At 45.9% G+C, this 60948-nt stretch overlaps 1 protein-coding gene across 1 annotated transcript; it reads left to right on the plus strand.

The window, feature by feature from the left end:
- Window positions 1–2211: 2211 nt before the first annotated feature.
- Window positions 2212–60295, plus strand: PLOD3 (procollagen-lysine,2-oxoglutarate 5-dioxygenase 3). Its single transcript, XM_032235677.1, has 19 exons — window positions 2212–2671; window positions 24809–24900; window positions 26406–26542; window positions 27720–27883; window positions 31152–31264; window positions 34319–34382; window positions 38602–38699; window positions 39994–40095; window positions 40558–40689; window positions 44017–44138; window positions 45664–45768; window positions 45860–45985; window positions 47959–48100; window positions 50497–50610; window positions 53822–53887; window positions 53982–54086; window positions 56732–56878; window positions 58074–58199; window positions 59463–60295. Exons 1-19 carry the CDS (start codon window positions 2218–2220, stop codon window positions 59616–59618), a joined length of 2565 nt encoding a protein of 854 aa, XP_032091568.1. The 5' UTR covers window positions 2212–2217; the 3' UTR covers window positions 59619–60295.
- Window positions 60296–60948: the final 653 nt, after the last annotated feature.

Below are 60948 nucleotides of genomic sequence, written 5' to 3' on the forward strand. Positions count from 1 at the left end.
TCACATATTCCTAATATTTACCAGCCGAGAAAAGGGAAGAGTTTAGTAAAACCTCAAATTTGAACCCTCCATCTTTTCATTTTTGCTCTGCACAATGGGCAAGATCGCACGCTGTGTGTGTTTGTGTGTGTGTGTGTGTGCCAGTGGTGGGTTTCAAAAATTTTTAGAACCTACTCTGTGGGTGTTGCCTCCTTTGTGGGAGTGGCTTGCCGGCCATGTGTTCTCTCTCTCTCTCTCTCTTTCTCTCCTTCCTTTTGTCTCTCTGTCCCTTTTTCCTTTTTTTCTTTCATCTCTCTCTCACTTTATTTATTTCTTCCTTTCTTTCCCTTTCTCTCTCTGTGTGAGAGTGTGTGTGTGTGCGTGTTGGGTTTCAAAAAATTGACGAACCAGTTCTACCGAACTGGTGCGAACTGGTAGGAAGCCACCTCTGGTGTGCGCGTGCGCATACATGTGCCCCCAAATAACCAGCCTGATTTCTTTTTGATTTTGCCGCCCCCCCCCCTTGGGATTAAAGGATCAAATCTGCACTTCCTCTGAGCTTTAAAGGATATTAATCACTGAGGTCTGGACTGGATCTAAGCATCCCCCCACACCGTACCCTCCAGCTGCCAGAGCTGCCAGGTGTAAAAATGCCCTGTAACACTGTCAAATAATTTACTAAGACTATATTACTATTATTCTTTTCTTTCTTCCTAGTGTCTATCACTCCCCATCTATGACTATAACTATGTTGCTTGTATCTCTCAAGTTATATTGTTTTTCTTTGTTTCCTAATACAATTTGATTGCTTATTAGTAACCTTGCTAGTAACTCTGCTAAACAAATAATTCCCTCAACACTGTCAAACTATTCACTAAGGCTGCATTACTATTACTACTAGTCTTCTCATCGTTCTTATCACCCACCTCCTCCCACTTATGACTGCAGGACTGTAACTTTGTGGCCTGTATCCTTATGATTTATATTGATATTGTTTCCTGATTGTTTATTTGTACCCTATGACGATCATTAAGTGTTGTACCTTATGAGTCTTGACGAATGTATCTTGTCTTTTTATGTACACTGAGAGCCTTTGCACCAAAGACAAATACCTTGTGTATGCATTCACACTTGGCCAATAAAGAATTCTATTCTATTCTATTCTTACTATTCTTCTTCTCGTCCTTCCTAGTATCTTATCTCTTCCCACTTATGACTATAACCATGTTGCTTGTATCTTTAAATTTTATACTGTTTTATTTGTTTACCGGTATGATTTGATAGCTTATTAGTAACCTTGACTATCACTAAGTGTGGTATCTTTTTATTCTTGGTGAATGTATTTTATTCTCCTTATGTACACTGAGAGCATATGCACCAAAGACAAATACCTTGTGTCTCAAATCACATTTGGCCAATAAAGAATTCTATTCTATTTTCTATTCTTTTATTTCACATTCTATTCTACTCCAATTCTCTATTCTATTTATTCTATTCTATTTCCTATTCTATTTTATTTCCTATTCTATTCTAATTCTCTATTCTATTCATTCTATTCTATTTCCTATTCTATTATTTTCTTTTCTATTTTGTTTCCTATTCTAATTCTCCTATTCTATTTCTTATTCTATTCTATTTATTCTATTATATTTCCTTTCTATTCTAATTATTCTATTTCCTATTCTATTATTTTCTATTCTGTTTCCTATTCTAATTCTATTTTATTTCCTATTCTATTCTATTTATTCTATTATATTTTCTTTCTATTCTAATTCTCTATTCTATTTCCTATTCTATTCTACTCTATTTTGTTTCCTATTCTATTCTATTCTATTCTAATTCTCCTATGCTATTTTTCCTATTCTATTTATTCCATTCTATTCTATTTATTCCATTCTATTTCCTATTCTATTTTGTTTCCTATTCTATTCTATTCTATTTATTCTATTTCCTTTCTATTCTATTCTAACGCTATCCCCACGACCAAACTCCCCAACGCCCGTCTTTTCCAGCTGCTGCCCCCACCCCACCCCGCTTTCCTTTGGCTCTCTCGAACTTTCCAGACTCTTCATTGGCTTGCCGAGGGGACAGGGGGAGGGGACAGGAAAAGTTTCCACCCTGTTTCCCATTGGCCAAACTCTCTCGCGGGTGGCGATTGGTTGGATGCCCTGGGGTCGAATTCCCATTGAGAAAGAAAAAAGAAAGAAAGAAAAAGCGGGGCGTAAAATCGAGCCTGGAATGCGCGCGGGGGGGGGGGAGGACTTTCCCTTTTGGAACGTTGATTTCCCTTTGATGTCCTTCGGCTTTGGAACCTTTGTTTCCCTTTGGCGGGTGGTAGAAAGGAGGTTTGCACGTCTTCGAGGGGAGGCGGATAGGATACCCCCCCTCCACCCCACCCCTATTCCACGCAGGGCTCTAACCCTACCCTCTTTAGGGGAGGATCCCACCGCAGCGATTGGCTTTGCGATCGGGAGGAGATCCTTTCCGAAGCTCCGCCGCTCGCGAGAGCGAACCAAACCCGGGCGGTCCCGTCTCCCCCCGACAGTCGCTTCTCCGCGCTCGGTGCTGTCGCTGGGCTCTGCGCTCATGGAGCTGCGAGCGATCCTGACCTTGCGCGCCGCCCTGGCGATGGCCGCCCTGGCTATGGGCGCCACTGCGGACAGCGAAGGCAAGCGGGAAAACGTGGATCCCGGTAGGAAGGCGCAGCGCTGAAGATCGGGCAAGGATGACGCTGGAGGGGGGCGCGGGAGGGGTGGGGAGAAGAGACCGGTCCTCGGAAGATTGGATCGGGGGCAGGAGAAAAGGGGAAGGAGAGAGGTTGCGTGCGCGGAGCCCTTTCGCTTTGGACCCGGGGAATCGCAGAGGATCAGCTAAGGAAATCGAGCCGCCGCTTTCGCTCTCCCCGGTGGCAGAAAATCGGGATAGGATGAGAGTGCTGTGGACCGAGGAGAGAATACCAACCCCTGGATCTTGTCCGCCTCCGCATTCTTAATCGGAATCGCCTTCTCTTTTGTGTAACTTTGAAAAGCGAAAAAGAGAGAGAGATCGGGGCAGGGAACAGATTTTAACAGGTGAACGGAGTTGGAAGGGACCTTAGAGGTCATCTAGTCCAACCCCCCCAAGCAGTTTCTGACAGATGGCAGCCCAGTCTCTTCTTGAAAACCTCCAGTGATGAAGCCCCCACAACTTCCGAAGGCAGCTTCTGTTCCATCCATTGATTGTTCTCACTATCAGAAAAATTCTCCTTATTTCTAGGTTGATTCTCTCCTTGGTCAAATCAGAAATCTGTTAAGTTCAGTTTTGCCACAGTTGTTCAGTGGATCACTATTCCCGTTCAGTTAGTAACCCGATTGTTAAGTGAATCGAATGTCCCCCCCCTCCCTTTGACTTTGCATGTCAGAAGGTTGCAAAAGGGCGGGGGGAATCGCTTGACCCCGGGACGTTGCCACTGTCGTAAACGTGAATCAGTTGATCAGTTTTGATCACAGGATCATGGGGATGCAATGGTTGTAAGTGTGAAAATCACTCCGAGGTCACTTTTCCCCCAGTGTTGTCGTAACTTTGAACGGTCGCTCAATGGGCTGTTGTAAGTCGGAGGACTACCTGTATTGGTTTCCTCTTTAACATTGTGGCTGGATGGAATTCTGGGAATTCATGTGTTTGGGAGGGCACCAGATTGCCTCCATCTGGAGTCTACATGTGAATTGGTCGCTCTGTGTCGGAGGCAGAGAGGGGACCAGAGCCGTACGCCAGTTATCAGCTGCCTTCAGAGTCAGACATCAGTGAGGCTGACGAACAGCTGGAGCCTGTTCCCACTGTGCGCATGCGCAAGGTTGCCAGCTGAAGGAACCAGCTAAAGAACGAGGATCAACATAGGAGTAAGGCCACAGGTGGACGAGGAATGGCCCCTCCCAGAGGAAAGAAAAGAGGAGCAAAAGGGGAGTGGAGTTTGCAGGAGACCATTAGTTCGCTTCATTGGTTCGTGACTCTCCGAGACTCCTTGCCAATTTTTGCAGCTCTCCGCTCTCCAAGACAGATGGTCAAAACAGGTCCGCAAGTTAGAGTTTTGACTGGCAGGATGCTTCAGGAGGCGTCCATCCCGTCCACCCCCACCCCTGCGCCGGCCCGCAGAGGAGAACTACAATGTTGATCCGACCCTTGAAGAAATCCAGTTTGACATCCCTGCTCTAGAAAGTTCATCCCCTCTTTTGACAAGGCTGGACAATGTGGTTGAGGTTGGGGGCCTTCAACGAATCAAATCGAATAGAATAGAATAGAATAGAATAACAGAATTGGAAGGGACCTTGGAGGTCTTCTAATCCAACCCCCTGCTTAGCCAGGAAACCCTACACCATTTCAGACAAATGGCTATCCAACATCTTCTTAAAAACGTCCAGTGTTGGAGCGTTCACAACTTCTGGAGGCAAGCTGTTCCACTGATTAATTGTTTTCACTGTCAGGAAATTTCTCCTCAGTTCTAAGTTGCTTCTCTCCTTGATTAGTTTCCACCCATTGCTTCTTGTCTTACCCCCAGGTGCTTTGGAGAATAGCTTGACTCCCTCTTCTTTGTGGCAACCCCTGAGATATTGGAACACTGCTATCATGTCTCCCCTAGTCCTTCTTTCTATTAAACTAGACATACCCAGTTCCTGCAACCGTTCTTCATATGTTTTAGCCTCCAGTCCCCTAATCCTCTTTGTTGCTCTTCTCTGCACTCTTTCTAGAGTCTCCCCATCTTTTCTACATCGTGGCAACCAAAACTGAATGCCGTATTCCAAGTGTGGCCTTACCAAGGCCTTATAAAGTTGTATTAACACTTCACGTGATCTTGATTCCATCCCTGTTTATGCAGCCTAGAACTGTGTTGGCTTTTTTGACAGCTGTTGCACACGGCTGGCTCCTATTTAAATGATTGCCCACTAGGACTCCAAGATCCCTCTCACAGTTACTACTATTGAGCGAGGTACCACCTATACTGCACTTGTGTATTTTGGTTTTTCTTGCTTAGAAATGAGATTTAGAGGTATACTACTCCTGGCTGTGGAAGACCCACTTTCTAGCTGTAATTATCTCTAGAAAATGTCTGTCACCAATGAATTTCCTTAGTGACCTTTATCGCGGAAGTCCTACTTGACTCCGAAGATAAAATAAGTTTTGGATTTTGCAAAATTAGCAATGCTGAGTAGGAAGATAGGCTGGCTTTTTCTAAACGGATTGCAAGTTACTCTCCATCACGCAGATATGATGGTGCCTTTAAGAAAGGGGATTGAGATGGGAACAAGTCAAACCAGTTAGTAAATTGAGAAGGGTGTTTGAGTTAAAATGGTACAGCTGGGGATGGGGGGGGGGGAATTTTGGCACTGAATTGGAACATAATTGTGATTGCTCAGTTGGAGGAGAAATCCAATCCTTATTTGTTTTTGTTTTTTGGGGTGGGGGAAGACTTAAGGGTGACTTTTAGGGCCAGATTTTAATTGAAATTAAGTTCTAGATGATGCTTCTGGAAACTTAGGAAGATTACAGAAGTTTTTACACGGTTGTTAAGTGAATCGAGTGGAACGTGGTTGGTTGGCTCAGTGGCTAAGACACTGAGCTTGTCGATCAGAAAGATCAGCAGTTCAGCGGTTCAAATCCCTAGCACAACGTAACTGAGTGAGCTCCTGTTACTTCTCCCAACTTCTGCTGCCTAGCAGTTCGAAAGCATGTACAAATGCAAGTAGAAAAATGGGGACTACCTTTGGTGGGAAGATAACAGTGATGGGTTGCAGGCGGTACGCCCCGATATGGGCATAAAGGTGCCTGCGCGGAGCACCTGGTACTGTTCCAGTCCGGTGCTCTGGAGGGCCCGCTCGCCCTCCAGAGCACCGGAGTTCCTTACCTGTATTTGAGCTCGAGTTCCTTACCTGTATTTGAGCTCTTTGGTGCTTCCGCGCATATGCACGGAGCGTATGGTGCCTGCGTGACACTCTGCCGAGCTGCTGGAGCATCACACAGGCTTGCAGAGGTGTCGCAAGAGGTAAGGATGCGTGCTCATGCTGCATGCGTTCATGTGGTGGACGCCGAGCCCCTGTTGCAACCAGTACGGTTGCAACGGGATCCGGAACCCATCACTGGAAGGTAACAGTGTTCCGTGCGCCTTCAACATTTAGTCATGCCGGCCACATGACCATGGAGACGTTTTCAGACAACACTGGCTCTTTGATTTTGAAACGGAGATGAGCACCACCGCCCCCTAGAGTTGGGAACGACTAGCACACATGTGCAAGGGGGATCTTTGCCTTTTACCTTTACTAGATTTTTTCAGGTTCAAAAGTTTTATTTCTTTTAAAACAAACATTTCATCATTCCTCAATCAGTAAGACATCGGAGTACAATTTTTTGTTTGTCAAAATAGTTCTAGTTTACCACCAAATTCTTGTCTAGCCTAATGTATACCCCTCCCTCCCTCCACCCTCCACCCAACCCCCTCCTCCTTCCCCCCCCCCGACTTCCCAGAACCCGTACACGGTATGGATTTCTAACAAACACAGTCTAAAATCTATTGAAAAAAAAAAAAAGAAATAAAGAAACTAATCACATTCTGCATTGAGCTTAACTTCTTCTTACTGAACTAACTTTAAACAATTTAAATCATTTCTGATCTTAAGCATAGGCTAACTGGAATTTCTTGGTCCCGTATTTATTTTGTATATAGTCAATCCATTTTTTTCAGTCTCGTTTATATCTCTCATTTGAGTGATCTTTAAGATATGCCGATATTTTAGCCATCTCGGCTAAGTTTGTAACTTTCAATGTCCATTCTTGAGTTGTAGGCAAGTCTTCCTTCTTCCAGTATTGCGCCTTACCTTTACTAGATTAACAGCTGCAGGGATTCACTTAATAACCGTGGTGAGAAAGGTCACGAAATGGAGCGAAACTCGTTTTCACAACTGTTTCCCGTAGCTACAGAATTGTTGGGCTCAACTGCGGTCATGTCGAGGACTTACGTGTAGTTGTACATTAGATTTACTATTCCTTGATTTCACGTTAATTAAATGCTACCGAGAGCCTAGATTAGGAGTCTCAAACGTCATTTCATTAAAGGCCACATCAGGGTTGTGTTTAACCTTGCAGGGGAAGGGCAGGGGGGGGACGTGGTCAGCTTGACATCACTCGTGTTTCGGGTGCCTGTGGTGGCCCGAGCATTCTGTCAGCGAAAACGGGCTCCTGAGCTCCGTTTCCGGCTGCGACCGCCTCCTGCAGACCTCTGCCAGCGAAAAAGGAGCTCGGGAGGGCCGTACACAGCTTCTCCCGGGCCCCGTTTTCGCTAGCAGAGCAGCGCGGGCTGGTCCGCTGTTTCCTGGGTGGCTCTGTGGGCCAGATCTAAGGACCCCACGGGTCAGATCTGGGCCCCGGCTCTTGAGTTTGACACCCCTTGCCTGGATCATCTTGGTTTGCAGCCTGAAAACCAAGTTGCAGATATGATTGTCCTTTTTAATAATTTCTCTCAGCATATACTCTTTGTATCCGATGAGTTTTTTCGGACAGGAGTGAACAGGAGTTGAAACGCTACTGGATGGTTTTGATTAGCGAACACTAATGGAAAGTAGCATGCTTCAGTTTTGCTGCTCATCTGTTTCCAATCCTGTCTGTCTTCGTGCTTCCTAGAGTTGTTCTCAACATTTGGACTACAAACCCCCATTGGGAAATTAGGAGAATTGCATGCTGGGCTGGCCAAAGCAGGCTTAAAAAACGGACAGCTAGCCTTCCAAGTTGCTGCAGTCTTCTACTGCCCTCCCCTCCCCTCCTTCGTATGATTATTTTTACTGACATTACTCAATAGGCTAAAGACCTGGCAACTTCCTTTTTTTATAAAGGCTGCTTGTGTTTGCAAGAGGCAGTTCACTGTCTGAAGAAGACAGCTGTCCAGCTGTGGAGAAAAAAAACAGCTATTTCCTCCACCACGTAGGCTGCATTCCAGCTTGAAACATACGCCTTAAAGCGAGGTTGTCCAGTTCTGTGGAAGCACCGAGCTGACCTTAGCTGATCTTGGAAGGGGCGGTCCAGCGTGGGCCTGGTCAGGATTTGAGCTGCGGAGCAATTGCAGATGTTGGAAAGTTGGAAGAATCCTCGGTGATGGAGAACCTCGATGGTTTTCGGGGGAAACCTTGAGTTTCCATGAATTCACCAGGAGTCAAAGGTGAACTCAAGGAAAAAAAATGTTCAGAATGTTTAAAAATCAAAGCTGGTTTGGGTTGCCTGGAATGCCCCATTAGGATCTATGCACCTAAGAATAGAATAGAATTCTTTATTGGCCAAGTGGGATTGGACGCACAAAGCATTTCGTCTTTGGTGCATAAGCTCTCAGTGTAGATAAAAGATATAAGTGATAAATCATGATCATAGTAATCATAAATCCATTCATCACGTAGAATGTATGAGCTGGGATGGTATTCAGCCAGTTTGAACCGGTTCAGGCGAACCAGTTGCTAATTTTACATCTGGTTCGCCGAACCGGTATTTGCAGGCACTGGCTGGCCCTGCCCACTCTTTTCGGCCCCTCCCAGGAGTCTCCATGTGGCCTGTTTTGGATGCCAGTTTAGTGCAGGGCCCATGCACAGAAGCACTGGGAGGGTGAAAAACAGGCCTTTTGGAAGCTCCGGAAGTCTGAAAATGGCCCCATTTCCGGCCTCCACAGCCTAGGGGAGGCTGTTCTCACCTTCCCGGAGGCTCAAGGAAAGCTTCCGGAGCCTGGGGAGGGAGAAAAGCAGGCCTCTTGGAAGTCCGGAAATGGTCCCATTTCCGGCCTCCTGAGGGCTTCCGCAACCTGGGAGAGGCTCCTGGAGGCTCAAGGGAAGCCTGGGGAGCCTGGGGAGGATGAAAAACAGGCCTCCTGGAAGTAAGTCCACAAACAGGCCTCCAGAGCCTGGTGGGGGGAGCATTTTTGCCCTTCCAGAGGTTTGAGGAAAGCCGTGGTGGTGCAGGAGGTTGAGTAAGCCACACCCACCGGGCAGAGAACCAGATGCTAAAATTTTTGAATCCCACCCCTGGGATCATACAGTGTGAGGTAGAAGCAGTGATGGGATTCAAATAATTTAGCAACCGGTTCTCTGCCCAGTGACCAGCTGGGTAGGTGGGGCTCGGTGGTCATGTGACTGTGTGGGTATGGCCAATTCAATGTCACTCACATCGATGGGCGCTTCGCCTTGGCTGTTACAATGTCAGAAGGGTTAACCGGAGAGGCAGTTTCTGTAAGCAGGGCAATCAAGATTAGGCTAGAAACAACACCAGAATGTTTCCTTCCTACCTTCCTTACAGGATTAGCCCTGTAAAGTGGAAAAAAACAAAAGGAGATTTCTTCCAACAACCGGTTCTCCGAACTGCTTAGAAAGTTACCAACCGGTTCTCCCGAATAGGTGCAAACCGGCTGAGTCCCACCACTGGGTAGAAGTAAGGGGACATTGGAGTCCTTTTATTGTCCTTGAACACTTCCCCAAATTATAACAGAGTTCTTTTGATGTTCCTTGGCTTTACCACCTCCCCTTCTCCTTCATTTGGGTTCAGGAGCAAGCAAGGTTGGCCATGGATCTCTGGAAGCCCCTCGTGAAAAAAAGGGGAGGGGATTATAAAGACATTTCTCTTCTTTTTCTTCATGGAGGAGAACACAACCCATTTGGCCAGTTCATCTACAGCTCTGGCGTGATCCCAGTGCATACTCCGATGTTCAAGTAACACCCGTAGTGTGTAAACCGAGCCAAGAAACATTTGTGGAATCCTTGTCCTTGGAGATTCTCAGTCAGCCGGGTAATAGAAGTCCCAAAGATGCCTTTTTTTCAAGAGGCGACTGGACTTTCTGGTTTCCGGTTCGCTTCTCATCCAAGAAGCTTCTGCAGCTCTGACTGGATGGTGGGGAATGGAAGGATTTATACTCCTTGCAGGCAAGCTGGTTGGAAAAGCTCAGGAGGCTCTTCAGCCAACACAACATACGTGCACACTTCAAACCCAAGATTACACTAAGGCAGGAAGTTTATCCACCCCAAGGGTAAAACACCCAGAAACAAAATGAGCAACATGCAGTGATGTGCGGTGATGTTTATGGCTGGTGAGGCACTGACACAGGGGTTTCGAATTTTTTTAGACCTGTGGACTTCAACTCCCAGAATTCCACAGCCAGGCATGCTCAGTTCCGATTTAAAGCGACAGCATTTATTTTTCTCCTTTGCGAAAAAGTTTCCTTCATTCTTTTTCTTCTCCATCCCCCTCCTTCCTCCTTCTCTCCCTCCCCCCTCTCTCAAACAGACACACGCACTCACTCACTCACTCTCTCTCTCAAACAAACACAAACACAGAAGTTGGATTGGAGCCGATCCGAGCCTTTGATTGCAGGTGGAACCACATTGCCTTCTCAAACTTGTAATCAGTGAAGCTGGGCTTATATAGTTTTATCCAGCTGTATGTGTGTGTGTGTGTGTGTGTGTGTGTGTGTGTGTGTTTGAAAAGGCAACGTGGCTCTGCCTGCAATCAAACTACACTTGGGGAGGGATCTACACTTGAGGATGAAGTTTGAATTCCTCCCCCTCCCTCCGACCCACACGTACCTTTTCCAGCTGTTTCAGAGAGGATTTCACCTCTGCTCTTGCCTGCACGGGCATGAAAAGAAAAAAAATGTAAAAGGAAAAGCGTAGGAGAACAAACTCATCAGGACTAGATTCAGTAGTCCATCTTCATTTAAAAGACAAAGAACACTCTTTTTGAAGACAGCAAAGTCCACATTTTGGACACAGTGGACCGCTGCTATGAAAGTGGGATCAAAGAGGCCATCTATGTCAAAATTGAACAGCTCCCATCTCAACAGAGGAGGAGTGATACGACATCATCTATCTCCAGTTTACAACACAGTCCTTTGAACAGTTCCAAGAAGGCTCCATGCCCCTTTGCATCATTTGGTTGATGCTGATAACATAAACTTCCGGGTGGCCTTAACGGCTTGCTAAGAGAATGCAAACGACCAGCTGTCAGCAAGGCGTATAAATCCTTCCATTCCCCACCCTCCAGCCAGAGCTAAACAAGCTTCTTGGATGAGAAGTGAAATGTCTTCAAAGGAAATCCAGGAAATCCAGCTGCCTCTTGAAAAAGCACCGTGGTGGGGTCCTTGCTGCTCTCTGAGCTTGTTGGTTTTTTTTTTGTAGAGTGCACTGATGATGTTAGCTAATTTGGTAATGAAATGTCTGCAAGAAAACCACCACGCTCAGAGAGCATGAAGGACCCCACGGTTGAACCCAGAGCTCCAAATTTTCTCTTCCGTCAGTAAAGAAACACTGCATAACAACATCTCGTTTGTTTTCACAGTTCCATCTTCTCTTAGTTTTGTTCATGATCCATTTCCTTGCTCCTCAAAGGTTCTTTGTCAGAGTTTGTTGCATAAATTCAAATCCAGAAAGCACACACAGATAACTGATTCAGCTGGATTCATTAACTTCTTTATATACATAAGAATAGATGAATAAATGTACAATACCAATAGGTGATTCTTCCAAGTAAACACAAGGCAGGAGAGTTACAGGCAAACACAAGCAGTTAGATTCATTTCAGCAGACTAGAAAGACTGCTAGTTTACTTCACAGAGCAGCAGACTGCTTTCTTCTTAAGTTTCTGTTTCAATTCTCTGCACAGACTCAGATCTGTTTAAGCTCCCATTGGCTGACTTAGTTGCTATCCCTATTCACGGACTGACCTTGTTCCCATGTCTCTCCCAGTCATGAATATTTTAACATTCTTGAGCCCTGAATGGGACCTTCCTCGCTTCTTCTAGGTTGGAGTCCCCCCCTCCCCCACACACACTTTAATCCCTCTACTGAATTCTGCATTCCTACTGGAGAATTGTAGGATGTGATTGTAGGTTCTGAAATTCTCTTTCACAGACACTGGCAGTCTCAAACATTTCCGAGACAGAGAAAAAACAGTGGCTTAAAATGTTTGCCAAAGAAACTTGGTAATCTGTTGGCTGTCTAGAAGCAACTTGTCGGTGGCCAAAAATGATGGCCAGAAATTGTTTTGATGTGTTTGGAGTAGCTTCTCTGGCCCAGTGCGATTAATTCTCAACAACCACAAATCCACCACTTAACAAAACCAGAGATGCTTCCATTTCCAATGCAATGATAACGTTTTTTTAACTGCAAAAGCGAAAGTAGAGCAATGCAAGGGTGTATTTTTAAAACCAGAGGCTAATTTAGGAGGTGGAAAATGTACTATTTGTAGGAAGCAAAATCCGATTCGGTTTCCAAATCCAGATTCGTGATGGAAATAAAAATGGAAACTGACTGCAAGGAAAGAAGGTGTATTTGGTTTTCCAGAAACTTCAATGACAGCAGAAATGTTTCTGGGGTGACTGACAAAATGGTTGAGTGTGTGATGGATCTTTATAGGTTTCTGGGGTTTTGTGATTGAGATGCTCCAGGGAGTCGTGCAATGTAGTGAGCCTTGTGTCTTTTGCTATTCTAATGGTGGTGGGTTAATCCTATTTTATCCTAAAGGTCATGTCCTGCCCTTAGAATTTGGGTGGGGGAATGTAACTTCTTAATCCCATCAGATGTGGGAGCTGTGGCTGAAGGCGTTTGGTTTATGAATAGATTGGCCCAGTCTTTCTTAATAGCCCAACAGTACAAAATATCCATCTCTAAAGACTTGAGACTTCTGCTTGAGGCTATGGCAGGAAGACTGGGCCTGCTTTCTGCTTTTGTTAAAAATTTTCTCCATTTCTCCTTCGGGGAAATGTAATATTCTATCTAGGGAACGTGGTGGCTCAGCGGCTAAGACGCTGAGCTTGTCGATCTGAAAGGTCGGCAGTTCAGCGGCTCGAATCCCTAGTGCCGCATAATGGAGTGAGCTTCCGTTACTAGTCCCAGCTTCTGCCAACCTAGAAGTTCGAAAGCGCGTAAAAATGCAAGTAGAAAAATAGGAACCACCTTTGGTGGGAAGGTAACAGTGTTCCGTGCTCCTTCGGCATTTAGTCATGCCGGCCACATGGCCATGGAGTCATCTTCGGACAGCGCTGGCTCTTCGGCTTTGAAACTGAGATCAGCACACCCCCCCTGGAGTCAGGAACGGCTAGCACATATGTTCGAGGGGAACCTTTACCTTTAATATTCTTCCTCTTTTAATATCCCCCCCCCAATAGTTCATTCTCTAGGACAGGGGTGTGAAATTCAAGGCCCAGGAGGCTGAATTCGGCCCGTAAGGTTCTTAGATCCAGCCCAGGGGGCCTGCCTGGAAATAGCAAAGGTGCCTCTGCTAGTGAAAATGGAGCTCCAGGGGCTGCGTGTAGCCCCTTGCCCCATCCATTTTTACTGGCAGAGGAGACTAAACAGACTAAAAGCAAAACAGAAGGAGAAATGTTTCCCCTTTTGCAATTCAGCATGCAAGAAGGGACAGGAAAGGAGAAAGGGAAAGAGGAAAGACCAAAAAAAGAAAAAGAGGAAACAGCAAGGAAGGATAAATAAGGAAGGAGGGAAAGGAAGAAGAAAGGAGAATGAAGAGGGAAGGAAAAAGAAGAGGAAGGAAGGAAAGAAGAAGATTATAATGAGAGTGAGTATTCCATACTTTCTATAAAGTATGGAATAAAGTATACGAGGGGCTAGAAAAGAGAAGCCAAGACAGAAAATAGAGAATACAAATATATGGAGATATAAATAATGAATACCATTATAAGTGTTAATATTATGTTTATTATATTATAGGACAAAGTGAGAGGAAGGCAATGCAGAAGGGAGAATTATAAAAGCTAAGAAGGAAAGCCGATAGAGGAAGCTGTAAAATTACTGTATATTGTTATGTATGTTCTATGTTTTGTTTTGTCTTATTGTCTTTTTTTCCTTTGCTGGGTCTTTCCTATTGTTTTTAAAGATCAAAACATTTAATAAAAAATATTTTTAAAAAATAATAATGAGAGTAAGGAAGGGTTTCAGGAAAGTCCTGCCTTAATGCCACAGGTGCCGCCGACACAAGTTCTGTGTCACACCCGCCATGGCCATGCCCCCAGCCACATCACACCCCGTGGTCCTTCTCCCCAGCGCTCCGAGGTCAAACACAACTGGAATGGAATGGAATGGAATTGAATTATTTATTTATTGGTCAAGTGTGATTGGACGAACAAGGAATTTGTCTTTGGTGCATAGGCTCTCATTGTACATAAAAAGACAGGATACATTCGTCAAGAATCCTAAGGTACAGCACTTAATGATAGTCATAGAATACAAATAAGCAATCAGGAAACAATATCAGTATAAATCGTAAGGATACAAGCAACAAAGTTACAGTCCTGCAGTCCTAAGTGGGAGGAGATGAGTGATTGGAACGATGAGAAGACTAATAGTAATAGTAATGCCGCCTTGGTGAATAGTCGGACAGTGGCGAGCAGTGACGTGCGGTCAGCTTTAGGCCTGGTGAGGCACTTTTTAGACTTGTGGACTTCAACTCCCAGAATTCCACAGCCAGGCATGCTCAGTTCCGATTTAAAGCAACAGCATTTTTCCCCCTTGCAAAATAAGTTTTCCCATTTTTTTTCTTCTCCCTTGCCCTCCTCCCTCCCTCTCTCCCTCCCTCCCTCACTCTCAAACAAACACAGAAGTTGGATTGGATATATTTCCAAAGGCTTGAAAGCAGCTCCTCTGCCATACCCCCCCTTCCCCTGCTGCCTTCCGATCAAACTTTTTGAATTCCTCCCCCCCTCCGCACACACGCACCTTTTCCAGCTGTTTCAGAGATAATTTCAACTCTGCTTCTGCCTGCCCTGCCCTGCCCTCCCCTCATGAAAGTCCAGAGCTCTGTCAGACTGAGCTAGTTGCTCCCAGAGAACTCTAAAAAGCCTCTAAAAATGCCCTCTACAGGAGGCGAGAGAATACGTGGCTCATTTGCATAAGAAATTCTTCGCATTTTAACCCTTGGTTATCTCTTAAAAGGTGAAAAATTCCTTATGCACAGGAGGCCCCTATTTCTCTGGCCTCCTCCTATGGTTAACACAAAGCACTGTTCCAAGTCACTGTGAATCTGGTAGCAACTACCTTGGCTTTAATTATTTAAAAAAAATTCTTTAAAATTCCTTTTCCTCATGACTGGTGAGGCCATGCCTCCCCTGCCTCTAGTGACTGCACGTCCCTGTGGTGAGGGAATTATTTATTTAGCAGAGTGATGGCATTCGGGGAAAAACTGTCCTTGTGTCTAATTGTCTTGGTGTGCAGGGCTCCATCGCATCGTTTGGAGGGTAGGAGTTGAAACAATTTATGTCCAAATTATGTGGCCCTCAATGAAATTGAGTTTGACACCCCTGCTGCAGGAAGTGAGGAGGAGCTGCCCACAAATTGTTCTGGACTTTGCAGATCAGCAGATGACTTCTTTACATTGGTTGAAATAAGTTGTTTGGGCCTAGCCTCCCCCCGGTGGAAAAACCGCACTCTGCACATGTTTAGTTGCGTGTTTTCCAAGGCTGGTCATCAAAAAACAGACCTGGATTCAGAGCTTTGGTTCTTTGTATAAAAAAAAATTATTTCTGTTCTTTTGTTCCATCCCGAAACACAGGTAGTCTTCAGTTTGCAGGTGTTCAGTTAGTTACAAAAGCACCGGATCATTTTTCACACTTACGACCATTGCAGCCTCCCCATAGTCACCTGATCAAAATACAGATTTTTGGCAACTGATTCATACTTATGACGGTTGCCCCGGAGACCATGTCCACATCTTTCGTGACCTCCTGATGAGCAAAGTCAATGGGGGAAACCAGAATCACTCAACAACCATCTTATTGACTTAACCACTGCAGCGATTCATTTAACAACTGTAGCAAGACAGGGACATAAAATGGGACAAAATTCACTTGACAGAAAACGGGGCAGCCCTCACTTAACAAACGCCTTAGCAACGTAAATTTGGGGCTTAAATATATGGTCGTAAGTTGAGGATTATATGTAGCTAGAAAACCAAACCTGCCTGCTGTTTTAGAAATGAGGAAATAACGTTTCTGGTTTCCAAAATCCGAGTTTTCCTTCAAATTGGCAGAAGACCACAATGCAATCTTTTCAGTTTTTGGAACAAGGCTGTATTGCACCTTTTTCGGGACCAAAAGCTATATTTGGTTTTGGAATGACGCACCAGAGGTTCTCCACCCAAAAAGCATGTAAAACGGGGACTGGAACGATATCTTAAACGTAATGCTCTTTTGGATCACCTCAGTTTAAATTTTAATTTCTCACGTGAGCTCCTGGATCAGTGGTTTTCACCTTTGGGTCGGGACCCCGGGTGGGGGGGTTGAACGATCCTTTCACAGGGGTCACCTAAAACCGTGGAAATTCGTACCCTCACCACCCTCCAGGCCTTCCGCATAGCCCTTAAAACCTGGCTGTTCCGACAGGCCTGGGGCTAAAGACTCGCTGCCCCATTTCGAATGGTACAATTGCTGTGTTTTTAACTATGTATGGTTTTTGTGTTCTTGTTACTCTGTTTGTATTTTCCCCTCCCTTTGAGTTGTGAGCCGCCCTGAGTCCCTTCAGGGAAAAGGGCGGCATACAAATAAATTAAACCATAAACCATAAACCATCAGAAAACACATATTTTCGATGGTCTTAGGAACCGAGACACCAATTTTATGGTTGGGGGTCACCACAACATGAGGAACTGTATTAAAGGGTCATGGCATTGGGAAGGTTGAGAACCACTGTCCTGGATGCTTGCAAGCAGGAGATGGAAACCCACCAGAGGTGGATTCCTAGTGGTTCACACTTTCCACCGGTAGTGGAAATGGCGACTGGGTCTCTGGCGACTAGGGACCGCATGCTCACCACGCCCCCAAACTGGTTCCCCGGTTGCTGCGACATCTTTTTTTTTTTACCTTTTAAAATGTTCTGTTCATGCACAGACTATTTATAGGCAACTGCGCACATGCGCATAGTGCGTGTCAGGTCTGTGCGCACAAAATTGAGCATGCACCGAACCAGCAGTAATGCCGGTAGGAACGCATCTCTGAAACCCACCTATGCCTTCTTGTGTTCCTCCTCAAGTAGTACCTCGCGATCGGTTACCACCTACCTGGAGGTATACTTGGACTTCGATAGTCCCATCTTCCCTGAATTAAATCCCCCCTTTGAAGCTAATTTGGAGATCTTTACTGACTGGCGGTCATAAATGCCAAGTGAACTGTATGCCCTGTGGTGAAGCACTTTTTAAATTTTATTTGATCAGTTTCATTGAATGGCCCCCAGTTCTACAGATAGCAATAGTACTTAGACTTACATACCACTTCACAGTGCTTTACAGCCCACTCTAAGCAATTTACAGAGTCAGCCTATTGCCCCCAACAATCTGGGTCCACATTTTACCCACCTCGGAAGGATGGAAGGCTGAGTCAACCTTGAGCCTGATGAGATTCGAACTGCCAAATTACAGGCAGCCAGCAGTCAGCAGAAGTATCCTGCAGTAATGCATTCTAACCACTCTGCCACCATGGCTCTTATAGTCCTCAATTGCATCACTGTTTGGTTTGGCCTAAGATAGGAAAGTAGGAAGTCCGATTCCTGTTATTCAGGATACTGAAAAGAGCCGAGGTGGTGCAGTGGTGGTTAGAGTGCAGTACTGCAGGCCACTTCAGCTGACTGCTATCTGCATTTCAGCAGTTCAAATCTCACCGGCTTAAAGTTGATTCAGCCTTCCATCCTTCCGAGGTGTGTGAAATGAGGACCCAGACTGTGGGGGCAATATGCTGACTCTGTAAACCGCTTAGAGAAGGTTGAAAGCCCTATGAAGCGGTATATAAGTCTAACTGCTATTGCTATTGCTACTGCTTATAAGCACTATGTGCTTAGAGATCGAAGCATTGTTAAAGACACCCACTTTATGGTCTGTTTATGTTGCTGCCCTCTGGGAGGAGGTAACTTTGAATGGCCACTAGATGGTTCTAAGTCAAGGGTTACCTGTACAAATGACCACAATTGAGCCCAAAACTTATGTGGTTAAGTGAGACATTTGTTAAGTGAGTTTTGCCCCATTTTACAAGCTTTCTTTTGCCACAGCTGTTAAGTGAATCGCTGCAGCTGATAAGTTAGTAATCCGGTCGTTAAGTGAAGCTGGTTTCCCATTGACTTTCCTTGTCAAAAAGTTGCAAAAGGGGAAATCACGTGACCTTGGGGACACAGCCACGGTCACCCCCCCTTCCCTGATTTGAATTGTGAGCCATCCTGAGTCCCCTCCGGGGGAAAAGGGCAGCATATAAATATAATAAAATCAATCAAATCAAAAATCAATAAGTATGAACCAGTTGTGCCAAGCCTCTGAATGTTGATCACCTGACCATGGGGGTGCGACAAAGGCCGTAACTGTGGAAAAATGGTCGCAAGTCACTTTTTTCAGTGTTGTTCTAAATTTGAACAGTCACTAAATGAACTATTGTAAGTTGAGGACTACCTGTATTCTGAATTTCAGGTCCTATCAGCGGTAGAAAGAACAGGCCGTAAAACGTGATTTGTGGGACTTCTACCCTAAAACATTTTCTAAGTGTCAGATCATCTGTTGCTGCAGGAGATAGGAATGGGTTGGTGCAGGGTGTCAAACTCCATTTCATTGAGGGCTGCATCAGGGTTGTGTTTAGCCTCGTAGTGTGGGTGTGGTGTGGCCAGCTTCATGTCACTCGTGTTGGGGGCACCTGTGGTGGCCAACTGCTAAGGCATGGCTTCCCTATAACCCTCCCTCAGGCTCAATATAATCTTCCTTCTTTCCTTCCTTCCTTCCTTCCTTCCTTCCTTCCTTCCATCCATCCATCCATCCATCCATCCATCCATCCATCCATCCATCTATCCTTCTTCCTACCTTCCTTTCATCCATCCTCCTTCCTTCCTTCCATCCATCCATCCATCCTTCTTCCTACCTTTCTTCCATCCATCCTCCTTCCTTCCTTCCTTCCTTCCATTCATCCATCCATCCATCCTTCTTCCTACCTTCCTTCCATCCATCCTCCTTCCTTCCTTCCTTCAATCCATCCATCCATCCATCCATCCATCCATCCATCCATCCATCCTTCTTCCTATCTTTCTTCCTTCCATCCATCCTCCTTCCTTCCTTCCATCCATCCATCCATCCTTCTTCCTACCTACCTTCCTTCCATCCATCCTCCTTCCTTCCTTCCATCCATCCATCCATCCATCCATCCATCCATCCATTCTTCCTACCTTCCTTCCATCCATCCATCCTTCTTCCTATCTTTCTTCCTTCCATCCATCCTCCTTCCTTCCTTCCTTCCATCCATCCATCCTTCTTCCTACCTACCTTCCTTCCATCCATCCTCCTTCCTTCCTTCCTTCCATCCATCCATCCATCCATCCATCCATCCATCCATCCATCCATCCATCCATCCATTCTTCCTACCTTCCTTCCTTCCATCCACCCATCCATCCATTCTTCCTACCTTCCTTCCTTCCATCCACCCATCCATTCTTCTTCCTACATTCCTTCCTTCCATCCATCCTCCTTCCTCCCTCCCTCCCTCCCTCCATGCCTTCCTTCTTTCTCTTCTTTTTCCTTCTTTCTTGATTCTTCTTTCTTCTCCCTTCCCCTCTTCCCTTATTTTTCCGTCCTTGCTCTCTTCCCATCTTTCTTTGTCTTTGTCTTCCCTCTTCCCTTTTCTCCTTTCCTGTCCCTTCTTCCATCCTCAGATGCAAAAGGGGAAACATGTCTCCTTTTGTTTTTACTTTGTTTTGATAGCCCTCTGCCAGCAAAGCAGAGCTGGGATGGGGTGGGGGGGCTGCGCGAAGCCCTTCCGAGCTTCATTTTCACTGGCAGGGGATGACCCTGCAGGCCAGATCTAAGCATTGCACAGCCAGATCCGGCCTGCAGGCCTTAAGTTTAAACACTCCTGGGTTATTGGAATGGGATGAAAAAGCTGGATGGGGCTTCTTGAAATGGGCTTCTGCCCTCCACAAAGACCCCTCTGTCTTCTCATCCTTCGGCCGTCATAAAGTTGCGTGCCAGCAGTATAATGCAGTTGTGTGCCAAAGCAGCAGCCTTGGCTGTTCCCCAGAGTTGCATTCCAGATTCATGGAAGGCCTACCGAAGGCCAGGAATCCCTCCGCGGCTTGGCATTCCCAGAGACCAAAAAAATATAAAGCCAAAATTTCTAGCCAGAAGCCTCCCGTAATGCCGTTTTAAACCTTACAGCCAAGGCAGACATTCGGGGCCGAGCTAAGGAGCACCTGGGTCTTCAGGTGTTCTCACCGAGGCTTCCCAAGAGCATGAAGCCAACTCCTGGTCCCGACAAAAAAACATTTTCTTAATTGACTGTGAATTCTGCTCATTCACATCCAGCAAAGTCTTTCAAGGGAGGATTTGCAGTCACAGACCTTATCTGGCTTGGAGAGCTGCCAGGCCGAGATCAGCAAAACTTGGCAAGGACTCTCAAGAGAGTCATGAACCAATGAAGCGAACTAATTGTCTCCTGCAAACTCCACTCCCGTTTCGCTCCTCTTTCCTTGCCTCTGGGAGGGGCCATTCACCGTCCACCTGTGACCTTACTCCCAAGTCAACCCCCGTTCTTTAGCTGTTCCCTTCGTCTGGCACCTCTGCGCATGTGCACACTGGGAACAGGCTCCTGCTGTTCCTCTGCCTGACTGATGTCTGACTCCAAAGGCAGCTGATAACTGGCATAGTTATACTGCAGGAATACTGCATTCAGTTTTGGTCACCACGATGTAGAAAAGATGTGGAGACTCTGGAAAGAGTGCAGAGAAGGGCAACAAAGATGATGAGGAGACTGGAGACTAAAACATATGAAGAACTGTTGCAGGAACTGGATATGTCTAGTTTAATAGAAAGAAGGACCAGGGGAGACATGATAGCAGTGTTCCAATATCTCAGGGGTTGCCACAAAGAAGAGGGAGTCAAACTATTCTCCAAGGCACCTGAGGGTAGAACAAGAAGCAATGGGTGGAAACTAATCAAGGAGAGAAGCAACTTAGAACTGAGGAGAAATTTCCTGACAGTTAGAACAATGAATCAGTGGAACAGAAGTTGCCTCCAGAAGTTGTGAATGCCCCAACACTGGAAGTCTTTAAGAAGATGTTGGATAGCCATTTTGTCTGAAACGGTATAGGGTTTCCTGCCTAGGCAGGGGGTTGGACTAGAAGACCTCCAAGGTCCCTTCCAACCCTGCTATTATATTGTATTGTATAATTGTTATTCTTCTTTACATTTATCATTCGTATACATTTATTATTTCATTTAATAGGTTATAATATACAGTTTGGGTTGCTTTATTTACCATCCCTTTCTCCTTATTTTCCCTTTCTTTTCTCCCTCCCTCCCTTCTCTCCTTTCTTCCTCCTCTCCTTTCCCTTCCTTCTTCCCTTACCTTTCTCCTACTCCTATTCTTCCCCTTCCTACCCTCTCTCCTTCTCTTCCTCTCCTTCCCATCCTCCTCTCCTTACTTCTTTCTTCTTTCCCCCATCTTCCTTTCCTTCTCTCCTCCTCTCTCCCCTTCTTTTCTATTATTGTTGGTGTCTCTTTGAGATCTCAGTTTATGTTTCCTTGGGATGATATTTCTGCAAACCCAAGTATAATTTAATATCATTTCTTATTCCCTTACCTTCGCTAATCTATCCTAACTATATTCTCCCCCCATTTTATGTCTAGTTTTTGTATATATACTTATATATTTAATATTTTCTTTTCTGTTTTCCCATTCTTCCTCTCCTTTCCACTTAACGGTGCATCCGCTGGGTTCTATATCTTCCTACTTTCTTTTCAAGTTTCCTCTCTCTGCCCAATCATAAAATCTTCCCCTTGGTTTTTTTTCTCATTTTAATAGCCCTCTGCCAGCAAAAACGGAGCTCGGGGGGGACGGGTGGTCCTTGGCTATTTCCAGGTTCGCTCCCGGGCTAGAGCTAAGCACCCCATGGGCTGGATCTGGCCCCTGGGCCTTGAGTTTGACACCCTCTCTGCGGGCACGTGAGCCGTCGCCTAGCTCAGCTCCACTGTACCCCCCCCTTGCTGGCCAGCTGATTTTTGGGTCTGCCGCGAGGTGGGCGAGGTGAATATGGGAGATGCGCCCCATGCGCCAGGGGTGGGGGAGCACGCCCCGTTTGTGCTCCCAGGAGGCTGCGGGGAGGCCTGGTTGGCCCAAAACAGGGCACAAGGGGGGTGTTTAGGGTTAGTGCCCCCCCGTGACCCATTTTTGCTCCAAGGAGGCTGCTGTGAGGCCTACTAGACCCTACTAGGCCCAAAACGGAGCATGGGGGGGGTGTTCCTTGCGCACATGTACGAGGGCGAGGGGAAGCATGGGGGTTGTGTACGCATGCGTGTGGGGTCGTGTACACATGCGACAGGGCCTAGGGCGGGTCACGTGCGTAGTGCATTATGGGTGTGGGTGCTTTGGGCACGCGACGACGAAAAGATTAGCCCTCACTGGTCTAACACAACCATTCTCACCCGATGTTCTCTGTTAAACTAGGATCCCTTGAGTTATTACGATTGGGAAAAAAAAAAACTTTTTTTCCTTAAAGAAGAATTATTTCATTATGTAAAGCTGACACTCAGACTGGTAGGAGTTTTGTTTTGTTTTTTTGCATGAGAGCTGTTAAGCTGCCAGCCTGGCACATTGTTATTATTGTACATTACATAAGGATGTCGAAGATGAACAGTGAATTGCATTGTGCAAAGGGTTTGCACTTTGTGTGTTGTTTTTATGTGATATCCTGCAACCTGAACATTATTTGAAAGGTGCCTCGGGGGGGGGGGAGGGAAAAGATTGAAAAACGTTTGAAATTATCTATTATAATCGGTCAGCCAAAAGTTTCTATGAGAATCAAGTCCATTGTTTATTCAATACTATAAAATACGTGACCTACCACACATTATATATGCGGAGGGGGAAAAAAACAGTTAACAGATTAAACGACAATAAACTTTGGAGCACAACATTTCTTTTTTTTTCTACTTTTTTTACCTTTAAACTTTTATTTTATTCCAAAGTTTAAAATACAAAATACAAAAGGAAAGAGAATTGAACAAAAACAAAACTAGATAAGAACATTACATCGCCTTCATCCTCATATTTTAATGACCCCATAATCCCTTGCGGGGTGGAGCAGCTGAATGGAGCTAGCAGAGTGTTTAATAATGGCCGGATGCCCTTCCTGTTGCCAATGCGGAGTTTTGTTCAGCCGATATATTCTCATTGTGCCCAGAGAGAGAAATATCTGTCTCTACCTAGGATTGAACTCACAGCCCCCTGATTGTGTTGGAAGACATATCCATCTGGTTCAGTTCCAAGCTGGGAGAAAGGCACTGGAGACAAAATGGAGGCTGATTGAAAATATGGTTTAATGATGAAGCAGAATCACCAAGTACATGTGATTCTGGGTAGCTGACCACATGGAGTTGAGAGTGATACCTTCTCTTGGGCTTGGCACTTGAGCTTCCTGTTTCTGTGCAAAAGCATGTATTCTATTGGCTGTTGTCAGACTCCCATAGGACCATGTAGGGATCATAGCTTGTTCTATAGGCAAAGTACCAATCCTAGGTGTTTGAGCTCCCAGGTTTGGTTGAGGTGTGCTGGGGAGTGGTGCAACTGCATTCAGAGGCAGAGACAGAGCTGAGGCCGTCTGGCAGTGATCAGGTGCCTACAGAGCTAAACAGCAGTGAGGCAGAGGAATAGCTAGAGCCTGTTCCCTGTGTGTGCATGGGCAGAGGTGCCAGAAAAAAAGAACAACTCAGAAATCAGGGTAGACTTGGGAGTAAAGTCACAGGTGGAAGGTGATTGGCCCCTCCCATGGGACATAAAAGAGGAGCGAAAGGGGAGGGGGCTTTTGCAGGAAACAATTCCTTCGTTCGGTCATTGGATTCGTTTCAGGAGTGTGAAGATCTGTCCGTGAATCTCAGAGACTCTGTGCCCAGTCTTTCCTTGCGCAGCACCTCATTTGGAAAATATTTACATGGCAGCTTTCCAAGATAGATAAGGTCTGTAGTCATAAATATTCCTTTGAAACACTGTTTGCTGAATGTGAATGAGAGGAATTCACATTTTTTTAATAAAAGAGGTTTTGTTGGGACCAGGACTCTGCCTCATGCTTTTTGGGGAAGTCTAAATCAGAATAATGGGATTAAGACATGACCCTCCCGGACATTATAGGATTATCCAGCAGCAGGGCTCACCACATGGCACAACCCCTTGGGGACATTGCCTCACCCTCCAAGCTTCAACCAAACCTGGGAGCTGAGACAAAGTTAGCTATGACCCTGGCATAGCCCCATGGGAGTCTGACAGCAACCAATAGAATACATGCCTTTGCCACAGGAACAGGAAGCTCAAGGGCAAGATCCAAGAGGGTATAAATAACCCTTACTCTCCACTCCATGTGGTCAGCTGCCTAGAATCACACATGCTTCACCATTAAACCATCTTTTTAATCAACCTCCATGTTTCCAGTGTCTTTCTCCCCGCGTGGAACTGATGGATATTTCTTCCAACAAAAAGTACAGGACGTTGGGTGAATCTGAGCCCAGAGACTGAGAAATCTGGCTCATAAGGTTGGAAGGACAAGAGCACTTTTGAATTTCTCCTGTTCACGTTGAGTTCAACTTCAGCGTTTTCAAGTGATTTGACTCTTCAGATAATGGAGACAAAGCAATTAAGCAATTTACCTTAGCTTCCTGCACACTAAGTAGAGAAGCGTTTGAAATATTTGGGGAATTTTTCTGAACCTGCCCTCTGGATAGAAAAAGAAATGAATAGATCTAAAAACAATGCTTTGATTTCCCTCTCTTGTTTTCTCAATTTGAATTCCCTTGTCTAATTTTTACGTTGTCCTGTGGTTTGCAGGGAAGCTCCTGGTCCTGACGGCTGCCACGGAGACAACAGAGGGCTACCGCCGCTTTCTACGGACCACAAAGTATTTCAATTACACTGTCAAGGTGTGTACTTTTTATATTGAAAAAAAAAGAGAAGGGAAGGGTGGGAACATCGCCAAATGGAAGGGTTAATCTGAGCTCTCCTTTTGCTGCCTTTTTGTAAAATTATAGGCTACTTTTGGAGAACAGGTCAAAGAAAGCTAGCCTAAGGATCCACAGTGGCTGAGAATTCTGGGAGTTGTCGATCCGAAACATTTAGGCCAGGGGTGAAATTCAGTAGGTTCTGACAGGTTCTGGAGAACCGGTAGCGGAAATTTTGAGTAGTTTGGAGAACCGGCAAATTCCACTTCTGGCTGGCCCCGCCCCCATCTACTCTCTGCCTCCTGAGTCCCAGCTGATTGGGAGGAAATGGGGATTTTGCAGTATCCTTCCCTTGCCATGCCCACCAAGCCACACCCACAGAACCGGTAGTAAAAAAAATTGAATTTCACCACTGATCTAGGCCCGTGATGGTGAACCTATGGCACGTCTCTGCGGGCTCGCGAGCCATTGCTTAGCTCAGCTCCATCGCACATGTGTGCGCGCCTCCCATCGGCCAGCTGATTTTTGTATCTCTGCCATGCATGGGTAGGGGGGCGAGGCGCATGCACAGGAGTAGGGTGCATGCATAGGGGGCAGGGAGTCACGTGTGTATGCGGAGAGTGGTAGCTGCAGTGCTTCCCCCTCTCTGCCCCATGGCCCATTTTTGCTTCCAGAAGCTGAAGGAAGGCCTACTAGGCCCAAAATGGGGCATGGGGAAGCGCGGGGGGTTGCATGCCCATGCACAGGGGAGCGGGGGAGCGCAGAGGGTATCACGCGCACATTGCATTGCTATCAGCATGCGACGACCAAAAGCATAGCCATCACTGATATAGGCCACCTCCAGCCCAGAATGGTTGGTAGATGGGTGGAAACGCCAGCATTTTACTGGCCATGTCCCTGGGCAAAAGCATCTAAATTTCAAACTAGAAGAACAAGATTTTTTTAAAAAAATAAAAATAAAATGCTTTCTAACAGAATTGGGACCTCGGTGGTCCTCCAGTCCAACCTCTTGCTCAAACAGGAGACCCTATGCTATTCAGACAAATGGTTGTCCAGTCTCTTAAAAATCTCCAATGTTGGAGAACCCACAATTTCTGAAAGGAAGTCATTCCACTACCTAATTGTTTTCACTGTCAGGACATTTTTCGTTAGTTTTAGGTTGCTTCCCTCCTTGTTTAGTTTCCATCCATTGCTTCTTGTTCAATCTTCAGCTGCTCTGGAGTATAGGTTGACCCCCCTCTTCCTTGTGATAGCCCCTGCCCAGTTGTGGTATTCAGCCGGTTCGGATTGGTTCGAGCGAACTGGTAGTGGTGACTCGCCCCGGCTCTAAGCCACCTCATTTAGCTACGTTTTCTAAGCCACGCACATGCGTGCAAGCCGCACACGCTCACAGTTTCGGTGCGCAGCAAACCGGTGGTAATATTATATGAAACCCACCTCAGCCCCTCCCTCACCTGTCTCAACAGTTATCCTAATGTTTCTCCAAGACTTTAGGACTCGGTGAAGAGTGGAAAGGAGGTGATGTTGCCCGGACAGTCGGCGGAGGTCAGAAGGTCCGCTGGCTGAAGGCTGAAATGAAGAAATATGCAAATGAAGAGGATCTTATTGTCATGTTTGTGGACAGGTAAGGCTGATCAATCTTAGGCTGAATCCATACGAGCCGAATGTGCAAAGTGAAATTCTCCTGTTGGCCAAATCTGGCTCAAGGTTCTGACTCAAGACAGAAGATCATTTAAAAGCAATTTATTAGTATACTCTGATAAAAAGGGGTCTCCCTCTGAAAAAGAGGAACCCGTAAAGGTGGCTTTACTTTTATAGGAAGCACAATAAAGAACCTCAAAGTAACAGTTGATTGTGTCAGGATAATGGTTTAAGAGCTGACTAGCTGCTACGATGATGTAATACTAGGAATGAGTCAGCAGGATTTTTGGGCTGATATCACTTTAAGAGCCTGTAATAAGAAGAGGCCCTGTTGGGGCATATCTCTTTGTGTGTGCCTCCGTGCTGTAATTGCTGATTGCTGTTTATTTAAAGTATGTGTATGTATATATTCTTTGTAGATAAAACCACTATTTCAATACAAACCTCTGTTTACTGTATTTGCTCCTGGGTTGTCTCACATAGTCACACTGTGCGCACTCTGACAGATTGGTTTAGAATTAACCATCTCCCTAGTTACAACACCAGAATTAAAACCTCCAGTATTATGTGAGCACAGCCACAGAAAAGAACATCATATTTTGAATAAAAGTATTGAATGCTCTCCTGCCAGTCCTGGTTTCTAAGAGAGAGGCTTTTCTTAAAGGTTACGGCTTATTGTGTCAAATTAGTAGCAGTACATAAAAAAGCAAATTTAAAACACAAGAAAACCCACGTTGGTTAGCCAGTGGAACAGTACTACAAATTGCAAGTATTGCAAGTATTACAAAGTCTATCCTGTGTGGCCCACAAGCCACAGCCCATAAGTTGAAGCTGGCTTAGAGTGGGTTCTCCATCTGCCTAACCCAGGGGTTGGCAACCTGCAGCTCTGGAGCTGCATGTGGCTCTTTCATTCCTTTGCTGCGGCTCCCTGTTGCCAGAGGAGAAAGGACTCTGTGCTAGGAGGAGACTCTATGGTGAGGGAACCGGACTTCCGATCGGCTCCAGAATTGAACAGGAGGCTTCTGGTTAGGACCTTTGTGGTTGTTTGAGTGTTTAAAGTTGCCGATCCCTGGCCTATCCCAACCATTCCCATGGTTTCTAGAAAGGAACCATTGCTTCAAGCACTAACTCAGAATGTGTCTTCTCCTTTCCACCCCTAGCTATGATGTGCTCCTGGCTGGAAGTCCGATTGAACTTCTTTGGAAGTTCCTGCAGTTTAAGAGCAACCTGGTCTTCTCAGCAGAAATTTTCTGCTGGCCGGAGTGGTCCCTGGCTGAGAAGTACCCACCGGTCACCTTTGGAAAGCGCTTCTTAAACTCTGGAGGTAAAAAGGGTTAGGAGGGGGCCGTAGGGTGAGGGTGGAATCAGGGCAGCTCCCAATTTCATGCGAGGGAGACCCTTGTTTGTGTGCCAATACGGATGTTGGGGAATTTCAGTTCTGTGTGATAACCCAGGGCCAGGCACAGAGGCAATACAGTCCGCTGATAGTTCAAAACGCCCCTTTATTGCTCCCATGTTTATGACAAGTCCCCAGACACACACACACACACACACACAGAGAGAAAGAAAGAGAGAGAGAGAGAGAGAGAGAGAGAGAGAGAGAGAGAGAGAGAGAGAGAGAGAGAGAGAGAGAGAGAGAGAGAGAGAGAGAGAGGGAGCCTCTGGCTGCAAATAGTCCAGAAAAAGTCTGTTAGCACCAGTGGTGGGTTTCAAAAATTGTTCGAACCTACTCTGTGGGTGTGGCCTCCTTTGTGGGAGTGGCTTGCCGCCCATGTGACCTGATGGGAGTGGCTTGCCGCCCATGTGACCGGATATGAAGATGGCGACGACACTTGTCAGAACCACCTTAAATTACCTCACACACAGTACTGACATGCATAAGAATATGATGTACCCTTATTTTTTAAAAGGCATCTTTGGTTTGCGTTAAAACAACTTCAACACACGCAATGTTCTGATTGCACCACAAACGCAGTAGTCATCCTTACCTTTCACAGAGGCACTGAGTTTTATAAATATGAGCATGATAGTGTAGAATAATCATATCCAAGGACCAGTGGTGGGTTTCAAAAAATTCTGGAACCTCTTCTGTAGGTGTGGCCTGCTTTCCGGGTCCACTGGTGGAACCTCTTCTAACCGGTTCGGTAGATTTGACGAACCGGTTCTACCGAATAGGTGCGAACTGGTAGGAACCCACCTCTGGTTAGAACTACGACTGCAAAGCAAGAAGTCCAGCGGGGCAAGGGAATAAGTCAATGAGTCCAGGAAGCAAAGGAAATAGTCCGGGAAGCAAGGAGTAAGGCAAGAAGTCCAACAAACTCCAAATATCAGCAACGGCACACAGAACTCCACGAATTCAGCGTTTGTTCCCGACAAACACCCCTCCCTGCAGCATCTCCTTACGTCTCAGTCCCCAGGTGTGCCTTGGGGAGGGGGGGTGTTCACCTCCCGAGTCGTCGGGTCGGCCTGCACTGTATCTGCCTCCTCTCCACTCTCTGTGCTTGGGGACCCGGAGGGGGCGGTCCTTCGGCATCACTTGAGCTCTGTCGCTATTCATCGCCACTGCCTGCTCTCTCGGTCGTTCTGCCTCTGTTCCCCCAACTGGAAAATCATCCCGACGCCGAGGCTGCCTCGTCCTGCTCTTCCTCGCATTCTTTTGAAGCCAATGAGGCCGCCCCACTCAACCTCTGTCCACCCCAGCTCCAGCCCTTCCCCCTCCACGGATTCAGACTCCGACGGAGGACATGACATTCTGGGACCGAAGGACACATTTTGAAATAATACAAAGAGTCCTCGACTTATGACTACAGTGGAGCCAAAAGTTCCATTGCTAAGTGAGACAGTGGTTAAGTGAATTTTTGCCCCATTTTACGACCTTTCTTGCCACACTTGTTAAATGAATGACTGCGGTTGTTAAGTTAGTAACAGGGTTGTTAAGTGAAGCTGGATTTCTCATGGACTCTTGCTTGTCAGACGGTCGCAAAAAGGGATCGCGTGACCCTCGGACATTGCAACCGTCATTAAATACACGCCAGTGTATTTGCCCAGCATCCAAATTTTGATGTTGGGACTGCTTCAACAGTCACTAGTGGGGGGAAATGGTCGTAAGTCATTTTTTTCAGTGCCGTTGTAATTTTGAACAGTCACTGAGCGAATGGTTGTAAATCAAGGACTACCTGTATCGCCTTTAGCAAGAACTTGGGGAAACTGTATAGGTAGAACTGTTGGTCATAGCTATGGAACTCTAGCAGAGGGTACAGCAATAGAAACCATAGTTTGAATTCTGCAGTTTACTTACTACCAGTAGTCCTCATTTAGCAACTGCCTCATTTAGCAACCATTCAGAGTTGCAAGGGCTATGAAGCAGTAATATTCGCGTTTATAACTTTTGCAGAACCTGTAAAAACAAAGGAAAGCCAAAATCAGATTGTAAGGACAGTTACGGTTTCACATAGCAACTGTTTCGTTTAACGACTTTAATGAAGCGCCATTCCCAATTGCAGTCACAAAATGAGGACTACCTATAAATCAAAATCAAAGAAAATGTTTGGGCGTGAACCAGCTTCTTGGAAGGTTCCTTCTGTGTTTCTTATCATTCCTGCCATTGTTTTTCATTTTTTTAAATAGTATTTTATTTTATTGGGTGTCATACATTCTAATACAAATAAAACTAGTAGAATTAATCATAGTTATTACATTCAACCAACTTATATATTTCTAATAGTAATACACATTTATATTAAGTTATCATCTATCATTATTTAATTATTCCATGTTTTCTCTATTTTATTGCTTTTATTTTATTATGTAAAAGTGTATACACTCATATTCCCCCTTTCTCTTATTTCTATCTCCTCTTCTAACTTTTAATCATGTCACCCTTTTATTAAAAGACGTTTTCTTTCTATCCTACCTAACTTTTAATCATGTCACCTACCTAAAAAAGAAAGGAAAGGAGAGGGAAAAAGAAAAGCAAATCAGAACAAGAAGGAGAAAGAAAAAATATCTCTATATCGTCTCTTGCCTGCTTTAGTACTGCCTGCTTTAGTACAATTGCTGTGCTTTTTTTGACTTGCCTCCCATATTCCCATTGTTTTTCAAGATGAAGCCAGCCGTTCACCCTTTGGATTCTTGCAAGATTGTACAGGCAGCCATATGGTCTAGAAACTTGTACTCACTGTTCTTTTTTAAGCAGAGGTTCTCAGCATACCAAATTGTGCGTCTGCAGTGCCAGATTACGGGAAGGTATAGCAATCCAGCGTGGGTAGACAATACTGAATGCCCTGATTTTCTCTGGCGTGTATCAAAAAAGACCATTTTTCTGTCTTGGCTTGTTACGGAGAGGATAATCCCCATCTTGATAAATCACAAGTAAATTCTAGATCAGGTGAAATGGCTAAAAAAGCACCTGATGATTTAATGAGCTGGCAGTTTTTGTGAGCTAAATTCCAATCTTTTCCCAACTTAGAAGGGTAATATTTTTATAAGCACTTGTTTAAGAGTTTTTAAAAAAATGTTTACAAGTTTCTAGTCCTTAACATTACTACCCTGTTATGCAGCATCTCCAAACACATTGCATTTCTGCTTTCCAGGATTCATTGGCTATGCCCCCGTGATCAACCGCATTGTCCAGCTGTGGAAGTACAAGGATGATGACGATGACCAGTTGTTTTACACACGCATTTACCTGGATCCTGCCTTGCGTGTAAGTGCTGGGAGAAACTCCCTTTGTGGGTTTTGTAGTCACTTCTATACAGTTACAGCCTGCCTATGTTAAAAAAAAATATTGGGGCTTCATTTCCCAGTCACTAAAATGGCTTATGCAACTCCGACATCGCTTCCCCAACAGTGCTGTTCCCACAGAGGGCTTTACGGCATCCATGTAGGGGCTGGAGCTGGCTTAAAATTGTCCCAGTCTTGCGTAAAGTTCAGACAAATCCGATCAGTTTCTCTCTTTTTCTAACTGCTAACTGCTAAGTCTAACTGCTATTTTTCATTTCTCACCTCCAGCACATTGAATAGAAGAGAAAGAATGGCTGGGGGGAAAAGGGGCTACTCTAGGATGGAACTCGTTGCCAAAGCAATGTAGATCACCCTGCCCAGATTTTGGTCAATTAAAGGGACTGAGCCATGTTTACTGTTGGCTTCCTGGCCAATGGGGGGGGGGGGGGGGAGAAGCTAGTGACGTCATGAAGCCTTGCCAGTAATCTGGCATATGAGGAGTCATGGGATGTCCAGTTCCTGCTAGTGAGGTCAGGAAGGGAACTCAGTTGCTTAGCAACCACTCAAAATTATGATGGCAGGAAATGGGTATCTCATGAATCCTCATATGCCAGATTGCTGGCAAGGCTTCATGACTTCACTAGCTTCTTCCCCATTGGCCAGGAAGGCAACAGTAAACATGACTCAGCCTTTGCAGTTGATCAGAATGTGGGCAGGGTGACCTGTATTGCTTTGGCAATGAGTTCCATCCTAGAGTGGCCTCTTTCCCCCCCGCCACTCTTTCTCTTCTACTCATTATGTTGGAGGTTAGAGATGAAAAGGTCTTAAGTACAGACCCAGTTCTGAAATTTCAATGAATACCCTCCTCTCGCAGTCATGTGACCAGATTTTAGGAATTTTAGTGACTGTTTGCAAGATCCCGTAGTCACATGACCATATTTTAACAGCATTTTCAGTGGGGTGGAAACTGGCATGTACTTTGGGGGGAAACTGGCATCTATTTTTAGCAAAATTTGTCCACAACGAACAATTGGTTCCCTTAACAACTGCAGTTTTCACTTAACAACTGCCAAAAGAAAAATCAGGTTGGTCACAGGGGTGACCTGCTTTATAACCGTCATGATTTAGGGCCATAATGGATGAGCCTGTCATCATGGTTGTAAATTGAAGACTTCCTGTATTCCCCAAACTGATGCTTTTGGCCCAGTTAATGGAAGGAAGTTTGCCTGGAGTAGGAGCTATCTGTTGTAAGTCTGTTGTGGGAGCAGGACCAACCTCCAAAACCCCGAAAAGCATGCCATTTCATGCAACCTGTGATAGCAGAATCTAAAATATGTTGCAAAAGTCAAGTTACATAGTGACAAAGGGGATGAGTTGCTAAACAGAGTTTAGGTTATATCCAGTCCCACTTTTGAAGGAGCATGTCAGAATGTGCACAGTGGGACTACTATTTTGAGAAAACCTCAAAAGCAAATTACAGTACACAGAGGTTTTGTCTTTCACACAGTGGTTTATTTACAAGGCGTGCGCAACCACACACACACACACACACACACACACACATATATATATTGCATTTTTTGCTGATAAATAAATGAAGGGAGACTAGTATAGATCCATTTCAAACGATTTAGCTCTCATCAGCTAGCCATACCCTTACTGGGATTTGAACTTGGGCTATTTTATATGTCAGGCAGTTATAATAACCTCTAAGCCACAAGCTCTCCTCCTTTATCAGCTGAGCCAGGGGAATGATTAGATGTTTTGTCAAGGCACCTGGTATGCCCAAATATGGGAGGGAGCATACTGTACGTGTACACACACACACACACACACACACACACACACACACACACACAGAAAGAGAGAGACAGAGAGAGAGAGAGACGGCAAAACCAGGCAATCAGTCAATCTTCAACTATAACACAGAAGCACAGATGGAGAGAGAAACTGCCCTCACAAGGCCTCTCTTATATAGACAGCCTCTTAAAGGGATAACCCTGCTGACTCATTCTCATTGCACCATCTCGGTTTACAGCTTTATAGCTGCTGGTCAGCTATTATTAAATCATCATTACCTTAATAGAGCATCTCTAGCCAGGAAGAATTTTACAAAATGCCAACAACTGACTCTGAATCTGCAACTCACCAACGTTGCTAAGCTCCATGTCTATGGAGATTCTCAGTCATCCAGGTCATGGTTGCCTCAAAGGGGCTTTTTCAAGAGGCAGTTGGCTTCTCATCCAAGAATCTTCTTCAGCTCTGACTGGATGGTGAGGAAGGAAAGGGTGGCGCAGTGGCTAAGACGCTGAGCTTGTCAATCAGAAAAGTCGGGCAGTTTGGTGGTTCGAATCCCTAGCGCCGCGTAGTTCCTGCTACTTGTCCCAGCTTCTGCCAACCTAGCAGTTTGAAAGCCTGTAAAAATGGAAGTAGAAAAATAGCGACCACCTTTGGTGGGAAGGTCACAGCATTCCGTGCACCTTTGGAGTTTAGCCATGCCGGCCACATGACCACGGAGATGTCTTCAGAAAGAACTAGCTCTTCGGCTTTGAAACGGAGATAAGCACTGTCCCCTAGAGTCGGAAATGACTAGCACGAATGTACGAGGGGAACCTTTATCTTTAGTATCTCCAGGGGTGGGATCTTACTGGTTTAACAAGAAGTTCTCTGTGCGTATGTGCGCAGTTTACAGAGAAACCACCTTCCGCATTACTGCTGGGGAAGAAAACAGGTAAGGTGCAGCAATCCACTCGTCTGTGCCTATCAGCTGGGCTTCAGAGAAGGGAATATAGGTGAGTATAATGGTCTTACTCAAAGTAAGAGCGAACCAGTTGATAGTCGGAGCTATTGGTTCGCTCGAACAGGTAGAATCCCACCCCTGATTATCTCCTAGGTTGCTAAGCTACAATTCAGTGTCCCTTCCCAAGGCTTGATTTGTAACTTGACCATGGGAGGGGTTTGTAGAAGGATTAGAAGAACAATGTATTGTGTAATGAAAGGTTACTGTGATCTTAGCTCCTACATGTTGTGTTTCTAGGAAAAATACGGGATCACCTTGGATCACACATCCAAAATCTTCCAGAACCTGAATGGGGCCATTGGTAAGTACCGTATTTTTCGGAGTATAAGACGCTCCGAAGTATAAGATACACCTAGCTTTTGGGGAGGAAAACAAGGGGGGGGGAGAATCTGCCTCTGCCTCCCAGCAATTTGCCTCCTTGCAACAAACAGCAAACAGTACAGACAATATACACTGTTTGTAGTGTTATGTTTCAGACGATACTTGTACAGATGCTGATGTGCTTTCTGGAAGTATAGTTATTCTCTCTTATTTAAAAGAATAGCACTTTTTAAAACAATAGCACTGGGCTTCTCAGATCAAGCATTTATTTTAAAATGCTTCTTCATTTTGTTGTCTAGAATAATAATAAAGCAGTCTTTAAAAAATAAGTCTAATATTTTGAACATTCTATAGGCATTTATAGTTGTCGACTTACCTCCTTGCAGCAAACAGCCTGATTAGCACAAGGGGGGGAAAAAAATCTGCCTCTGCCTCCCAGCAATTAGAAAAAAGCAAGTTTCACTTTCAATTTCTCCCGACCATCACCTGTTTAAGGCTGCCGGGATTGCTTATTGAAACCTCCGGAAGCCCCCGTTTGCTGTAAAGAGGTGAATTGCTGGGAGGCAGAGGCCAAAGGGGTGGGGCTACATTCAGTGTATAAGACGCACCCAAATTTTCACCTTCTTTTAGGGGAGAAAAGGTGCGTCTTATACTCCGAAAAATCTGGTAAATGGGGCTCCCAATGAGGAGAATCAGCAAAAATAGGTCTGGCAGAGGAAAAAATGACTTGTAGGAGCAGGAAGGGAGCAGAGGGTCTTTGGGAAATTTTGTAACCTGGAGATCTCAAAATACAAGACAAACACCAGTGGAGTTGAAAACTTAACTGGAGCAGAATGAAGGAAACCAGGGGTGTCCGGACAATTTAACAAAGCAACTATTCTAATGGCACGAGGCAATTATCAATGTGGTGTATCAGTGGTGGGTTGCAGGCGGTACGCCCCGGTACGGGCGTACTGGAGTCTGCCCAGAGCACTGGATAGCCTTCCAGTACGATGCATCGGAGGGCCCATCCACCAGCCCGAGCTCCTTACTGGTCTTTTAAGTCTTCGGCACTTCCGCGCACGGCGCGTACAGCACCTGCACAAACCTCCACTGAGCAGCTGGAGCGTCGCGGAGGCTCGCGGAAGTGGTAAGACACATGCGGGCGTCCATGTGGACGACGCCGGGCCTGCTCCAACCGTACTGGTTGGAACGGGATGCGGAACCCACCACTGTGGTGTATGTGCCAACAACATCACAATGCGCATAACCAAAAGGCGTTGGTGTGGTTTGTTGCTTGTTTTTATCATGTGTGCACAGATGTACACCACAGACACCTCTGGTTAAGGCTATTATGATTTAATTGGGCTTGAAGAATGTCCACTACAGATAACAGCAAGTATATACCTGGTAGATTCAGAATGCCAGAACTGGTCACCATGAAGCAGTAATGGCAAACCTATAACACGCGTGCCACAGGTGGCACGTAGAGCACTCTCTGTGGGCTCACGAGCTACTGCCGAAGCCATTGCGCATAGCTCCATTGCGCATGTGCACGCGCCTCCCTTCGGCCACCTGATTTTTGGGTCTCTGCCATGCATGGGGAGGGGTCAAGGGCTGGGGGGTGGGGGGAACGCGGGCTTTGGTGTGCCACTGTCCCTCTCCGTCCAAGGAGGCTGCAGGGAGACCTGCTAGGCCAAAAATGGCATGCGAGGGGAGAGCGGCGGCGTCCCCCCCTCCGCGGGCCGTTTTTGCTCCCAATGGGCTGCAGGGAAGCCTACTAGGCACAAAACGGGGCAGGGGTGGCGCATGCATGCGTGGGGTGTGAGGTGGCAGCGTGGGGGGAGCATGTACATGCACGGGTGGGGCGCGCAGTAGGCTGTCACGCACTCATTACATTATGGGTGCGTTGACGTGTGCACGCACGCTGTCACATTTATTTATTTATTTATTTTATTTGTCTTGTATGCCGCCCACTCCCGGAGGACTCCGGGCGGCTCACAAAAGACAAGGGAAAGGGGGGAACAAGACAAAGACAACATATTAAAAACAAAACCAACATTCACAATTTCTATGGAGGTAGATGCTTCTCAGCTCCCCCAGCCTGCTGGAACAGCCAGGACTTGGTGGCTTTGCGGAAGGCCGGGAGGGTAGTAAGGATCCGGATCTCAACAGGGAGCTCGTTCCAGAGGGCCGGAGCTGCAACAGAGAAGGCTCTCCCCCGGGGAGTCGCCAGCCGACATTGGCTGGCAGATGGAATCCGGAGGAGACCCAGCCTGTGCGGTCTAATTGGTCTGAGAGAGGTAATCGGCAGGAGGCGGTCTCTCAGGTACCCAGGTCCGATGCCATGTAGGGCTTTATAGGTAGCGACCAGCACCTTGAAGCGGATTCGGAGACTAATAGGTAGCCAGTGCAGCTCGCGGAGGATAGGTGTAACGTGGGTGTACCTTGGTGCACCCACAATCGCTCGCGCGGCTGCATTCTGGACTAATTGGAGTCTTCAAGGGCAGCCCCATGTAGAGCGCATTACAATAATCCAGTCTTGAGGTCACGAGGGCGTGAGTGACTGTCTGAAGGGCCTCCCGATCCAGGTAGGGTCGCAATTGGTGCACCAGGCGAACCTGGGCAAAGGTACCCCTGGTCACAGCCGACAGATGGTGTTCTAGAGTCAGCTGTGGGTCCAGGAGGACTCCCAAATTGCGAACCCTCTCTGAGGGGCGTATAATTTCGCCCCCCAGCCTGAGAGATGGAACAGTTGGACAATCTTTGGGAGGGAACATCAGAAGCCACTTGGTCTTGTCTGGATTGAGTGCCAACTTGTTTGCTCCCACCCAGACTCTAACAGCCTCCAGGCACTGGCACATCACTTCTACTGCTTCACTGAGTTGGCACGGGGCAGACAGATACAGCTGCGTATCGTCTGCATATTGGTGATGTGCATGTGCTTTGACCAAAAGGTTAGCCATCACTGCCACAGAGAATGAGAGTCAATACTTCTGTTGTCTTTGTCTTGCTGTACCATGTAAATTAGAAAAAATTAACGCAATGAATCCATTTCTCTCATCATCATCATTTTATTTAATTGTTATCTATGTTTTCCCCATCTATTTAATTTTTAAACAAATTTATATAACCGCCGAACTCACACCAGGTGACTCTGGGCAGCTTACAACATTAACACTACACAATCTAAAATCCCTAGTGCACATACATAAGATATATACACCCTACATACAACAAACGATAATCAAACTAGCCACTTGTTCAACTCCATACCAACCTGGGTTCTCTGTTTATTTATTAAACAAAGTTACATAGCTGCCCAACTCACGCACAGTGGGCAGCTATGTAATGCATAGCTGTATTACATACTGTATATTTAATAGTATATGTGTGTACTATAATGCAGTAGTATAGTATAGTATAATAATATGAGCTGTGTGTAGCATAATAATGTGAGCCATTCTGGCGTAGTGATTAGAACGCAAATTCTTGTTCATCACGTTGATGTCATTATCTAACCATTTGATGAGCCGTGGTTTAGTGACCATTCAAAGTTTCTTCCTCCCAGAGGGGAGCAACAGAAACAAACCATAAAGTGGGTATGTGGGGTCTCCAACAATGCTTCGACCTCTAAGCACATAGCGCTTATAAGCAGTATCCTGAATAACAGGAATCGGGCTTCCTATAACCTTCTCCACTGTCCTCACCACTCTCTGTATGGACTTTCTATCTGAGGCACTGCTACCACCAAAGCAAACAGTGATGCAGTTGAGGACTATAAGAGCCGTGGTGGCACAGTGGTTAGAGTGCAGTACTGCAGACTATGTCTGCAGCCTGCAATTTGGCAGTTCGAATCACACCAGGCTCAAGGATGACTCAGCCTTCCATCCTTCCGAGGTTAGTGAAATGAGGACCCAGATTGTTGGGGGGGGGGCAAAATGCTGACTCTGTAAACCGCTTAGACAGGGCTGTAAAGCACTGCAAAGCGGTATATAAGTCCGAGTGCTATTGCTATTTGCCCCATATCAGCAACCCTTCAAGGCGGGTTGGACAGAAAGCGAGTGACTGGCCCAAAGGCACCAGCTGGCTTTTGTGTTTAAAGGATGACCAGAAAACACACACACACACACACACACAAAATCTCCTGGTTTCTAGGCCGGCAACTTAACCACGTCACCAAACTGACTCATTTTTATTTTTCCTTCCCGGTTTTGCAGAAGAGGTTGTGCTGAAATTTGAACAGACCCGTGTGCGCGCCCGAAATGTTGCCTACGATACCCTTCCTGTGGTTATCCACGGCAATGGACCCACCAAGGTAACTTGCCCCTTTTACAATTTACATTTGCACAGTGTTTACTCAGACTTTGACGCCATGTTTGGTTGAAATTGTTCGAGGAATTCCAGAGTTATATTGGAACACACAGACACACACACAGCCATTTATATATTACCAGTGAAATTTTAAACAAACAATTTAAAATGAGCGTGTCAATAGTTGTAGGGTAAAATACAAGAATTTACTACATAAATATGTAAGATAGAATCAAATGACATGAAATTATATTTCTGTATCACCCTGCAATCTACCCCAATCAGGCTCGCTTATGCCAATTTCAGTCGGACTATTTTAGTCAGAAATTGTGCTGTATTAAATGTCATTTTCAGATTCTGGCCACACATGACTTATATTGTTATATATATGTATAAAAGCCAAATACCACTCACTCATCACGAAATCTGCAGAACCGTAACGCCTACACACTTGAAATTTGGCACATACAGTATGTTCCTCTTGGTTTCTAGGTGCTCGTTAAGAAAGGGTTTTTTGAAATGACCATCAGATCATTAGTATTTCTTATACAGTAATTAACATGCTCTAATGCTAAAGAGTTAGACATTCTACTCCCCCTTCCCACCCAAAAAGAACTCTGTTCCAACTGCCAGTTGCCTTATATTAATTAACACACTCTGATACTAAGGAGTTAGACATTCTACTCCCTCTCCTCAGCTGAAAAGAACTCTGTTCCAACTGCCAGTTGCCTCACATTCTATTACCTCAGTTCAAATTGGCAGACATTCCACTCCTTCACTCAGGAGTGGCCTAGGGCTCCTTACAGTACTAAACATCGATACCTCACCAAAATGTCTACACCTTCAGCTTATGGAACTGCTTTTGGACTCAAGGTGGTGGGAATGATATTCTCTTATGTGTTTCAATCACTGACCACTAAAGAGCCAACAGATTGTAAACTAAATTCCTCCTGCATAGCCCAATCACATAGTTTTGTCACAAAGCTCGGGTATCCAGCTAGTAATATATAATATATAGTAATATATGAGTCAGATCTTCTTCCTCTTCAGCCCATAGCTAAATGGCTGTGCATACTTGCCTACTTAGGAAGTTGGTATTGAGTTTCCACCTCTTCAAGGAGTGGGAAGCTAAACAAGACTTCTCTTTCTTCTGATAACAATTGTTCTCCAAAGAGCTCAAATTCACTTCCTTCCTTGCTCGCTTGTTAAGAGCCCTAAAGCGGAATCCAGTTTCGGAGGTATCAGTGCAACTGAGCTTCATTCCATCTTTCACTGACTTTTTCCTTCTCTCCATGTAGCTACAGCTGAATTATTTGGGGAATTACATCCCCAATGCTTGGACATACGAGGGGGGCTGCGAAGTGTGCGATGATGACCTCCTGGATCTGTCGGACGTACCAGTGAGTCTCTGGGGATATCCTAGTAGAGCTTGAAAGTAGGGGAGGAATATAACCCAAATGGGTTTTGGTCAGGGGTGGGATTCATTTACCTTCCCTACTGCTTTGCAAATATGAGCATGCACAGCCTTCTGCGCATGTGCTTTTGGCAAAAAAGGGCCTAAATGGGATGCCGTAGAGCCAGGGTGAGTGGGTGGGGCCAACCACGATTTCCGCTACCGGTTCGGGCGATCCGGTCCAAATCGGTAGAATACCACCACTGGTTTTGGTAAGGATCAAAGTCAGAGGTGTCCAACTTTGGCAACTTAAGACTTATGGACTTCGACTCCCAGAATTCTTCCGTCGGCCATGTTGGCTGAGGAATTCTGGGAGTTGAAGTCCACAAGTCTTAAAGTTGCCAAAGTTAGTCACCTCTGGTCTGAGCTTTGAGATATGTATCTACTTTTTTCTGTCCTCCATTGCCAGGAAGAGTCATATCCACGAGTTCTGCTGGGTGTCTTTATTGAAAAGCCCGTACCATTCCTGCCTCAGTTTCTTCAGCGTCTTCTGACTTTGGATTACCCGTATTCTCACCTCAGCCTCTTCATTCACAACCACGTGAGTTGAGCCAATAAACAGCCCACCTTGACCTTAGACCACAACTCCCATCAGCCCCTGGGCAAGTCAGCTGGGGAGGATGAGAGTGGTCATACCACAAATCTAGAGGGCCATTATGTTATGGGGAACATCTGGGATTGCTCAACTTCCTCCTTGTGGTTTCCTTTATTTCAGTAATTTCCTTGCTACCGATTGCTTTTCTGCTATGTGTCGCTGGAATGAGATTCCCCAGCTGACCATGGTGTCTGTTGCAAAGGTTGTAACTCTGGATTCCCCGGGGGGCGGGGGCGAGCGGGAATGAATAGGGAACAGATGTTAGTTTTCCCCTCTCCCAGTTATACAGTTGAAATCTGCGGAGCTCTCCCCCCAAAAATGTTAAAAATGCACAATAACCAAGCTTAGCGTACATATAATGAAGTACAGAAACATATTTCCAAAAGGGACAGGGGGGAAAAATTACCCTTGGCTAATCAAGACTCTCCGCAACAGCATAAAATACAAAACAATTCAAATGAGTGCTATGAAATTTCAAGTAATCAAATATTTCTCGCTAGTAGAAAGGTCCCAGCTGTGTTCTGATCTAGGCTTCCCCAGCAGCACGAAGCTGAGTTCTCATCCTGATAAATCCCCTTTTATTTAAATTACACTGAATTAAATTACGCTGTTCCCATGGCGAGTTGGGGAGACGCCTAATGCAGCCCACTCCCGACCTGAGTTCTTTGCATCGTTGCAGTCGGTAGGGGATGCTGGAGTGACTGTGCAGAGCTGCACGTGGGCAGAGTCAGTGCCTCGGAGTGCAGGAGGTGCGGGATGAGACGGGAAGTGGAGGCTGCGTTCTCGTGGTGGTGGAACAGTGTTCTGTGCGAAAGTCTGCTCACCGGGTGTCTCTGGGAACTATTTTGTTTGTGGATGGTTGCGTGCCACGTTCTGTAGCTAGGTAGTTTGCTAAAGAAGGACTTCTGGTGTTAAAAGGCTGTTCAGCAAGAGGCAACGGGAGTTAAGAAGAAAATCCTCAGTTTCAGGAAATAAGTTGAAATAACATTAAAAATCACTGCTCGGCAGTTGGAAAATGCTGCGCGGCGTTTTCTTGGCACATGCACAGCTGCACAGCTTGCAGGGAACATTGCTCCCAAGTTGACCCTTGTTCCTTAACTGTCACCTTATATGGCAACTCTGTACATGTGCACACTGGGAACAGGCTCCAGCTGTTCTTCTGCCCCACTGATGTCTCACTGCGAAGGCAGCTGATAACTATCAGATGGCTCTGGCCCCCTCTCTGCCTCCAACACAGAGCCCTCATTAGAGCCTTCCCCAGGCTCCAGGACTGGCCCGTGTTCCTCCCCAACCTCGTCACTGTCCGAGTCGGCTGCTAGCTCCACTGGCCGCTGATGGGCCACAGCAGGTCCCAGCTGGCTGGAATACAATGTGGTTAAACAGGAAGAGAGTTGAAAAGGGACTTGTAGGTTTAAGTTACCCTCCTATTATTTCCGTTGCCTTCCTGTCAACCTTGCAAAGTAGTCCTGACAGGAAGCAGACTCAGGAGTATTAACTCTCTTTTAGTATACGGTTACATTCGTGCAAAGTACATCTTTCTTCGCTCACATTTACAATTGAAGAGTAGAAATAGCACTTAGATTCCTATATCACTTCACGTGACCCGACAAAAGCGCGCATGACAAAAGCCCACCGACAAAACTGTGTCGCTAAAACCTCAACATCATCAACGCGCTGACAACAGCGCGGCGACAGAAGGGCGATTTACAACAGCGCAGCGACAGAAGGGTGATTTAAGTTAAGGTAAGGGTTAGGTTTAGGGTTAGGTTTAGGGTTAGGTTTAGGGTTAGGGTTAGGTTTAGGGGTAGGATTAGGGTTAGTGTGATGTTTAGGGTTAGGGTTAGCATTACATTTAGGGTTAGGTTTAGGTTTACAGCGTACTTCTGTCGCTGTGCTGTTGTCGGCGCGATTCAGCGCTCATTCGTCAGAGCGCTTTAGAACTCGCGGTTTTGTCCCCGCGGTTTAGTCGGGCGCGCTTTTGTCGGTTACCCTTTTGTCAGTGAACCATCACTTCACAGTGCTTTACAGTCCTCTCTAAGCAGTTTATAGAGTCGGCATATTGCCCTCAACAGTCTGGGTCCTCGTTTTACACAAGGCTGAGTGAACCTAGAGGTGATGAGAATCGAACTGCTGGCAGTCGGCAGAATTATCCTGCAAAACTGTATTCTAACCACTGCGCCACCAAGGCTCTTCGAAATAAGTGAGGGACGCTTCTAAGATGTCTGCCATGTACTCTTTCTTTTTTCTTTCTTTCGTTCCTTCATTCTTCCTTCCTTCCTTTCTTTCAATTTATTTTCTGTTTACACATAATAAGTGCTTAGTGAACAGTATAGTGTCTAGGTCAATTTGTTTACATAATCATGCTTTTTCAGTTCCTAGTTTCTACCTCTTATTATCCAACCATTGATAAAACAAGTCCCAAGTTCGAAAATATTCTGTGTCTTTTTCTTTTGTTTTCAATGTTTGTCTATCCATTTCTGCACAGCCTAATTTTTTTTTAATTATATCTTTTTCTGCTGTTTCCTTGTTTTTCCAATATTGTGCAAATACAATTCTTACTGCTGTCCAAACATGTAATATTAAATATACATTCCCTTTATCATATTTTTTCTGGTGTTCTGCCAAATTATAATCTATGGTTTATAATCTATATCAGGGGTAGTCAACCTTTTTATACCTACCACCCACTTTTGTATCTCTGTTAGTAGTAAATTTTTCTAACCGCCCACCGGTTCCACAGTAATGGTGATTTATAAAGTAGGGAAGTAACTTTACTTTATAAAATTTATAAAGCAGAGTTACAGCAAACCCCTACCGCCCACCATGAAAGCTGGAACGCCCACTAGTGGGCGGTAGGGACCAGGTTGACTACCACTGATCTATATGCTGCCTAACATTTTTTCGTCCCAATTTTTTCTGCTTTTGGACACGCCCACCACATATGATAGTACGTGCCTGGTATTTGATTACATTTCCAACCTTTGGTGGAATGTCCTGTTTCTTGTGCAGACTCAACTGTCTCTTATCTGACTTATCTTGCCTAGTTTCTCAACTTCAGCAACTTATTTGGACTTCATCTCCCAGAATTCCCCAGCCAGCATACACCTTCAAGTTGCTGAGGTTGCAAATCATTATTGTAGCCTGTGGCTCTTTTCTCTCTCTTGAAATCATTCACAGATGCCATTACACCTCCTTTACTCACACCCCTGAGCTTCCCCTCCATTCTTGGCTGCTCGTGGACATTAATAATAAACCTGTCTGACATTTTTCCAGGAGGTGTACCACGAGCCCCACATCCAAGCCGAATGGGATCAACTTCGCAAGGCCTTTGACACCATCAAACTGATAGGGCCGGAGGAAGATCTGAGCGAGGGGGAAGCCCGAGATATGGCTATGTAAGTAAATAATAGTGTACGTCTGTAGAGATTTTCAATCATCCCGATCACGGTTTTTCCAAAGGTGCTTTTTCAGGTTAGGATTAGGGTTACAACTGGTTCATGTTTATGACTTGAAAAGTGTTCGGAGACTGCAGCTGGTCCAGAATGCGGCCGCGCGAGCGATATTGGGTGTACCGAGGTACACCCACGTTACACCTATCCTCCGCGAGCTGCACTGGCTACCAATTGGTCTCCGGTCGCAATTCAAGGTGTTGGTTATTACCTTTAAAGCCCTACATGGCTTAGGGCTAGCGTATCTGCGAGACCGCCTACTGCCACATACCTCCCAGCGGCTGGTGAGATCACACAGATTGGGCCTCCTTCAGATGCTGTCAGCCAGACAATGTCGGCTGGCGGCTCCCTGGAGGAGAGCCTTCTCTGTGGCTGCTCCGACCCTTTGGAATGAGCTACCCCCAGAGATCCGGACCCTACCCACTCTCATGGCCTTCAGGAAAGCTGTTAAGACCTGGCTATTCCGGCAGGCCTGGGACTGTTGACCTCACTGTTGAGGTCCAGCCCCAATCAGAACGAATGCATGTGTTGTGCTTTTAAATCTGTCTTTTTTTTTTTTACAATTTCTTTCTTCCCCTTCTTTTTGTAAGCCGCCCGGAGTCCTTCGGGATTGGGCAGCATATAAATCCTATTAATAAATAAATAAATGACGCTTGCAATGTTCCGGGGTTGCAATGTAATCAACTTCTGCGATCTTTCCGACAAGCAAAGTCAATGGGGAAGCCAAGTTCACTTTAACAACCGTGTCCCTAATTTAACAACTGCAGTGATTCACTTAACAACAGGGGCAAGGAAGCAGTACAAGGTCTCCTGTATTTGATTGGCGGAGAGAAATGGGCAGCAAACCTCGATGTTTTAATCCAGCATGTCTTAACTGTGACCCTTTTGTTAAGTCTACCCCGTTAGGGGACTTGAGTTCTGCAGCAGGAGTTAGTAACAAATAAGCCGCTGAATAGTCACTCACAGCCACCGAAGGTAAAACAAAGAATAGCTTTACTTGTGTAACAAAAATAGGATAAATAGTCTCCAAACAGACTATAAGCAGTCTTGAAGTATATACACAGTCTGTTTTTCAATACGTTGAAGTTACAGTTGCTCAACTCACAATTCACCATGTAGACAGGTAACTACTATACAGACTAGCCACCATCCAATACACGGTCTTCTCTCCAATACTAAGGACATACAGTAACAGTCAGGAACAATCAGGAACAATCAGGAGCATCAGGGAGAACTCTCTACTAGTTCCCACTTCCTTATATGGCTACTCAAAGCAATAGCATCCAATTACCTCTCTCTTACATTTAAAGTAACAGATACATTTGGGTTACATCCCTAACACCTTTTAAGATGGGTGAATTTCAAATCCTATGGCTGGCTGGGGAATTCTGGGAGCTGTAGTCCACCCGTCTTACAGCTGGCAAGTTTGAGGAACACAGTTCTAATCCGTCTTTCGTCTTTTGCATCCCAGGGATCTGTGCCGGCAGGATCCCACCTGTGACTATTACTTCAGCCTCGATGCTGACGTGGTGGTGACAAATCCCGAAATCCTGCAGATACTTATGCAGGAGAACAAGTAAGCAGTATTTCCACACCTCCCCGAGCTTTCAGCCCAGCTGCAGGCCGTATCACTCCTGATTTCTCTATTCCTCCTCTGCACCATCCAGGTATGTGATTGCTCCCATGGTCTCTCGCTACGGCAAGCTTTGGTCCAACTTTTGGGGTGCCCTGAGCCCCGATGACTATTATGCCCGCTCAGAGGACTACGTGGAATTGGTGCAAGGCAAGAGAATGTAAGTGGGAACTTGAAGCAGATGGATGGTTGTGTTGTAGCCCGCCAGCAGCCGGCAGAGCTGGCAGCAGATTCGGACAGTAAGGAGGTTGGGGAGGAAGATGGGCCAGTCCTGGAGTCTGGGGAAGGCTCTGATGAGGGATCTGTGTCGGAGGCAGAGATGGAGCCAGGGCCATATGCCAGTTATCAGCTGCCTTCAGAGCCAGACATCAGTGGGGCAGAGGAACAGCTGGAGCCTGTTCCCAGTGTGCGCATGCACAGAATTGCCAGACAAAGAGAACAGCTAAAGAACAGGGGTCGACTTGGGAGTAAGGCCAAAGGTGGACGATGAATGGCCCCTCCCAGAGGAAATAAAAGAGGAGCAAACGGGGAGTGGAGTTTGCAGGAGACAATTAGTTCACTTAATTGGTCTGTGACTCTCCGAGACTCCTTGCCAAGTTTTAAAGATCTCGGCATGGCAGCTCTCCAAGCCAGAGAAAGTCTGTGACTGTAAATCCTCCCTTGAAAGACTTTGCTGGATATGAATGAGCAGAATTCACAGTCAATTAATAAATGGGGTTTTTGTCGGGATAAGGAGTTTGCTTCATGCTCTCGGGAAGCCTCGGTCAGAACAGGTTGAGCAGGAAGGTGGCTTTTGCAGAGCTGAGGACTTCTACAAGTCAACCACACATGTCAGCCTTCCCATGTAGACCAGACAAGAAATATGACCAGATGACCGAATGTTGCTTCATTGTGAGGCTAATTATTAGAATTAGTACAAATCTTCCAGGATCTCACTCTATGGTATGGCTAGTTAGCAAAATCCTACAGGTCTGAAAGTACAAATCTCCCGCTGTCTCCTTTACATACCAATAAACTAGAGAGGGTTCCTTCCAAGCCTCTTGTTCTACCTGCTATCTAGGTGAGGGCTATGCCGTCTCTTATCTGACCCATTCCTCTTTGCTCCATCTCTTCCACGTATCCTTACAAGATGTTATGCTAAAGCAGAATTCTGGAGCTTGAGAAGAATAGCAACAGCACTTAGACTTATATACCACTTCACAGTGCTTTACAGCCCTCTCTAAGTGGTTTACAGAATCAGCATATTGTATGTATGTAGCATGTGTTTCTCTGTATTATCTATGTGTTTGGGTAGACATACACTTTCTCTTGAGAGCAGGCAACAGAATTTCATTTTTAATGTGGTCCAGTGTGCTCACAGTAATAAAATAAAATTATCTATTATCTATCATCTTATGTTATCTCATCTCATTATCTTGCCATCTTAACTAATTCCATCAAATCTTCTCTTCTCTTCTTATCTAGTATCTTATCTCATTCCATCAAATCCTCATCTCATCTCATTTTATCATCTCATCTCATTCCATTAAATCCTCCTCTTCTCTTCTCTTCTCTTCTTATCTATTATCTTATCTCATTCCATCGAATCCTCTTCTCTTCTCATCTATCATATCATTTTATCTCATTCTATCAAATCATCTTCTCTTCTATCATCTTATCTCATTCCATCAAATCCTCTTCTCTTCTTATCTATCAAAATCTCATTCCATCATATCCTCTTCTCTTCTCATATCATCTATCATCTTATCTCATTCCATCAAATCCTCTTCTCTTCTCTTCTTATCTATCAAAATCTCATTCCATCATATCCTCTTCTCTTCTCATATCATCTATCATCTTATCATTTTATCTCATTCTATCAAATCGTCTTCTCTTCTATCATCTTCTCTCATGCCATCAAATCCTCTTCTCATCTTTTTAATTTTCTTGGGAGGCAACAGAAGGAGATGGCTTCCACCCATCTCCCTTCCTCCGGTCTTCCAAGAAGCCATGGAATTTTGGACTGAATACTCCTTAGCATAATCCAAACCAGGAAAAGCTTTATTTTTTTTTTCTTTAATTTTCTGATCTCCATACCTGCCGCCTTGTTTATGGTACTGCAGATTCTCATGGTGCTTTCCCCCCCTATTGCAGTGGAGTCTGGAACGTGCCCTATATCTCTCAGGCCTACCTGTTGAAAGGGGAGATCTTAAGGCAGGAGTTGCCCCAACGCAATATTTTCACCCTGGAGGACATGGATCCGGATATGGCCTTTTGTAAAAGTGTGCGGGAGAAGGTGAGAGTTGTTGCTTTCTTACAATCTGTTCAGTCAAAAGAACAAAGTTCTTAAAAAATTGTTTATAGAATTTTATATTGATAATTAGCCGATAACCTGGTCTTGCCTGGGTATTTATTTATAGGAGGGAAATGTCCAGACCAAACATAATTTCTAATATTGGATTTTCCCCCTTACCAGAGGGACCCCCCTTGTGGAGTACTGCGAAGCCATTACCATGGCAACTCCACTGCACTTGACAGTAGAAGCTATTTTACGGCAGTACAATAGAAGCCATTTTAAGGCACAACAGGCTATATCTTAACAGAACACACATGCCAAGGGGCTTTAGGGGTGTCTTACCCGCCCCCCTGTCCCCACAGTATTTGTCTCCAGAGAGTAAGTCATCTGTGTACCAAGTTTGGTTGAAATTGCTTGAGGCGTTCCAGAGTTGTGCTGGAACACGCACGTGCGCGTGCACACACACAAACACACACTTAAATATATATAAATAGATAGATATAAGTGTATTGCAGAAGTCGTAGGTTGAGAACCAATGTTTTAGCAAACGTTCAAAGTTAGGAGGACGCTGAATGCGGTAGTTCTCAACTTACAACCATTTATTGAGCGAAGTTACAACAGCGCTGAAAAAAGTGACATATTTTTTCACACTTAACGACCCTTGCACACAATCAAAATTTGAATGCTGGGCAACTGGTTCATATTGACGATGGTTGCAGTGTCCCAGGGTCATTTGATCCTTCTTTGTGACCTTCTGACAAGCAATGGAGGAAGCCAGATTCACTTAACCACCGTGTGACTAACTTAACAACTGTAGTGGTTCACTTAACCACCGTGGCGAGAAAGACCGTAAAATGGAGCAAAACTCGCTTAACGTGTGTGTTGCTTAGCCTTTTGGGCTCAACTGTGGTCGTAAGTCCAGGACTACCTGTAGTTTTGACAGGTCTCCAAACTTCAGGAAACAATCTGGACATTTGACACAAGCTTCAACAATGGTTGCAATGTGCCATGATCATGTGGTCACCATTTGTGTCCTGCCCTGCTGACTTCGCACGAAGTCATTGGGGAAGCCAGTGGAGAAGGTCACCCGTCTCCCTGGTCAATTGCTTGCAATCCTGCCTCTTTTTCTTCCAAGGAGCCTGGCACCTGCAGCACCTCCCTCCTCACCTGGCAGCATCCTCCCCTGGTCCTGCCACACTTGCGCTTCGCTGCAGCAAACACTTACCTGTCTACTGGCCTGTTTGTGAGCCTCTCTGGGATATGCAACTTCCTGCTGGCTTCCCCATTGTCTTGTTGAGAGCCAGCAATAAGTTGCCAATAGGTCTTTGCTTAACCATCCACGATCCTTGCTTAACAATGACAAGAACGACTGATGGGATTGCCGTCACTAAGAGATGTGGTCATGTGACGTGATGCCTCACTTTATGACTGCATTGCTTAGCAGTGAAATCTCTGCTCCCAATTACGTTGTTAAAACAAGAACTATCTGTAGTTTGGGTAGTTTTATAAGGAATTTTCCTTTACTTTCCCCCAGATCCTGTTTCGACGTATTCTGAAGGAGTAGAAATTTCCTCCAGACCAAAATACACTTTGAAGCGATGTTTGTTAACCTTGATAACTTTCGAGAATTTCTTTGTGGACTTCAACTCCCATAATTCCTCAGCCAGCCTTGAAGTCCAGACTTCTCAAAGTTATCAAAGTTAAGAAAATCTCGTGAATCTTGTTCTAAAACTCTACAGAACAAGCATAGGACATATGTGAAATATCTGTGTATATTTATATTATTTTTATTTATAGTTATAGTTATATTATTTGTATTTGTATGATTCATATTCATATTCATATTATTTATATTTATATTATTTGTATTTATATTTATATTTACATTTACATTTACATTTACATAATTTATATTTATAATTATATTATTTAACATTTTTGGGTAATCCCTGGCTTGTGGGCTCTTGGGATCCCAAAATGATGCAAATTTCGCTTACATTTGGCCCTTCCTATCCTTTACAAGAAGGACATGGTGGTTCAGTGGCTAAGATGCTGAGCTTGTCGATCAGAAAGGTTGGCATTTCAGCAGTTCGAATCCCTAGCGCCATGTAATGGAGTGAGCTCCTGTTACTTGTCCCAGCTTCTGCCAACCTTGAAGTTCGATAGCCTGTAAAAAATGCAAGTAGAAAAAGTAGGGACCACTTTTGTTGGGAAGGTAACAAGTGTTCCATGCGCCTTCGGCATTTAGTCATGCTGGCTACATCACCCCGGAGACGTCTTCAGATAGTGCTGGCTCTTCGGCTTTGAAACAGAGATGAGCACTGCTGCCTAGAATCAGGAACGACTAGCACATATGTGCGAGGGGACCTTTACCTTTATCTTTTTATCCTTTTCAGGGCATCTTTCTCCATATTAGTAACCGGGACGATTTTGGACGCCTCCTTTCCACCACTCGATACAACATCTCCCGCCTACATCCTGAGCTCTGGCAGATTTCTGAAAATCCTTTGGTGAGTGTGCCTAGTTGCACAGGATGGGATCCTTTTCTCTCAATCGCATACATTCACCCCTGCGCCTTAGATCCCGGAGTGTGCTGCCCCATTCCCTCACCCATACATCACCCGTACAGTGTGGTTTATGGAGTTTTATTGGTATTCACCCAGCTTTGGAACTGTTCCCAATGAAGCCAACCATTAGCAAGCCCAGATTAATCCCTTGGACAATGGCCAATTAGTCCATCAAACAAATAGCAAGTTGCTCAAATAAGTAAGTCCCATAAACTGAGAGTCTATCCACATTAGTTCATGTGTTATAGAAGTTCAGAGTCTCAAAACTCTCAAGCACTAAACATGAGCAAACCAGTAGTGGGTTCCGGATCCCATCGCAACCTGTACACTGCAACGGGGCCGGGCGTGCCCATCGGGCACGGTCGCTGCACACACATACGCACACCACTACCCAGTGACATTCAGCTGCTCGGCGGAGGTCACGCAGGGGTCGCACGCTGTGCGCACATGCACAATTGGCCCTTTTCAGTCAAAAAGCAGTAAGGAATGCGGGCGGGCGGTTGGGCCCAACGAGCCACTGTTCCGGTATGGTGGCCACTGCTCCCAGTTACGACCAGTACTCCCGTACCAGGACGTACCGTCCCAAACCCACCACTGGAGCAAATGCACGGCCACGACCCACACACGTCATTCCCAGCAATGCCTCCCTCAGCCTGCCATGCTAAATACCGTATTTTTCGGACTATAGGATGCACCGGAGTATAAGACGCACCAAAATTTTGAAGAGATAAATTTTTTTAAAAAGGTTTTGCACTCTGCAGGCCTCCCAAATCCTCTGCACACCTTGTTTTTTTGTGAAAAACAGGGTATGCAGAGAGTGTGAGAAGCCTGCAAAGTGCTCCTGGGGACTGGGGTGGCGGCGGGGAAGGGCAAAAAACTAGCTGTTTTTCACAAAACCAGGCCTGTTTTTTGCTAAAAACAGGGCACCTATAGGCTTTAGGAGGCTTGTAGAGTGCTCCTGGGGGCTGGGGGGGGGCAGAAATGAGCATAAAACACCTCATGTTTGCCCTTCCCAGCCCCCAGGAGCACTTTGCAGGCCTCCCAAACCTCCGCATGTCCATTTTTGTGAAGGGGTGGGGTTTCGAGAGGCCAAAAATGCTGTATTCAGGGTACCCAGACACACCCAGATTTTCACCCTCTTTTTGGGGGGGGAGGGGTAAAGGTGCATCTTATACTCCGAAAAATACGGTAGCTTTCCAGTGGAGGGTTAGGGCCTTCTCCCAAGCTATCTGGCAGACCTCCATTTCTCTGCCCTGCGTGCTCTGAGGTCTACCAGGGCAGTGAACTCCTCCCCCTCTTCTTCACTGGCCTGCAAGCTGTGCCCAGCTGAAGCCTATCATTCTCTTTCTGCTGGCCGTTCAGAGTCAGTAACTAACTCCATTCCTGATTTGCCAAGAATGAGCTCATTCTCCCCTGAGGAAGAGTCGGAGTTGGAGTCCAAGGGAGACATCATAGGGAGGATTTTTCTGGAGATGTGAGAAATTTTTGCTGATGGAACTACCCTTGCAATTTCCATGGCATGTTGGGAAATCCAGGTGTACTCCCAGAGTAGCTATCTCTTGAGCTTCCCACAATGTCCAACACTGTCAGGGAATTCTGGGAATTGTAGTTTCAGGGTTTCAAAAAGTGTTTGAGGAAGTACCCACTTGAGTACCCCAAGGCTCTGTTTTATGCCTTTACTCTTCAACATCTTCATCAATGACTTGGACGAGGGGATAGATGGGGAACTCATCAAATTTGCAGATGACACCAAGCTGGCAGGAATAGCCAACTCTCCACAAGACCGGCTTAAGACACAGAAGGATCTTGACAAACTTGAACATTGGGCACTATCTAACAAAATGAAATTCAATGGTGAAAAAAGTAAGGTTCTACATTTAGGCAAGAAAAGCAAAATGCACAGGTACAGTATAGGTGGTACTTCGCTCAATAGTAGTAACTGTGAGAGGGATCTTGGAGTCCTAGTGGACAACCATTTAAATGTGAGCCAGCTGTGTGCAGCAGCTGCCAAAAAAGCCAACACAGTTCTAGGCTACATAAACAGAGGGATAGAATCAAGATCACGTGAAGTGTTAATACACTTTATAATTCCTTGATAAGGCCACACTTGGAATACTGCATTCAGTTTTGGTCACCACGATGTAAAAAAGATGTTCAGGCTAGGAAGAGTGCAGAGAAGAGCAACAAAGATAATTAGGGGACTGGAGGCTAAAACATATGAAGAACGGTTGCAGGAACTGGGTATGTCTAGTTTAATGAAAAGGAGGACTAGGGGAGACATGATAGCAGTGTTCCAATATCTCAGGGGCTGCCATAAAGAAGAGGGAGTCAAGCTATTCTTCAAAGCCTCTGAGGGCAGGACAAGAAGCAATGGGTGGAAACTAATCAAGGAGAGAAGAAATTTAGAACTAAGGAGAAATTTCTTGACAGCTAAAACAATTAATCAGTGGAACAACTTGCCTCCAGAAGTTGTGAATGCTCCAGCACTGGAAGTTTTTAAAGAGGATGTTGGAAAACCATTTGTCTGAAGTGATGTAGGGTTTCCTGCCTAAGCAGGGGGTTGGACTATAAGACCTACAAGATCACTTCCAATTCTGTTATTCTATTCTGTTCTATTCCTATTATATTCCTATTCCTATTCTATTTCTGTTCTGTTCTATTTCATTCTGCCCTTTCCTATTCTACTCTGTTTTATTCTATTCTATTTCTATTCCTATTTTTATTCCTATTCCTATTCTATTCTATTCCTATTCTATTCTATTCCTGTTTTGTTCTGTTTGTTCTATTCCATTCCATTCTGCCCTTTCCTATTCTATTCTGTTCTGTTCTGTTCTATTCCTATTCCATTCAATTCCATTCTTCCCTTCCCTATTCTATTCTATTCCATTCCATTCCTCCCTTTCCTTCCCTTCCCTTTCCTATTCTATTTTATTCTATTCCATTCCATTCCATTCTTCCCTTTCCTTTCCTATTCCATTCCATTCTTCCCTATTCTATTCTATGGCGGAAATATGATGGCAAGTTTTAGAAATGAAACGTTTCCTCCAGGCCTGGATTGCCTTGACATGCCTTAGATTAGGAGAGGCACTTCTTGAATATTCCTGATAACTCTACATGACTCTGTTTTCAGTTTATTCCTTTTCTTCCTGGACAGGACTGGCAGGAGAAATATATCCATGAGAACTACTCGCGCGTTCTTGAGGGAGAATTTTTTGAACAGGTGACTGTCTCCCTTTTCCCTGGTCCTCTCGAGTTGTTGACTTCTTTGCTCTCTCAAACTTCCTGGGCTCACTGTTCCTTCTTCCCGTTGGCAGCCTTGCCCTGATGTTTACTGGTTTCCAGTGTTCACCGATCAGATGTGCGACGATCTGGTGGAAGAGGCGGAACACTTCGGCCAGTGGTCTGGAGGGAAACATGAGGTGAGACCACCCTAACCTTTTTCCTCCGCCAAGATGATCGTTCAGGTTGCTTCATTTGGAAGAGAGTTGAGGCAGAGGTGAAATCAACTTACTTTCGCTACCGGTTCGCAAATATGAATGAACCGGTAGCAAGTGTGCAGAATGTCAAAAATGGGACACGATGATGTTCGACAGGGGTGAGTTCCTGTACTGGTTAGTATTGGTTCGCTTTACACTATGTGTTGCTTGCGCATGCGCAGTTGACTGTAAATAGTTCTGCGCAGGCGCAGAAACATGCCAGCAATGGTAGTAGAGACCGGAAAACCAGTCCAGGGGCGTGGCCGGCCTGGCCCGCTGCCGGTTCTATGACCCAGGCCAAATCACCATTACCGGTTCGGCTGAACCGGGCCAAACCCGGATCAATCCACCTCTGACGTCCAATCGTTTGGGCGGAGCCTCCCGACGCCACTGCTACCAGTTCGTCCAAACTGGATAGAACTGGCTGAATAGCACCACTGGTTTGAGGAGAGTTGGGAAGAGAGTCAAAGAAGACTCGTAGAATCACGAGGGACCCTGCAACAAAAACAATTGGAACTCTGGATGTTAAAAGAAGGCCTAATTGAGGAGTAGAACAGTTCACAGAAAGGTCAAAAGAAATCAAGATGGTGACTACTTTTTTAATGTGTGTTGGATATAAAACAAGAGTTGTGCTTCATACACACAGTCATGGCCACGATTGTTTTTGGCCCTTTTCATCCTATGGGCCAGATGTATAAAATGGAGCATGATAATATGAGGAAGGAGGAACACTAGATTTAAGGTGCCTCCAAGCCCACCTCTTATCCACCCCCCACAATATGAAGATTGGAAGAAGAATCAGAAGAGATGAAAGGACAGACTCCATAATTCATGGAATTTCTTGCTTACAAGACAGGGAGACCATACTTAACCTGGAGGACTGTAATGTGTGAGGCACACAAATGAAAAAGAAGCCATTGGTGTCCCGGTTTGAAGGTGGATCATTTGTAGGAAACAGGCTTGGTCCAGTTCCTGAATAATCTTCCATTTCCTAGATGTTACATTCCTGTCAATAGCAATAGCAGTTAGACTTATATACCGCTTCATAGGGCTTTCAGCCGCTATTAAGCGGTTCACAGAGTCAGCATATTGCCCCCAACAACAATCCGGATCCTCATTTTACCCACCTCGGAAGGATGGAAGGCTGAGTCAACCCTGAGCCGGTGAGATTTGAACAGCCGAACTGCAGAACTGCAGACAGCTGTAGTAGCCTGCAGTGCTGCATTTAACCACTGCGCCACCTCGGCTCTGTCAACCTTTGAGTTAGTCCAGACTAGGAAATCAAACCAAATTCATGAATAGTAATATTATTGTCAATCATCTCATTGGCACAAGCAACAAAAGAAACTGGTGGGACATTATTTTATCAAGTGTATCTTTACTGATAATTCCCACAGAAGAAGTGAAGCCAGTTCTGATGTTTTCCTGTGCAAAGTAGTTAAAATCCCCTTTTCTTCCTTGAGCCATCCACTCTTCATTGTCTACCAATCAATTGAAGTCAACTTTTGACCTGGGGCATCGGGACATTGCCAGATGATCGTCGGCTCTTGCTTTTCACAATTCCCTCCCTTGAATTCCAAATCTACCCACCCTCCTCCCTGTTTCTGTTGTCTGCTTGTGAGGGTGTGTGTGTGTAGCGAGTCAAGCATGGTGATTACTTTTATTGTAAGGTAAAAATAACCAAATCTTCCAAGTTTGAAAGCGCTTCCTCCTCTCCTGACTTTATGTTCCAGAGAACTAGGGAGGGTCAGCACTGAGATACTTTCTCCATGGCCATTCCTACTCTGGATTCAGATCTCCTTTATCTCAGGTGTTCCCAAACTCCATTCCGTAGTACGGCACCAGCCCATATCATGCCAGAACCTGGACTGTACAAATAATGTGCGGAATGCAGGCAGCATACAATACCACGCCTCTTCTGGTCTGCTCTCCATGGAGCCAGTCCAGGGGTGGGTTCTGGAGTCTTTTACTGCCGGTTCGCTCAGGAACGTGCTTTGGGCAGAATGCACAGAAGCAAAAAACAGATAGAATCAGTTCGGGGGTGTGGATGGCCGAGTTACTACCTACTCAGCCGAACCCGGCCGAACTGGTAGGAACCCACCTCTGAACCAACTAGTCCCTGTTGGCCAAAAAGTTGGGGGCCGCTGCCTTATCTGACCACCAACTAGTCCAGGGGTGTCAAAATCAATTTCATTGAGAGCTGCATCAGGACTGTGGTTGACCTCAGGGGGAGGGAAGAGTGGGGCGTGGTCGACTGGATGGGTGTGGCCAGCTTGACACCACTCACTAGGCATGGGTGACTGGGTGGATGTGACCAACTGGCTGGGTGTGGCCAGCTTGACGCCACTTCCCAAACTGCTGGCATGTTTCCTCTTTGAATTGGGTAGATCGGGTTGAAGCAATACAGGCCGGTCCCTTACATTTTCTAGGATGGCCCCGTGGACCGGATCTGACCACATCGCGGGCCAGATCTGGGCCGCGCGCCTTGCATTTGACACCTCTGGCCTAGGCTACGGCTCTCCCTTCTGTCTCTCAAGCTTATTTTCAGATCCTAGCACAATTCCTCAAATTCTGCACCTCCCTTCTAGGACACTCGGCTGGTTGGCGGCTACGAGAACGTCCCCACCGTTGACATTCACATGAACCAAATCGGCTTTGAGAAGGAATGGCTGCAGTTCTTGCAGGACTACATTGCACCGGTCACAGAAAAGTTCTATCCAGGCTACCACACCAAGGTAACAACACCATGTCTGAAGGTTACTGGGGGCCGAGTGTAGGTACAGGAAGCAGAAGATCCTACAGGATGTCTTTTGCCATTGCTACAAATTAATTGGGGCTGCAACAGTTGCTTCCCCCGCCCCACCCACATTTGTCATGTGACTGTGTCACTTAATAACGCTGCTTCCGGCGGTTCCAGGTGTTGCCATTAAGTGAGGATTACTAGGGTGGTTGAGGATCTTATGTAACTGCCACTTTTGACTTCCTGCTGGCTTCCCCATTGACTTTGCTTAGGAGAAGCCAGCAGGAAACATCAGACATTGAAATCACAGGATGACTACAAAGCTGGAACTCCGAGAACTGGTTGTAAGTTCCTCTCATTCTAGGTTATTGCCAGGAGTGGGCTGCTGGGAGTTTTCAGGGGTTTGGGAGAACCTCTGGCTAAGATTCTGTGCAGTTCAGACAACTCCCAAATCCCACTCCCGCCTTTTTTCAAGGTCAGCCTGGTGCTGTCATCTACTCTTACACTTAGATTTTTGAGAGCTGACACTAGCAAGAACACAACTTGGGTGTGTTGTACCTGGAGTGAATATGATTGCCTTATTTTAGGCAGGTGTTGTTGTGGCTTGTTGGCCGCCGGCCCCTCCAGCAGCCAAATCAGGAGGCAGCGGCATGCGAGTTAGGGTCAACATCAGGGCAACCTGCGAGCTCCAAGGGAGAAGAGGGAATGGAGCTGGCAGAGAGAGAGAGAGACAGAAGTGGAGCCTGGGCCACCCGTCAGCCCTCAGATGGCGAGTCAACAGCCCCCAGGCCTGGAGGTGGCTGATGAAGAAGAGGAACAGCTGGTTCCAGTGCTTGATATACGGATGCACAGAAGGCAGAGGAGAGCAGTGGAAATCCATGGGCTGATCCTTGGGACGGAAGAGCCACTGCTGCTAGAGAAGACCCACCCTAGCTCTGGGGATAAAAGGCAGGGGGCGGAGATGAATAGGTGTGGCATACAACTATTCATCTCCTGGACGGCCGGACTAGTTAGCCTGCAATGAAAGAGAAACTTTTGGCCGAGGCTGCTGGCCAATAAAGGGATCCTTGAGTTAACTTCAGAGGTTTTGTCGTGGTTGGGAAGCTGGGTCAGAACAGGTGTGTACACAATGTGCCGTTCTCCACCCTGCCTTCACCCAGAAGGCGCTAACTCCAATCTCCTGTTTTCAGGCTCGCGCAATCATGAACTTCATGGTCCGATACCGTCCGGACGAGCAGCCTTCTCTTCGCCCCCATCACGATTCTTCCACTTTCACCATCAATGTTGCTCTTAACCACAAAGGGATAGATTACAAGGTGAGTAAGCCTGTGTGAAGTGCTGGAGCAACCTTTGCACGGCTTGGTCTTGGAGGCTTTGGGGTCGTAAAGAGAATGAGGAAAGGGACTTAGGGTTTCAAGGGTGAATTGATTTGAACTTGGCTGCATTGCGCGAACCAAATGTATGCTTTGGGATCCAATCTGGGTCGATCGCGGGATAAAAGTTTCCGTCTTCTGAGCTTTTGGACTCGTGCTGGAGCCCATCTTCAGGGAGCTTCTCACTCGCAGTGTGTGTGCTTTGGGCTGTTGTGTGTGCCCAAATGGTGCTGATTGTGTGTGGCTTTGGGGTGGATTGGGGTGTTGATGGCTGGCTATCAAGTCGTTGGCTGTTGTTTGCTTGTGTTGCCAAGACTCCCTAAGTACCTGCAAAGCTAATGGTAAATCAGCCCTCTGTGTTGATTGATGAGGTTTCCCAGGCTTCAGTCCCTTCCCTGACTGTTTTTGTGCCTGCTCGTCCAACAATCTGGGTAGCTGCAAAAATTGAATGCACGTCCTTGTTCATTGTGGTGTGGATTGCAGATTGCATCCTGCAATATTATCCTGGGACACGTATATCCGTCTTCATTCATACGTTTATATTTGCCTGATGGATGCATAATGGGCCATGTGGTCAGTGTTGACTCTTAACAACTACAGAGTTAGATCTTCTCCAGGATGGTCACTCTCCAACCTGATCTTTCAGGTCTTCCAATGGTGCACCCAAGGCCATGGCATCCATCTATCTTGCTGCTGGTTACCTTCTTCTCTTTCCTTCCATTTTTCCCAAGGATGATAGATATCTCAAGAAGGCCTAATCTTTGCATAATGCCTATAAACCAGGGGTGTCAAACTCAAGGCCCTGGGGCCGGATCTAGCTCATGGGGTGCTTAGATCTGGCTCACCCTGGAGACAGTGAAGAACTGCCCTGCGGTGCCTCTGCCAGCAAAAATGGAGGCTATCGCAGCTGAAAACAGAGCTCGCGAGGGCTGTGTGTGGCTCTCCCAGGCTTTGTTTTTGCTGGCAAAGGGTTGCAGGAGGCCATCGCAGCCAGAAACGGAGCTCGGGAGCCCATTTTCGCTGGCAGAGTGCTTGGGCCACCAAAGGCGCCCCCAACACAAATGACGTTGAGCTGGCCACGGCCACCCGAGGTCAAACACCACCCTGATGCGGCCTTCAGTGAAATTGGGTTTGATACCCCTGCTGTAAATGTATGATCATTTGGTCTCTTGTCTCTCTAAACCATTTCTCTTTGCCCCCCTCCAGGGAGGCGGCTGCCGATTTCTCCGCTACAATTGCAAAGTGGAATCTCCCCGCAAGGGCTGGAGCCTGATCCACCCAGGACGTCTCACCCACTACCACGAAGGCCTGCCCACCACTTGGGGCACTCGCTACATCATGGTTTCCTTTGTGGACCCCTAACGCTGGCATCCCCTGGCTCCTCCTCCCCTCCGGCCCATGGATCGTTGAGGGCACCATGGTGGCCAGCACACGAGGAGAGGTGCCGAAAAGCGGGGATGGACACACTCTCTCTTTCTCTCTCTCCCTCCCTCTCTCTCTCTCTCTCTCTCCAGCTTCATTGCCACTAAGTGCCTTCAAAAGCAGAGACAGCGACAACTGGTTTCCAGGTGCAAATGGACTCATCTTACTGCTCCGCCTTCCTCGTTGTGCACCATTAGCATCAAGAGCCACTGTTGCCCTTCTTTTCCCTCGTCTCCCGTTGTCCCAAGATTGGAGAAACACAGAGGTCATTCCACTCTTCGGCCAGTCGTTACTTGATCCGGATCTGCTCCGAGCCCTGTCTTTGCGGTTCAGCCCCTAAAGAATTCTTACCACCACCACCCCCTCAAAAGAGGATGAGCATTTTTGGGCAGTCTCTCCACAGAATGAATTGGAGGTGGTTGTTTGGTTGCTACACTGCATCTGACTCTTGGCGACCTCATGGACCATAGCATGCCATGACCCACCCTCCTGGAGTTTATCCAAATTCTTGTTCATTGCGTTGATGACATCATCTAACCTTTTGATGAGGGGGACCAATCAAAATGATTTCCTCCCAGAGGGGAGCAACAAATCATAAAGTGGGTATGTGGGGTCTCTAACAATGCTTCGAGCTCTAAGAACATAGCTCTTATAAGCAGTGTCCTGAATAATAGGAATCGGGTTTCCTATAATCTTCTCTGCTGTCCTCACCACTCTCTGTATGGACTTTCTATCTGAGGCCCTGCTGTCAACAAACCAAACAGTGATGCAGTTGAGGACTATAAGAGCCATGGCGACACAGTAGTTAGAATGCAGTACTGCAGGCTACTTCTGCTGACTGCCGGCTGCCTGCAATCTGGCAGTTCAAATCTCACCAGGCTCAAGATTGACTCAGCCTTCCATCCTTCCAAAGTGGGTAAGATGAGGACCCAACATTGTTGGGGGCAATGTGCTGACTCTGTAAACTGCTTAGAGAGGGATAGAAAGCACTGTGAAGCGGTATATAAGTCTGTGCTATTTCTATTTCATCCTCTGTCTTTCCCAACATCAAAGCCTTTTTAACAGAGTCCTTTCTTCTTGTTTGGCGGCCAAAGTATTTGAACTTCAGAGTAACAGAGTTGGAAGGGACTATGGAGGTCTTCTAGTCCAACCCTCTGCTCAAGCAGGAAACCCTACGCCATTTCAGACAAAATGATTGTCCAATCCCTTGTTAAAAAGACAAGAGCTATAGCTTCTGGCTTTCCAACGAAAGTCAGGGTTGATCTCCTTC

This window comes from Thamnophis elegans, chromosome Z, assembly GCF_009769535.1.
Source record: "Thamnophis elegans isolate rThaEle1 chromosome Z, rThaEle1.pri, whole genome shotgun sequence".
Taxonomy (NCBI): domain Eukaryota; kingdom Metazoa; phylum Chordata; class Lepidosauria; order Squamata; family Colubridae; genus Thamnophis; species Thamnophis elegans.

Bases quoted from the DNA above. Each gene is read 5' to 3' on its own strand.
- PLOD3 (XM_032235677.1), top strand. From the start codon at position 2,218: ATGCGCGCGGGGGGGGGGGAGGACTTTCCCTTTTGGAACGTTGATTTC. The intron at 40,690-44,016 runs GTGAGTTGAGCC...ACATTTTTCCAG, and splicing joins GCCTCTTCATTCACAACCAC to GAGGTGTACCACGAGCCCCA. The intron at 44,139-45,663 runs GTAAGTAAATAA...TTTGCATCCCAG, and splicing joins GAAGCCCGAGATATGGCTAT to GGATCTGTGCCGGCAGGATC.